Raw genomic sequence first — 72,089 nt, forward strand, 5'->3', positions numbered from 1 at the left:
TACGTTGCCGATTGCCAAATTGCATTATATCGTATAGTTTCCAAGATATGGACTATCGACATCTTACAATACTGGCTCTGCTTCTACTTGGGCCAAAATTGTAAAATGGTCTTATGAATTAGCGATTTCGTTCCAATTCACATTCCAAGTAATATTCGGCATGCTAATTACGTTGCAAATTGCCAAATTGCATTATATCTTATAGTTTCCGAGATATGGACTATCGGCATCTTACAATATTGGCTCTGCTTCAACTTGGGCCATAATTGTAAAATGGTCTTATGAATTAGCGATTTCGTTCCAATTCACATTCCAAGTAATATTCGGCATGGTAATTACGTTGCCGATTGCCAAATTGCATTATCTCTTATAGTTTCCGAGATATGGACTATCGGCATCTTACAATATTGGCTCTGCTTCTACTTGGGCCATAATTGTAAAATGGCCTTATGAATTAGCGATTTTGTTCCAATTCACATTCCAAGTAATATTCGGCATGCTAATTACGTTGCCGATTGCCAAATTGCATTATCTCTTATAGTTTCCGAGATATGGACTATCGACATCTTACAATATTTGCTATTCTTCTACTTGGGCCAAAATTGTAAAATGGTTTTATGAATTAGCAATTTCGTTCCAATTCACATTCCAAGTAATATTCGGCATGCTAATTACGTTGCCGATTACCAAATTGCATTATCTCTTATAGTTTCCGAGATATGGACTATCGACATCTTACAATATTGGCTCTGCTTCTACTTAGGCCAATATTGTAAAATGGTCTTATGAATTAGCGATTTCGTTCCAATTCACATTCCAAGTAATATTCGGCATGCTAATTACGTTGCCGATTGCCAAATTGCATTATCTCTTATAGTTTCCGAGATATGGACTATCGACATCTTACAATATTGGCTCTGCTTCTACTTGGGCCAAAATTGTAAAATGGTCTTATGAATTAGCGATTTCGTTCCAATTCACATTCCAAGTAATATTCGGCATGGTAATTACGTTGCCGATTGCCAAATTGCATTATCTCTTATAGTTTCCGAGATATGGACTATCGGCATCTTACAATATTGGCTCTGCTTCTACTTGGGCCATAATTGTAAAATGGTCTTATGAATTAGCGATTTCGTTCCAATTCACATTCCAAGTAATATTCGGCATGCTAATTACGTTGCCGATTGCCAAATTGCATTATATCGTATAGTTTCCAAGATATGGACTATCGACATCTTACAATACTGGCTCTGCTTCTACTTGGGCCAAAATTGTAAAATGGTCTTATGAATTAGCGATTTCGTTCCAATTCACATTCCAAGTAATATTCGGCATGCTAATTACGTTGCCAATTGCCAAATTGCATTATTTCTTATAGTTTCCGAGATATGGACTATCGACATCTTACAATATTGCCACTGCTTCTACTTGGGCCAAAATTGTAAAATGGTCTTATGAATTAGCGATTTCGTTCCAATTCACATTCCAAGTAATATTCGGCATGCTAATTACGTTGCCGATTGCCAAATTGCATTATCTCTTATAGTTTCCGAGATATGGACTATCGGCATCTTTCAATATTGGCTCTGCTTCTACTTGGGCCAAAATTGTAAAATGGTCTTATAAATTAGCGATTTCGTTCCAATTCACATTCCAAGTAATATTCGGCATGCTAATTACGTTGCAAATTGCCAAATTGCATTATCTCTTATAGTTTCCGAGATATGGACTATCGGCATCTTACAATATTGGCTCTGCTTCTACTTGGGCCAAAATTGTAAAATGGTCTTATGAATTAGCGATTTCGTTCCAATTCACATTCCAAGTAATATTCGGCATGCTAATTACGTTGCCGATTGCCAAATTGCATTATCTCTTATAGTTTCCGAGATATGGACTATCGACATCTTACAATATTGGCTCTGCTTCTACTTGGGCCAAAATTGTAAAATGGTCTTATGAATTAGCGATTTCGTTCCAATTCACATTCCAAGTAATATTCGGCATGCTAATTACGTTGCCGATTGCCAAATTGCATTATATCGTATAGTTTCCAAGATATGGACTATCGACATCTTACAATACTGGCTCTGCTTCTACTTGGGCCAAAATTGTAAAATGGTCTTATGAATTAGCGATTTCGTTCCAATTCACATTCCAAGTAATATTCGGCATGCTAATTACGTTGCCAATTGCCAAATTGCATTATTTCTTATAGTTTTCGAGATATGGACTATCGGCATCTTACAATATTGCCTCTGCTTCTACTTGGGAAAATTGTAAAATGGTCTTATGAATTAGCGATTTCGTCCCAATTCACATTCCAAGTAATATTCGGCATGCTAATTACGTTGCCGATTGCCAAATTGCATTATCTCTTATAGTTTCCGAGATATGGACTATCGGCATCTTACAATATTGGCTCTGCTTCTACTTGGGCCAAAATTGTAAAATGGTCTTATGAATTAGCGATTTCGTTCCAATTCACATTCCAAGTAATATTCGGCATGCTAATTACGTTGCAAATTGCCAAATTGCATTATCTCTTATAGTTTCCGAGATATGGACTATCGGCATCTTACAATATTGGCTCTGCTTCTACTTGGGCCAAAATTGTAAAATGGTCTTATGAATTAGCGATTTCGTTCCAATTCACATTCCAAGTAATATACGGCATGCTAATTACGTTGCCGATTGCCAAATTGCATTATATCGTATAGTTTCCAAGATATGGACTATCGACATCTTACAATACTGGCTCTGCTTCTACTTGGGCCAAAATTGTAAAATGGTCTTATGAATTAACGATTTCATTCCAATTCACATTCCAAATAATATTCGGCATGCTAATTACGTTGCCGATTGCCAAATTGCATTATCTCTTATAGTTTCCGAGATATGGACTATCGGCATCTTACAATATTGGCTCTGCTTCTACTTGGGCCAAAATTGTAAAATGGTCTTATGAATTAGCGATTTCGTTCCAATTCACATTCCAAGTAATATTCGGCATGCTAATTACGTTGCCGATTACCAAATTGCAATATCTCTTTTAGTTTCCGAGATATGAACTATCGGCATCTTACAATATTGGCTCTGCTTCGACTTGGGCCAAAATTGTAAAATGGTCTTATGAATTAGCTATTTCGTTCCAATTCACATTCCAAATAATATTCGGCATGCTAATTACGTTGTCGATTGCCAAATTGCATTATCTCTTATAGTTTCCGAGATATGGACTATCGACATCTTACAATATTGGCTCTGCTTCTACTTGGGCCAAAATTGTAAAATGGTCTTATGAATTAGCGATTTCGTTCCAATTCACATTCCAAGTAATATTCGGCATGCTAATTACGTTGCAAATTGCCAAATTGCATTATCTCTTATAGTTTCCGAGATATGGACTATCGGCATCTTACAATATTGGCTCTGCTTCTACTTGGGCCAAAATTGTAAAATGGTCTTATGAATTAGCGATTTCGTTCCAATTCACATTCCAAGTAATATACGGCATGCTAATTACGTTGCCGATTGCCAAATTGCATTATATCGTATAGTTTCCAAGATATGGACTATCGACATCTTACAATACTGGCTCTGCTTCTACTTGGGCCAAAATTGTAAAATGGTCTTATGAATTAACGATTTCATTCCAATTCACATTCCAAATAATATTCGGCATGCTAATTACGTTGCCGATTGCCAAATTGCATTATCTCTTATAGTTTCCGAGATATGGACTATCGGCATCTTACAATATTGGCTCTGCTTCTACTTGGGCCAAAATTGTAAAATGGTCTTATGAATTAGCGATTTCGTTCCAATTCACATTCCAAGTAATATTCGGCATGCTAATTACGTTGCCGATTACCAAATTGCAATATCTCTTTTAGTTTCCGAGATATGAACTATCGGCATCTTACAATATTGGCTCTGCTTCGACTTGGGCCAAAATTGTAAAATGGTCTTATGAATTAGCGATTTCGTTCCAATTCACATTCCAAATAATATTCGGCATGCTAATTACGTTGTCGATTGCCAAATTGCATTATCTCTTATAGTTTCCGAGATATGGACTATCGACATCTTACAATATTGGCTCTGCTTCGACTTGGGCCAAAATTGTAAAATGGTCTTATGAATTAGCGATTTCGTTCCAATTCACATTCCAAATAATATTCGGCATGCTAATTACGTTGTCGATTGCCAAATTGCATTATCTCTTATAGTTTCCGAGATATGGACTATCGACATCTTACAATATTGGCTCTGCTTCTACTTGGGCCAAAATTGTAAAATGGTCTTATGAATTAGCGATTTCGTTCCAATTCACATTCCAAGTAATATTCGGCATGCTAATTACGTTGCCGATTACCAAATTGCAATATCTCTTTTAGTTTCCGAGATATGAACTATCGACATTTTACAATATTGGCTCTGCTTCGACTTGGGCCAAAATTGTAAAATGGTCTTATGAATTAGCGATTTCGTTCCAATTCACATTCCAAGTAATATTCGGCATGCTAATTACGTTGCAAATTGCCAAATTGCATTATCTCTTATAGTTTCCGAGATATGGACTATCGGCATCTTACAATATTGGCTCTGCTTCTACTTGGGCCAAAATTGTAAAATGGTCTTATGAATTAGCGATTTCGTTCCAATTCACATTCCAAGTAATATTCGGCATGCTAATTACGTTGCCGATTACCAAATTGCAATATCTCTTTTAGTTTCCGAGATATGAACTATCGGCATCTTACAATATTGGCTCTGCTTCTACTTGGGCCAAAATTGTAAAATGGTCTTATGAATTAGCGATTTCGTTCCAATTCACATTCCAAGTAATATTCGGCATGCTAATTACGTTGCAAATTGCCAAATTGCATTATCTCTTAAAGTTTCCGAGATATGGACTATCGACATCTTACAATATTGGCTCTGCTTCTACTTGGGCCAAAATTGTAAAATGGTCTTATGAATTAGCGATTTCGTTCCAATTCACATTCCAAATAATATTCGGCATGCTAATTACGTTGTCGATTGCCAAATTGCATTATCTCTTATAGTTTCCGAGATATGGACTATCGACATCTTACAATATTGGCTCTGCTTCTACATGGGCCGAAATTGTAAAATGGTTTTATGAATTAGCGATTTCGTTCCAATTCACATTCCAAGTAATATTCGGCATGCTAATTACGTTGCCAATTGCCAAATTGCATTATCTCTTATAGTTTCCGAGATATGGACTATCGGCATCTTACAATATTGGCTCTTCTTCTACTTGGGCCAAAATTGTAAAATGGTCTTATGAATTAGCGATTTCGTTACAATTCACATTCCAAGTAATATTCGGCATGCTAATTACGTTGCCGATTGCCAAATTGCATTATCTCTTATAGTTTCCGAGATATGGACTATCGGCATCTTATAATATTTTCTCTGCTTCTAACTTGGGCCAAAATTGTAAAATGGACTTATGAATTAGCGATTTCGTTCCAATTCACATTCCAAGTAATATTCGGCATGCTAATTACGTTGCCGATTGCCAAATTGCATTATCTCTTATAGTTTCCGAGATATGGACTATCGACATCTTACAATAATGGCTCTTCTTCTACTTGGGCCAAAATTGTAAAATGGTCTTATGAATTAGCGATTTCGTTCCAATTCACATTCCAAGTAATATTCGGCATGCTAATTAGGTTGCCGATTGCCAAATTGCATTATCTCTTATAGTTTCCGAGATATGGACTATCGACATCTTACAATATTGGCTCTGCTTCTACTTGGGCCAAAATTGTAAAATGGTCTTATGAATTAGCGATTTCGTTCCAATTCACATTCCAAGTAATATTCGGCATGCTAATTACGTTGCCAATTGCCAAATTGCATTATCTCTTATAGTTTCCGAGATATGGACTATCGACATCTTACAATATTGGCTCTGCTTCTACTTGGGCCAAAATTGTAAAATATTCTTATGAATTAGCGATTTCGTTCCAATTCACATTTCAAGTAATATTCGGCATGCTAATTACGTTGTTGATTACCAAATTGCATTATCTCTTATGGTTTCCGAGATATGGACTATCGACATCTTACAATATTGGCTCTGCTTCTACTTGGGCCAAAATTGTAAAATGGTCTTATGAATTAGCGATTTCGTTCCAATTCACATTCCAAGTAATATTCGGCATGCTAATTACGTTGCAAATTGCCAAATTGCATTATCTCTTAAAGTTTCCGAGATATGGACTATCGACATCTTACAATATTGGCTCTGCTTCTACTTGGGCCAAAATTGTAAAATGGTCTTATGAATTAGCGATTTCGTTCCAATTCACATTCCAAATAATATTCGGCATGCTAATTACGTTGTCGATTGCCAAATTGCATTATCTCTTATAGTTTCCGAGATATGGACTATCGACATCTTACAATATTGGCTCTGCTTCTACATGGGCCGAAATTGTAAAATGGTTTTATGAATTAGCGATTTCGTTCCAATTCACATTCCAAGTAATATTCGGCATGCTAATTACGTTGCCAATTGCCAAATTGCATTATCTCTTATAGTTTCCGAGATATGGACTATCGGCATCTTACAATATTGGCTCTTCTTCTACTTGGGCCAAAATTGTAAAATGGTCTTATGAATTAGCGATTTCGTTACAATTCACATTCCAAGTAATATTCGGCATGCTAATTACGTTGCCGATTGCCAAATTGCATTATCTCTTATAGTTTCCGAGATATGGACTATCGGCATCTTATAATATTTTCTCTGCTTCTAACTTGGGCCAAAATTGTAAAATGGACTTATGAATTAGCGATTTCGTTCCAATTCACATTCCAAGTAATATTCGGCATGCTAATTACGTTGCCGATTGCCAAATTGCATTATCTCTTATAGTTTCCGAGATATGGACTATCGACATCTTACAATAATGGCTCTTCTTCTACTTGGGCCAAAATTGTAAAATGGTCTTATGAATTAGCGATTTCGTTCCAATTCACATTCCAAGTAATATTCGGCATGCTAATTAGGTTGCCGATTGCCAAATTGCATTATCTCTTATAGTTTCCGAGATATGGACTATCGACATCTTACAATATTGGCTCTGCTTCTACTTGGGCCAAAATTGTAAAATGGTCTTATGAATTAGCGATTTCGTTCCAATTCACATTCCAAGTAATATTCGGCATGCTAATTACGTTGCCAATTGCCAAATTGCATTATCTCTTATAGTTTCCGAGATATGGACTATCGACATCTTACAATATTGGCTCTGCTTCTACTTGGGCCAAAATTGTAAAATATTCTTATGAATTAGCGATTTCGTTCCAATTCACATTTCAAGTAATATTCGGCATGCTAATTACGTTGTTGATTACCAAATTGCATTATCTCTTATGGTTTCCGAGATATGGACTATCGGCATCTTACAATATTGGCTCTTCTTCTACTTGGGCCGAAATTGAAAAATGGTCTTATGAATTAGCGATTTCGTTCCAATTCACATTTCAAGTAATATTCGGCATGCTAATTACGTTGTTGATTACCAAATTGCATTATCTCTTATGGTTTCCGAGATATGGACTATCGGCATCTTACAATATTGGCTCTTCTTCTACTTGGGCCAAAATTGTAAAATGGTCTTATGAATTAGCGATTTCGTTCCAATTCACATTCCAAGTAATATTCGGCATGCTAATTACGTTGCCGATTGCCAAATTGCATTATCTCTTATAGTTTCCGAGATATGGACTATCGACATCTTACAATATTGGCTCTTCTTCTACTTGGGCCAAAATTGTAAAATGGTCTTATGAATTAGCGATTTCGTTCCAGTTCACATTCCAAGTAATATTCGGCATGCTAATTACGTTGCCTATTACCAAATTGCATTATCTCTTATAGTTTCCGAGATATGGACTATCGACATCTTACAATATTGGCTCTGCTTCTACTTAGGCCAAAATTGTAAAATGGTCTTATGAATTAGCGATTTCGTTCCAATTCACATTCCAAGTAATATTCGGCATGCTAATTACGTTGCCGATTGCCAAATTGCATTATCTCTTATAGTTTCCGAGATATGGACTATCGACATCTTACAATATTGGCTCTGCTTCTACTTGGGCCAAAATTGTAAAATGGTCTTATGAATTAGCGATTTCGTTCCAATTCACATTCCAAGTAATATTCGGCATGCTAATTACGTTGCCGATTGCCAAATTGCATTATCTCTTATAGTTTCCGAGATATGGACTATCGGCATCTTACAATATTGGCTCTGCTTCTACTTGGGCCAAAATTGTAAAATGGTCTTATGAATTAGCGATTTCGTTCCAATTCACATTCCAAGTAATATTCGGCATGCTAATTACGTTGCCGATTGCCAAATTGCATTATCTCTTATAGTTTCCGAGATATGGACTATCGGCATCTTACAATATTGGCTCTGCTTCTACTTGGGCCAAAATTGTAAAATGGTCTTATGAATTAGCGATTTCGTTCCAATTCACATTCCAAGTAATATTCGGCATGCTAATTACGTTGCCGATTGCCAAATTGCATTATCTCTTATAGTTTCCGAGATATGGACTATCGGCATCTTACAATATTGGCTCTGCTTCTACTTGGGCCAAAATTGTAAAATGGTCTTATGAATTAGCGATTTCGTTCCAATTCACATTCCAAGTAATATTCGGCATGCTAATTACGTTGCCGATTGCCAAATTGCATTATCTCTTATAGTTTCCGAGATATGGACTATCGGCATCTTACAATATTGGCTCTGCTTCTACTTGGGCCAAAATTGTAAAATGGTCTTATGAATTAGCGATTTCGTTCCAATTCACATTCCAAGTAATATTCGGCATGCTAATTACGTTGCCGATTGCCAAATTGCATTATATCGTATAGTTTCCAAGATATGGACTATCGACATCTTACAATATTGGCTCTGCTTCTACTTGGGCCAAAATTGTAAAATGGTCTTATGAATTAGCGATTTCGTTAAAGTTCACATTCCAAGTAATATCCGGCATGCTAATTACGTTGCCGATTGCCAAATTGCATTAGCTCTTATAGTTTCCGAGATATGGACTATCGACATCTTACAATATTGGCTCTGCTTCTACTTGGGCCAAAATTGTAAAATGGTCTTATGAATTAGCGATTTCGTTCCAACTCACATTCCAAGTATTATTCGGCATGCTAATTACGTTGCCGATTGCCAAATTGCATTATCTCTTATAGTTTCCGAGATATGGACTATCGGCATCTTACAATATTGGTTCTTCTTCTACTTGGGCCAAAATTGTAAAATGGTCTTATGAATTAGCGATTTCGTTCCAATTCACATTCCAAGTAATATTCGGCATGCTAATTACATTGTCGATTACCAAATTGCATTATCTCTTATGGTTTTCGAGATATGGACTATCGACATCTTACAATATTGACTCTGCTTCTACTTGGGCCTAAATTGTAAAATGGTCTTATGAATTAGCCATTTCGTCCCAATTCACATTCCAAGTAATATTCGGCATGCTAATTACGTTGCCGATTGCCAAATTGCATTATCTCTTTTAGTTTCCGAGATATGGACTATCGGCATCTTACAATATTTTCTCTGCTTCTAACTTGGGCCAAAATTGTAAAATGGACTTATGAATCAGCGATTTCGTTCCAATTCACATTCCAAGTAATAATCGGCACGCTAAATACGTTGCCGATTGCCAAATTGCATTATCTTTTATAGTTTCCGAGATATGGACTATCGACATCTTACAATATTGGCTCTTCTTCTACTTGGGCCAAAATTGTAAAATGGTCTTATGAATTAGCGATTTCGTTCCAATTCACATTCCAAGTAATATTCGGCATGCTAATTACGTTGCCGATTACCAAATTGCATTATCTCTTATAGTTTCCCAGATATGGACTATCGACATCTTACAATATTGGCTCTGCTTCTACTTAGGCCAAAATTGTAAAATGGTCTTATGAATTAGCGATTTCGTTCCAATTCACATTCCAAGTAATATTCGGCATGCTAATTACGTTGCCGATTGCCAAATTGCATTATCTCTTATAGTTTCCGAGATATGGACTATCGGCATCTTACAATATTGGCTCTGCTTCTACTTGGGCCAAAATTGTAAAATGGTCTTATGAATTAGCGATTTCGTTCCAATTCACATTCCAAGTAATATTCGGCATGCTAATTACGTTGCCGATTGCCAAATTGCATTATCTCTTATAGTTTCCGAGATATGGACTATCGGCATCTTACAATATTGGCTCTGCTTCTACTTGGGCCAAAATTGTAAAATGGTCTTATGAATTAGCGATTTCGTTCCAATTCACATTCCAAGTAATATTCGGCATGCTAATTACGTTGCCGATTACCAAATTGCAGTATCTCTTATAGTTTCCCAGATATGGACTATCGACATCTTACAATATTGGCTCTGCTTCTATTTAGGCCAAAATTGTAAAATGGTCTTATGAATTAGCGATTTCGTTCCAATTCACATTCCAAGTAATATTCGAAATGCTAATTACGTTGCCGATTGCCAAATTGCATTATCTCTTATAGTTTCCGAGATATGGACTATCGGCATCTTACAATATTGGCTCTGCTTCTACTTGGGCCAAAATTGTAAAATGGTTTTATGAATTAGCGATTTCGTTCCAATTCACATTCCAAGTAATATTCGGCATGCTAATTACGTTGCCGATTGCCAAATTGCATTATCTCTTATAGTTTCCGAGATATGGACTATCGACATCTTACAATATTGGCTCTGCTTCTACTTGGGCCAAAATTGTAAAATGGTCTCATGAATTAGCGATTTCGTCCCAATTCACATTCCAAGTAATATTCGGCACGCTAATTACGTTGCAAATTGCCAAATTGCATTATCTCTTATAGTTTCCGAGATATGGACTATCGGCATCTTACAATATTGGCTCTGCTTCTACTTGGGCCAAAATTGTAAAATGGTCTTATGAATTAGCGATTTCGTTCCAATTCACATTCCAAGTAATATACGGCATGCTAATTACGTTGCCGATTGCCAAATTGCATTATATCGTATAGTTTCCAAGATATGGACTATCGACATCTTACAATACTGGCTCTGCTTCTACTTGGGCCAAAATTGTAAAATGGTCTTATGAATTAACGATTTCATTCCAATTCACATTCCAAATAATATTCGGCATGCTAATTACGTTGCCGATTGCCAAATTGCATTATCTCTTATAGTTTCCGAGATATGGACTATCGGCATCTTACAATATTGGCTCTGCTTCTACTTGGGCCAAAATTGTAAAATGGTCTTATGAATTAGCGATTTCGTTCCAATTCACATTCCAAGTAATATTCGGCATGCTAATTACGTTGCCGATTACCAAATTGCAATATCTCTTTTAGTTTCCGAGATATGAACTATCGGCATCTTACAATATTGGCTCTGCTTCGACTTGGGCCAAAATTGTAAAATGGTCTTATGAATTAGCGATTTCGTTCCAATTCACATTCCAAATAATATTCGGCATGCTAATTACGTTGTCGATTGCCAAATTGCATTATCTCTTATAGTTTCCGAGATATGGACTATCGACATCTTACAATATTGGCTCTGCTTCTACTTGGGCCAAAATTGTAAAATGGTCTTATGAATTAGCGATTTCGTTCCAATTCACATTCCAAGTAATATTCGGCATGCTAATTACGTTGCAAATTGCCAAATTGCATTATCTCTTATAGTTTCCGAGATATGGACTATCGGCATCTTACAATATTGGCTCTGCTTCTACTTGGGCCAAAATTGTAAAATGGTCTTATGAATTAGCGATTTCGTTCCAATTCACATTCCAAGTAATATACGGCATGCTAATTACGTTGCCGATTGCCAAATTGCATTATATCGTATAGTTTCCAAGATATGGACTATCGACATCTTACAATACTGGCTCTGCTTCTACTTGGGCCAAAATTGTAAAATGGTCTTATGAATTAGCGATTTCATTCCAATTCACATTCCAAATAATATTCGGCATGCTAATTACGTTGCCGATTGCCAAATTGCATTATCTCTTATAGTTTCCGAGATATGGACTATCGGCATCTTACAATATTGGCTCTGCTTCTACTTGGGCCAAAATTGTAAAATGGTCTTATGAATTAGCGATTTCGTTCCAATTCACATTCCAAGTAATATTCGGCATGCTAATTACGTTGCCGATTACCAAATTGCAATATCTCTTTTAGTTTCCGAGATATGAACTATCGGCATCTTACAATATTGGCTCTGCTTCGACTTGGGCCAAAATTGTAAAATGGTCTTATGAATTAGCGATTTCGTTCCAATTCACATTCCAAATAATATTCGGCATGCTAATTACGTTGTCGATTGCCAAATTGCATTATCTCTTATAGTTTCCGAGATATGGACTATCGACATCTTACAATATTGGCTCTGCTTCGACTTGGGCCAAAATTGTAAAATGGTCTTATGAATTAGCGATTTCGTTCCAATTCACATTCCAAATAATATTCGGCATGCTAATTACGTTGTCGATTGCCAAATTGCATTATCTCTTATAGTTTCCGAGATATGGACTATCGACATCTTACAATATTGGCTCTGCTTCTACTTGGGCCAAAATTGTAAAATGGTCTTATGAATTAGCGATTTCGTTCCAATTCACATTCCAAGTAATATTCGGCATGCTAATTACGTTGCCGATTACCAAATTGCAATATCTCTTTTAGTTTCCGAGATATGAACTATCGACATTTTACAATATTGGCTCTGCTTCGACTTGGGCCAAAATTGTAAAATGGTCTTATGAATTAGCGATTTCGTTCCAATTCACATTCCAAGTAATATTCGGCATGCTAATTACGTTGCAAATTGCCAAATTGCATTATCTCTTATAGTTTCCGAGATATGGACTATCGGCATCTTACAATATTGGCTCTGCTTCTACTTGGGCCAAAATTGTAAAATGGTCTTATGAATTAGCAATTTCGTTCCAATTCACATTCCAAGTAATATTTGGCATGCTAATTACGTTGCCGATTACCAAATTGCAATATCTCTTTTAGTTTCCGAGATATGAACTATCGGCATCTTACAATATTGGCTCTGCTTCTACTTGGGCCAAAATTGTAAAATGGTCTTATGAATTAGCGATTTCGTTCCAATTCACATTCCAAGTAATATTCGGCATGCTAATTACGTTGCAAATTGCCAAATTGCATTATCTCTTAAAGTTTCCGAGATATGGACTATCGACATCTTACAATATTGGCTCTGCTTCTACTTGGGCCAAAATTGTAAAATGGTCTTATGAATTAGCGATTTCGTTCCAATTCACATTCCAAATAATATTCGGCATGCTAATTACGTTGTCGATTGCCAAATTGCATTATCTCTTATAGTTTCCGAGATATGGACTATCGACATCTTACAATATTGGCTCTGCTTCTACATGGGCCGAAATTGTAAAATGGTTTTATGAATTAGCGATTTCGTTCCAATTCACATTCCAAGTAATATTCGGCATGCTAATTACGTTGCCAATTGCCAAATTGCATTATCTCTTATAGTTTCCGAGATATGGACTATCGGCATCTTACAATATTGGCTCTTCTTCTACTTGGGCCAAAATTGTAAAATGGTCTTATGAATTAGCGATTTCGTTACAATTCACATTCCAAGTAATATTCGGCATGCTAATTACGTTGCCGATTGCCAAATTGCATTATCTCTTATAGTTTCCGAGATATGGACTATCGGCATCTTACAATATTTTCTCTGCTTCTAACTTGGGCCAAAATTGTAAAATGGACTTATGAATTAGCGATTTCGTTCCAATTCACATTCCAAGTAATATTCGGCATGCTAATTACGTTGCCGATTGCCAAATTGCATTATCTCTTATAGTTTCCGAGATATGGACTATCGACATCTTACAATAATGGCTCTTCTTCTACTTGGGCCAAAATTGTAAAATGGTCTTATGAATTAGCGATTTCGTTCCAATTCACATTCCAAGTAATATTCGGCATGCTAATTAGGTTGCCGATTGCCAAATTGCATTATCTCTTATAGTTTCCGAGATATGGACTATCGACATCTTACAATATTGGCTCTGCTTCTACTTGGGCCAAAATTGTAAAATGGTCTTATGAATTAGCGATTTCGTTCCAATTCACATTCCAAGTAATATTCGGCATGCTAATTACGTTGCCAATTGCCAAATTGCATTATCTCTTATAGTTTCCGAGATATGGACTATCGACATCTTACAATATTGGCTCTGCTTCTACTTGGGCCAAAATTGTAAAATATTCTTATGAATTAGCGATTTCGTTCCAATTCACATTTCAAGTAATATTCGGCATGCTAATTACGTTGTTGATTACCAAATTGCATTATCTCTTATGGTTTCCGAGATATGGACTATCGGCATCTTACAATATTGGCTCTTCTTCTACTTGGGCCAAAATTGAAAAATGGTCTTATGAATTAGCGATTTCGTTCCAATTCACATTTCAAGTAATATTCGGCATGCTAATTACGTTGTTGATTACCAAATTGCATTATCTCTTATGGTTTCCGAGATATGGACTATCGGCATCTTACAATATTGGCTCTTCTTCTACTTGGGCCAAAATTGTAAAATGGTCTTATGAATTAGCGATTTCGTTCCAATTCACATTCCAAGTAATATTCGGCATGCTAATTACGTTGCCGATTGCCAAATTGCATTATCTCTTATAGTTTCCGAGATATGGACTATCGACATCTTACAATATTGGCTCTTCTTCTACTTGGGCCAAAATTGTAAAATGGTCTTATGAATTAGCGATTTCGTTCCAGTTCACATTCCAAGTAATATTCGGCATGCTAATTACGTTGCCGATTACCAAATTGCATTATCTCTTATAGTTTCCGAGATATGGACTATCGACATCTTACAATATTGGCTCTGCTTCTACTTAGGCCAAAATTGTAAAATGGTCTTATGAATTAGCGATTTCGTTCCAATTCACATTCCAAGTAATATTCGGCATGCTAATTACGTTGCCGATTGCCAAATTGCATTATCTCTTATAGTTTCCGAGATATGGACTATCGACATCTTACAATATTTGCTCTGCTTCTACTTGGGCCAAAATTGTAAAATGGTCTTATGAATTAGCGATTTCGTTCCAATTCACATTCCAAGTAATATTCGGCATGCTAATTACGTTGCCGATTGCCAAATTGCATTATCTCTTATAGTTTCCGAGATATGGACTATCGGCATCTTACAATATTGGCTCTGCTTCTACTTGGGCCAAAATTGTAAAATGGTCTTATGAATTAGCGATTTCGTTCCAATTCACATTCCAAGTAATATTCGGCATGCTAATTACGTTGCCGATTGCCAAATTGCATTATCTCTTATAGTTTCCGAGATATGGACTATCGGCATCTTACAATATTGGCTCTGCTTCTACTTGGGCCAAAATTGTAAAATGGTCTTATGAATTAGCGATTTCGTTCCAATTCACATTCCAAGTAATATTCGGCATGCTAATTACGTTGCCGATTGCCAAATTGCATTATCTCTTATAGTTTCCGAGATATGGACTATCGGCATCTTACAATATTGGCTCTGCTTCTACTTGGGCCAAAATTGTAAAATGGTCTTATGAATTAGCGATTTCGTTCCAATTCACATTCCAAGTAATATTCGGCATGCTAATTACGTTGCCGATTGCCAAATTGCATTATCTCTTATAGTTTCCGAGATATGGACTATCGGCATCTTACAATATTGGCTCTGCTTCTACTTGGGCCAAAATTGTAAAATGGTCTTATGAATTAGCGATTTCGTTCCAATTCACATTCCAAGTAATATTCGGCATGCTAATTACGTTGCCGATTGCCAAATTGCATTATATCGTATAGTTTCCAAGATATGGACTATCGACATCTTACAATATTGGCTCTGCTTCTACTTGGGCCAAAATTGTAAAATGGTCTTATGAATTAGCGATTTCGTTAAAGTTCACATTCCAAGTAATATCCGGCATGCTAATTACGTTGCCGATTGCCAAATTGCATTAGCTCTTATAGTTTCCGAGATATGGACTATCGACATCTTACAATATTGGCTCTGCTTCTACTTGGGCCAAAATTGTAAAATGGTCTTATGAATTAGCGATTTCGTTCCAACTCACATTCCAAGTATTATTCGGCATGCTAATTACGTTGCCGATTGCCAAATTGCATTATCTCTTATAGTTTCCGAGATATGGACTATCGGCATCTTACAATATTGGTTCTTCTTCTACTTGGGCCAAAATTGTAAAATGGTCTTATGAATTAGCGATTTCGTTCCAATTCACATTCCAAGTAATATTCGGCATGCTAATTACATTGTCGATTACCAAATTGCATTATCTCTTATGGTTTTCGAGATATGGACTATCGACATCTTACAATATTGACTCTGCTTCTACTTGGGCCTAAATTGTAAAATGGTCTTATGAATTAGCCATTTCGTCCCAATTCACATTCCAAGTAATATTCGGCATGCTAATTACGTTGCCGATTGCCAAATTGCATTATCTCTTTTAGTTTCCGAGATATGGACTATCGGCATCTTACAATATTTTCTCTGCTTCTAACTTGGGCCAAAATTGTAAAATGGACTTATGAATCAGCGATTTCGTTCCAATTCACATTCCAAGTAATAATCGGCACGCTAAATACGTTGCCGATTGCCAAATTGCATTATCTTTTATAGTTTCCGAGATATGGACTATCGACATCTTACAATATTGGCTCTTCTTCTACTTGGGCCAAAATTGTAAAATGGTCTTATGAATTAGCGATTTTGTTCCAATTCACATTCCAAGTAATATTCGGCATGCTAATTACGTTGCCGATTACCAAATTGCATTATCTCTTATAGTTTCCCAGATATGGACTATCGACATCTTACAATATTGGCTCTGCTTCTACTTGGGCCAAAATTGTAAAATGGTCTTATGAATTAGCGATTTCGTTCCAATTCACATTCCAAGTAATATTCGGCATGCTAATTACGTTGCCGATTGCCAAATTGCATTATCTCTTATAGTTTCCGAGATATGGACTATCGACATCTTACAATATTGGCTCTGCTTCTACTTGGGCCTAAATTGTAAAATGGTCTTATGAATTAGCCATTTCGTCCCAATTCACATTCCAAGTAATATTCGGCATGCTAATTACGTTGCCGATTGCCAAATTGCATTATCTCTTTTAGTTTCCGAGATATGGACTATCGGCATCTTACAATATTTTCTCTGCTTCTAACTTGGGCCAAAATTGTAAAATGGACTTATGAATCAGCGATTTCGTTCCAATTCACATTCCAAGTAATATTCGGCATGCTAATTACGTTGCCGATTGCCAAATTGCATTATCTCTTATAGTTTCCGAGATATGGACTATCGACATCTTACAATATTGGCTCTTCTTCTACTTGGGCCAAAATTGTAAAATGGTCTTATGAATTAGCGATTTCGTTCCAATTCACATTCCAAGTAATATTCGGCATGCTAATTACGTTGCCGATTACCAAATTGCATTATCTCTTATAGTTTCCCAGATATGGACTATCGACATCTTACAATATTGGCTCTGCTTCTACTTAGGCCAAAATTGTAAAATGGTCTTATGAATTAGCGATTTCGTTCCAATTCACATTCCAAGTAATATTCGGCATGCTAATTACGTTGCCGATTGCCAAATTGCATTATCTCTTATAGTTTCCGAGATATGGACTATCGACATCTTACAATATTGGCTCTGCTTCTACTTGGGCCAAAATTGTAAAATGGTCTTATGAATTAGCGATTTCGTTCCAATTCACATTCCAAGTAATATTCGGCATGCTAATTACGTTGTCGATTGCCAAATTGCATTATCTCTTATAGTTTCCGAGATATGGACTATCGGCATCTTACAATATTGGCTCTGTTTCTACTTGGGCCAAAATTGTAAAATGGTCTTATGAATTAGCGATTTCGTTCCAATTCACATTCCAAGTAATATTCGGCATGCTAATTACGTTGCCGATTACCAAATTGCATTATCTCTTATAGTTTCCCAGATATGGACTATCGACATCTTACAATATTGGCTCTGCTTCTACTTAGGCCAAAATTGTAAAATGGTCTTATGAATTAGCGATTTCGTTCCAATTCACATTCCAAGTAATATTCGGCATGCTAATTACGTTGCCGATTGCCAAATTGCATTATATCGTATAGTTTCCAAGATATGGGCTATCGACATCTTACAATACTGGCTCTGCTTCTACTTGGGCCAAAATTGTAAAATGGTCTTATGAATTAGCGATTTCGTTCCAATTCACATTCCAAGTAATATTCGGCATGCTAATTACGTTGCCAATTGCCAAATTGCATTATTTCTTATAGTTTCCGAGATATGGACTATCGACATCTTACAATATTGCCTCTGCTTCTACTTGGGCCAAAATTGTAAAATGGTCTTATGAATTAGCGATTTCGTTCCAATTCACATTCCAAGTAATATTCGGCATGCTAATTACGTTGCCGATTGCCAAATTGCATTATCTCTTATAGTTTCCGAGATATGGACTATCGGCATCTTACAATATTGGCTCTGCTTCTACTTGGGCCAAAATTGTAAAATGGTCTTATGAATTAGCGATTTCGTTCCAATTCACATTCCAAGTAATATTCGGCATGCTAATTACGTTGCAAATTGCCAAATTGCATTATCTCTTATAGTTTCCGAGATATGGACTATCGGCATCTTACAATATTGGCTCTGCTTCTACTTGTCCCAAAATTGTAAAATGGTCTTATGAATTAGCGATTTCGTTCCAATTCACATTCCAAGTAATATACGGCATGCTAATTACATTGCCGATTGCCAAATTGCATTATATCGTATAGTTTCCAAGATATGGACTATCGACATCTTACAATACTGGCTCTGCTTCTACTTGGGCCAAAATTGTTAAATGGTCTTATGAATTAGCGATTTCGTTCCAATTCACATTCCAAATAATATTCGGCATGCTAATTACGTTGCCGATTGCCAAATTGCATTATATCGTATAGTTTCCAAGATATGGACTATCGACATCTTACAATACTGGCTCTGCTTCTACTTGGGCCAAAATTGTAAAATGGTCTTATGAATTAGCGATTTCGTTCCAATTCACATTCCAAATAATATTCGGCATGCTAATTACGTTGTCGATTACCAAATTGCATTATCTCTTATGGTTTCCGAGATATGGACTATCGAAATTTTACAATTTCTCACTGTTTCTAACTTGGGCCTAAATTGTAAAATGGTCTTATGAATTAGCCATTTCGTCCCAATTCACATTCCAAGTAATATTCGGCATGCTAATTACGTTGCCGATTGCCAAATTGCATTATCTCTTTTAGTTTCCGAGATATGGACTATCGGCATCTTACAATATTTTCTCTGCTTCTAACTTGGGCCAAAATTGTAAAATGGACTTATGAATCAGCGATTTCGTTCCAATTCACATTCCAAGTAATATTCGGCATGCTAATTACGTTGCCGATTGCCAAATTGCATTATCTCTTATAGTTTCCGAGATATGGACTATCGACATCTTACAATATTGGCTCTACTTCTACTTGGGCCAAAATTGTAAAATGGTCTTATGAATTAGCGATTTCGTTCCAATTCACATTCCAAGTAATATTCGGCATGCTAATTACGTTGCCGATTACCAAATTGCATTATCTCTTATAGTTTCCCAGATATGGACTATCGACATCTTACAATATTGGCTCTGCTTCTACTTAGGCCAAAATTGTAAAATGGTCTTATGAATTAGCGATTTCGTTCCAATTCACATTCCAAGTAATATTCGGCATGCTAATTACGTTGCCGATTGCCAAATTGCATTATCTCTTATAGTTTCCGAGATATGGACTATCGACATCTTACAATATTGGCTCTGCTTCTACTTGGGCCAAAATTGTAAAATGGTCTTATGAATTAGCGATTTCGTTCCAATTCACATTCCAAGTAATATTCGGCATGCTAATTACGTTGCCGATTGCCAAATTGCATTATCTCTTATAGTTTCCGAGATATGGACTATCGACATCTTACAATATTGGCTCTCCTTCTACTTGGGCCAAAATTGTAAAATGGTCTTATGAATTAGCGATTTCGTTCCAATTCACATTCCAAGTAATATTCGGCATGCTAATTACGTTGCCGATTACCAAATTGCATTATCTCTTATAGTTTCCCAGATATGGACTATCGACATCTTACAATATTGGCTCTGCTTCTACTTAGGCCAAAATTGTAAAATGGTCTTATGAATTAGCGATTTCGTTCCAATTCACATTCCAAGTAATATTCGGCATGCTAATTACGTTGCCGATTGCCAAATTGCATTATCTCTTATAGTTTCCGAGATATGGACTATCGACATCTTACAATATTGGCTCTGCTTCTACTTGGGCCAAAATTGTAAAATGGTCTTATGAATTAGCGATTTCGTTCCAATTCACATTCCAAGTAATATTCGGCATGCTAATTACGTTGCCGATTACCAAATTGCATTATCTCTTATAGTTTCCCAGATATGGACTATCGACATCTTACAATATTGGCTCTGCTTCTACTTAGGCCAAAATTGTAAAATGGTCTTATGAATTAGCGATTTCGTTCCAATTCACATTCCAAGTAATATTCGGCATGCTAATTACGTTGCCGATTGCCAAATTGCATTATATCGTATAGTTTCCAAGATATGGGCTATCGACATCTTACAATACTGGCTCTGCTTCTACTTGGGCCAAAATTGTAAAATGGTCTTATGAATTAGCGATTTCGTTCCAATTCACATTCCAAGTAATATTCGGCATGCTAATTACGTTGCCAATTGCCAAATTGCATTATTTCTTATAGTTTCCGAGATATGGACTATCGACATCTTACAATATTGCCTCTGCTTCTACTTGGGCCAAAATTGTAAAATGGTCTTATGAATTAGCGATTTCGTTCCAATTCACATTCCAAGTAATATTCGGCATGCTAATTACGTTGCCGATTGCCAAATTGCATTATATCGTATAGTTTCCAAGATATGGGCTATCGACATCTTACAATACTGGCTCTGCTTCTACTTGGGCCAAAATTGTAAAATGGTCTTATGAATTAGCGATTTCGTTCCAATTCACATTCCAAGTAATATTCGGCATGCTAATTACGTTGCCAATTGCCAAATTGCATTATTTCTTATAGTTTCCGAGATATGGACTATCGACATCTTACAATATTGCCTCTGCTTCTACTTGGGCCAAAATTGTAAAATGGTCTTATGAATTAGCGATTTCGTTCCAATTCACATTCCAAGTAATATTCGGCATGCTAATTACGTTGCCGATTGCCAAATTGCATTATCTCTTATAGTTTCCGAGATATGGACTATCGGCATCTTACAATATTGGCTCTCCTTCTACTTGGGCCAAAATTGTAAAATGGTCTTATGAATTAGCGATTTCGTTCCAATTCACATTCCAAGTAATATTCGGCATGCTAATTACGTTGCAAATTGCCAAATTGCATTATCTCTTATAGTTTCCGAGATATGGACTATCGGCATCTTACAATATTGGCTCTGCTTCTACTTGTCCCAAAATTGTAAAATGGTCTTATGAATTAGCGATTTCGTTCCAATTCACATTCCAAGTAATATACGGCATGCTAATTACATTGCCGATTGCCAAATTGCATTATATCGTATAATTTCCAAGATATGGACTATCGACATCTTACAATACTGGCTCTGCTTCTACTTGGGCCAAAATTGTAAAATGGTCTTATGAATTAGCGATTTCGTTCCAATTCACATTCCAAATAATATTCGGCATGCTAATTACGTTGCCGATTGCCAAATTGCATTATCTCTTATAGTTTCCGAGATTTGGACTATCGGCATCTTACAATATTGGCTCTGCTTCTACTTGGGCCAAAATTGTAAAATGGCCTTATGAATTAGCGATTTCGTTCCAATTCACATTCCAAGTAATATTCGGCATGCTAATTACGTTGCCGATTGCCAAATTGCATTATATCGTATAGTTTCCAAGATATGGACTATCGACATCTTACAATACTGGCTCTGCTTCTACTTGGGCCAAAATTGTAAAATGGTCTTATGAATTAGCGATTTCGTTCCAATTCACATTCCAAATAATATTCGGCATGCTAATTACGTTGTCGATTGCCAAATTGCATTATCTCTTATAGTTTCCGAGATATGGACTATCGACATCTTACAATATTGGCTCTGCTTCTACTTGGGCCAAAATTGTAAAATGGTCTTATGAATTAGCGATTTCGTTCCAATTCACATTCCAAGTAATATTCGGCATGCTAATTACGTTGCCGATTACCAAACTGCAATATCTCTTTTAGTTTCCGAGATATGGACTATCGACATCTTACAATATTGGCTCTGCTTCTACTTGGGCCAAAATTGTAAAATGGTCTTATGAATTAGCGATTTCGTTCCAATTCACATTCCAAGTAATATTCGGCATGCTAATTACGTTGTCGATTGCCAAATTGCATTATCTCTTATAGTTTCCGAGATATGGACTATCGACATCTTACAATATTGGCTCTGCTTCTACTTGTTCCAAAATTGTAAAATGGTCTTATGAATTAGCGATTTCGTTCCAATTCACATTCCAAATAATATTCGGCATGCTAATTACGTTGTCGATTGCCAAATTGCATTATCTCTTATAGTTTCCGAGATATGGACTATCGACATCTTACAATATTGGTTCTGCTTCTACTTGGGCCAAAATTGTAAAATGGTCTTATGAATTAGCGATTTCGTTCCAATTCACATTCCAAATAATATTCGGCATGCTAATTACGTTGTCGATTGCCAAATTGCATTATCTCTTATAGTTTCCGAGATATGGACTATCGACATCTTACAATATTGGCTCTGCTTCTACTTGGGCCAAAATTGTAAAATGGTCTTATGAATTAGCGATTTCGTTCCAATTCACATTCCAAGTAATATTCGGCATGCTAATTACGTTGCCGATTGCCAAATTGCATTATCTCTTATAGTTTCCGAGATATGGACTATCGACATCTGACAATATTGGCTCTGCTTCTACTTGGGCCAAAATTGTAAAATGGTCTTATGAATTAGCGATTTCGTTCCAATTCACATTCCAAGTAATATTCGGCATGCTAAATACGTTGCAAATTGCCAAATTGCATTATCTCTTATAGTTTCCGGGATATGGACTATTGGCATCTTACAATATTGGCTCTGCTTCTACTTGGGCCAAAATTGTAAAATGGTCTTATGAATTAGCGATTTCGTTCCAATTCACATTCCAAGTAATATTCGGCATGCTAATTACGTTGCCGATTGCCAAATTGCATTATCTCTTATAGTTTCCGAGATATGGACTATCGACATCTTACAATATTGGCTCTGCTTCTACTTGAGCCAAAATTGTAAAATGGTCTTATGAATTAGCGATTTCGTTCCAATTCACATTCCAAGTAATATTCGGCATGCTAATTAGGTTGCCGATTGCCAAATTGCATTATCTCTTATAGTTTCCGAGATATGGACTATCGACATCTTACAATATTGGCTCTGCTTCTACTTGGGCCAAAATTGTAAAATGGTCTTATGAATTAGCGATTTCGTTCCAATTCACATTCCAAATAATATTCGGCATGCTAATTACGTTGTCGATTGCCAAATTGCATTATCTCTTATAGTTTCCGAGATATGGACTATCGACATCTTACAATATTGGCTCTGCTTCTACTTGGGCCGAAATTGTAAAATGGTCTTATGAATTAGCGATTTCGTTCCAATTCACATTCCAAGTAATATTCGGCATGCTAATTACGTTGCCAATTGCCAAATTGCATTATCTCTTATAGTTTCCGAGATATGGACTATCGGCATCTTACAATATTGGCTCTTCTTCTACTTGGGCCAAAATTGTAAAATGGTCTTATGAATTAGCGATTTCGTTCCAATTCACATTCCAAGTAATATTCGGCATGCTAATTACGTTGCCGATTGCCAAATTGCATTATCTCTTATAGTTTCCGAGATATGGACTATCGGCATCTTACAATATTTTCTCTGCTTCTAACTTGGGCCAAAATTGTAAAATGGACTTATGAATTAGCGATTTCGTTCCAATTCACATTCCAAGTAATATTCGGCATGCTAATTACGTTGCCGATTGCCAAATTGCATTATCTCTTATAGTTTCCGAGATATGGACTATCGACATCTTTCAATATTGGCTCTGCTTCTACTTGGGCCAAAATTGTAAAATGGTCTTATGAATTAGCGATTTCGTTCCAATTCACATTCCAAGTAATATTCGGCATGCTAATTACGTTGCCAATTGCCAAATTGCATTATCTCTTATAGTTTCCGAGATATGGACTATCGACATCTTACAATATTGACTCTGCTTCTACTTGGGCCAAAATTGTAAAATATTCTTATGAATTAGCGATTTCGTTAAAATTCACATTCCAAGTAATATTCGGCATGCTAATTACGTCGCCGATAGCCAAATTGCATTATCCCTTATAGTTTCCGAGATATGGACTATCGACATCTTACAATATTGGCTCTGCTTCTACTTAGGCCAAAATTGTAAAATGGTCTTATGAATTAGCGATTTCGTTCCAATTCACATTCCAAGTAATATTCGGCATGCTAATTACGTTGCCGATTGCCAAATTGCATTATCTCTTATAGTTTCCGAGATATGGACTATCGACATCTTACAATATTGGCTCTGCTTCTACTTGGGCCAAAATTGTAAAATGGTCTTATGAATTAGCGATTTCGTTCCAATTTACATTCCAAGTGATATTCGGCATGCTAATTGCGTCGCCGATTGCCAAATTGCATTATCTCTTATTTTCCGAGATATGGACTATCGAAATTTGACAATTTGGCTCTGCTTCTAACTTGAGCCAAAATTGTAAAATGGTCTTATGAATTAGCGATTTTCTTCCAATTCACATTCCAAGTAATATTCGGCATGCTAATTACGTTGCCGATTGCCAAATTGCATTATCCCTTATAGTTTCCGAGATATGGACTATCGGCATTTTATAATATTGGCTCTGCTTCTACTTGGGCCAAATATGTAAAATGGTCTTATGAATTAGCGATTTCGTTCCAATTCACATTCCAAGTAATATTCGGCATGCTAATTACGTTGCCGATTGCCAAATTGCATTATCTCTTATAGTTTCCGAGATATGGACTATCGCCATCTTACAATATTGGCTCTGTTTCTAATTTTTGCCAAAATTGTAAAATGGTCTTATGAATTAGCGATTTCGTTCCAATTCACATTCCAAGTAATATTCGGCATGCTAATTACGTCGCCGATAGCCAAATTGCATTATCCCTTATAGTTTCCGAGATATGGACTATCGACATCTTACAATATTGGCTCTGCTTCTACTTGGGCCAAAATTGTAAAATGGTCTTATGAATTAGCGATTTCGTTCCAATTCACATTCCAAGTAATATTCGGCATGCTAATTACGTTGCCGATTGCCAAATTGCATTATCTCTTATAGTTTCCGAGATATGGACTATCGACATCTTACAATATTGGCTCTGCTTCTACTTGGGCCAAAATTGTAAAATGGTCTTATGAATTAGCGATTTCGTTCCAATTTACATTCCAAGTGATATTCGGCATGCTAATTGCGTCGCCGATTGCCAAATTGCATTATCTCTTATTTTCCGAGATATGGACTATCGAAATTTGACAATTTGGCTCTGCTTCTAACTTGAGCCAAAATTGTAAAATGGTCTTATGAATTAGCGATTTTCTTCCAATTCACATTCCAAGTAATATTCGGCATGCTAATTACGTTGCCGATTGCCAAATTGCATTATCCCTTATAGTTTCCGAGATATGGACTATCGGCATTTTATAATATTGGCTCTGCTTCTACTTGGGCCAAATATGTAAAATGGTCTTATGAATTAGCGATTTCGTTCCAATTCACATTCCAAGTAATATTCAGCATGCTAATTACGTTGCCGATTGCCAAATTGCATTATCTCTTATAGTTTCCGAGATATGGACTATCGCCATCTTACAATATTGGCTCTGTTTCTAATTTGGGCCAAAATTGTAAAATGGTCTTATGAATTAGCGATTCCGTTCCAATTCACATTCCAAGTAATATTCGGCATGCTAATTACGTTGCCGATTGCCAAATTGCATTATCTCTTATAGTTTCCGAGATATGGACTATCGCCATTTTACAATATTGGCTCTGCTTCTAACTTGGGCCAAAATTGTAAAATGGTCTTATGAATTAGCGATTTCGTTCCAATTCACATTCCAAGTAATATTCGGCATGGTAATTACGTTGCCGATTGCCAAATTGCATTATCTCTTATAGTTTCCGAGATATGGACTATCGGCATCTTACAATATTGGCTCTGCTTCTACTTGGGCCAAAATTGTAAAATGGTCTTATGAATTAGCGATTTCGTTCCAATTCACATTCCAAGTAATATTCGGCATGCTAATTACGTTGCCGATTGCCAAATTGCATTATATCGTATAGTTTCCAAGATATGGACTATCGACATCTTACAATACTGGCTCTGCTTCTACTTGGGCCAAAATTGTAAAATGGTCTTATGAATTAGCGATTTCGTTCCAATTCACATTCCAAGTAATATTCGGCATGCTAATTACGTTGCCAATTGCCAAATTGCATTATTTCTTATAGTTTCCGAGATATGGACTATCGACATCTTACAATATTGCCACTGCTTCTACTTGGGCCAAAATTGTAAAATGGTCTTATGAATTAGCGATTTCGTTCCAATTCACATTCCAAGTAATATTCGGCATGCTAATTACGTTGCCGATTGCCAAATTGCATTATCTCTTATAGTTTCCGAGATATGGACTATCGGCATCTTTCAATATTGGCTCTGCTTCTACTTGGGCCAAAATTGTAAAATGGTCTTATAAATTAGCGATTTCGTTCCAATTCACATTCCAAGTAATATTCGGCATGCTAATTACGTTGCAAATTGCCAAATTGCATTATCTCTTATAGTTTCCGAGATATGGACTATCGGCATCTTACAATATTGGCTCTGCTTCTACTTGGGCCAAAATTGTAAAATGGTCTTATGAATTAGCGATTTCGTTCCAATTCACATTCCAAGTAATATTCGGCATGCTAATTACGTTGCCGATTGCCAAATTGCATTATCTCTTATAGTTTCCGAGATATGGACTATCGACATCTTACAATATTGGCTCTGCTTCTACTTGGGCCAAAATTGTAAAATGGTCTTATGAATTAGCGATTTCGTTCCAATTCACATTCCAAGTAATATTCGGCATGCTAATTACGTTGCCGATTGCCAAATTGCATTATATCGTATAGTTTCCAAGATATGGACTATCGACATCTTACAATACTGGCTCTGCTTCTACTTGGGCCAAAATTGTAAAATGGTCTTATGAATTAGCGATTTCGTTCCAATTCACATTCCAAGTAATATTCGGCATGCTAATTACGTTGCCAATTGCCAAATTGCATTATTTCTTATAGTTTCCGAGATATGGACTATCGACATCTTACAATATTGCCTCTGCTTCTACTTGGGCCAAAATTGTAAAATGGTCTTATGAATTAGCGATTTCGTTCCAATTCACATTCCAAGTAATATTCGGCATGCTAATTACGTTGCCGATTGCCAAATTGCATTATCTCTTATAGTTTCCGAGATATGGACTATCGGCATCTTACAATATTGGCTCTGCTTCTACTTGGGCCAAAATTGTAAAATGGTCTTATGAATTAGCGATTTCGTTCCAATTCACATTCCAAGTAATATTCGGCATGCTAATTACGTTGCAAATTGCCAAATTGCATTATCTCTTATAGTTTCCGAGATATGGACTATCGGCATCTTACAATATTGGCTCTGCTTCTACTTGGGCCAAAATTGTAAAATGGTCTTATGAATTAGCGATTTCGTTCCAATTCACATTCCAAGTAATATACGGCATGCTAATTACGTTGCCGATTGCCAAATTGCATTATATCGTATAGTTTCCAAGATATGGACTATCGACATCTTACAATACTGGCTCTGCTTCTACTTGGGCCAAAATTGTAAAATGGTCTTATGAATTAACGATTTCATTCCAATTCACATTCCAAATAATATTCGGCATGCTAATTACGTTGCCGATTGCCAAATTGCATTATCTCTTATAGTTTCCGAGATATGGACTATCGGCATCTTACAATATTGGCTCTGCTTCTACTTGGGCCAAAATTGTAAAATGGTCTTATGAATTAGCGATTTCGTTCCAATTCACATTCCAAGTAATATTCGGCATGCTAATTACGTTGCCGATTACCAAATTGCAATATCTCTTTTAGTTTCCGAGATATGAACTATCGGCATCTTACAATATTGGCTCTGCTTCGACTTGGGCCAAAATTGTAAAATGGTCTTATGAATTAGCGATTTCGTTCCAATTCACATTCCAAATAATATTCGGCATGCTAATTACGTTGTCGATTGCCAAATTGCATTATCTCTTATAGTTTCCGAGATATGGACTATCGACATCTTACAATATTGGCTCTGCTTCTACTTGGGCCAAAATTGTAAAATGGTCTTATGAATTAGCGATTTCGTTCCAATTCACATTCCAAGTAATATTCGGCATGCTAATTACGTTGCAAATTGCCAAATTGCATTATCTCTTATAGTTTCCGAGATATGGACTATCGGCATCTTACAATATTGGCTCTGCTTCTACTTGGGCCAAAATTGTAAAATGGTCTTATGAATTAGCGATTTCGTTCCAATTCACATTCCAAGTAATATACGGCATGCTAATTACGTTGCCGATTGCCAAATTGCATTATATCGTATAGTTTCCAAGATATGGACTATCGACATCTTACAATACTGGCTCTGCTTCTACTTGGGCCAAAATTGTAAAATGGTCTTATGAATTAACGATTTCATTCCAATTCACATTCCAAATAATATTCGGCATGCTAATTACGTTGCCGATTGCCAAATTGCATTATCTCTTATAGTTTCCGAGATATGGACTATCGGCATCTTACAATATTGGCTCTGCTTCTACTTGGGCCAAAATTGTAAAATGGTCTTATGAATTAGCGATTTCGTTCCAATTCACATTCCAAGTAATATTCGGCATGCTAATTACGTTGCCGATTACCAAATTGCAATATCTCTTTTAGTTTCCGAGATATGAACTATCGGCATCTTACAATATTGGCTCTGCTTCGACTTGGGCCAAAATTGTAAAATGGTCTTATGAATTAGCGATTTCGTTCCAATTCACATTCCAAATAATATTCGGCATGCTAATTACGTTGTCGATTGCCAAATTGCATTATCTCTTATAGTTTCCGAGATATGGACTATCGACATCTTACAATATTGGCTCTGCTTCGACTTGGGCCAAAATTGTAAAATGGTCTTATGAATTAGCGATTTCGTTCCAATTCACATTCCAAATAATATTCGGCATGCTAATTACGTTGTCGATTGCCAAATTGCATTATCTCTTATAGTTTCCGAGATATGGACTATCGACATCTTACAATATTGGCTCTGCTTCTACTTGGGCCAAAATTGTAAAATGGTCTTATGAATTAGCGATTTCGTTCCAATTCACATTCCAAGTAATATTCGGCATGCTAATTACGTTGCCGATTACCAAATTGCAATATCTCTTTTAGTTTCCGAGATATGAACTATCGGCATCTTACAATATTGGCTCTGCTTCGACTTGGGCCAAAATTGTAAAATGGTCTTATGAATTAGCGATTTCGTTCCAATTCACATTCCAAGTAATATTCGGCATGCTAATTACGTTGCAAATTGCCAAATTGCATTATCTCTTATAGTTTCCGAGATATGGACTATCGGCATCTTACAATATTGGCTCTGCTTCTACTTGGGCCAAAATTGTAAAATGGTCTTATGAATTAGCAATTTCGTTCCAATTCACATTCCAAGTAATATTCGGCATGCTAATTACGTTGCCGATTACCAAATTGCAATATCTCTTTTAGTTTCCGAGATATGAACTATCGGCATCTTACAATATTGGCTCTGCTTCTACTTGGGCCAAAATTGTAAAATGGTCTTATGAATTAGCGATTTCGTTCCAATTCACATTCCAAGTAATATTCGGCATGCTAATTACGTTGCAAATTGCCAAATTGCATTATCTCTTAAAGTTTCCGAGATATGGACTATCGACATCTTACAATATTGGCTCTGCTTCTACTTGGGCCAAAATTGTAAAATGGTCTTATGAATTAGCGATTTCGTTCCAATTCACATTCCAAATAATATTCGGCATGCTAATTACGTTGTCGATTGCCAAATTGCATTATCTCTTATAGTTTCCGAGATATGGACTATCGACATCTTACAATATTGGCTCTGCTTCTACATGGGCCGAAATTGTAAAATGGTTTTATGAATTAGCGATTTCGTTCCAATTCACATTCCAAGTAATATTCGGCATGCTAATTACGTTGCCAATTGCCAAATTGCATTATCTCTTATAGTTTCCGAGATATGGACTATCGGCATCTTACAATATTGGCTCTTCTTCTACTTGGGCCAAAATTGTAAAATGGTCTTATGAATTAGCGATTTCGTTACAATTCACATTCCAAGTAATATTCGGCATGCTAATTACGTTGCCGATTGCCAAATTGCATTATCTCTTATAGTTTCCGAGATATGGACTATCGGCATCTTATAATATTTTCTCTGCTTCTAACTTGGGCCAAAATTGTAAAATGGACTTATGAATTAGCGATTTCGTTCCAATTCACATTCCAAGTAATATTCGGCATGCTAATTACGTTGCCGATTGCCAAATTGCATTATCTCTTATAGTTTCCGAGATATGGACTATCGACATCTTACAATAATGGCTCTTCTTCTACTTGGGCCAAAATTGTAAAATGGTCTTATGAATTAGCGATTTCGTTCCAATTCACATTCCAAGTAATATTCGGCATGCTAATTAGGTTGCCGATTGCCAAATTGCATTATCTCTTATAGTTTCCGAGATATGGACTATCGACATCTTACAATATTGGCTCTGCTTCTACTTGGGCCAAAATTGTAAAATGGTCTTATGAATTAGCGATTTCGTTCCAATTCACATTCCAAGTAATATTCGGCATGCTAATTACGTTGCCAATTGCCAAATTGCATTATCTCTTATAGTTTCCGAGATATGGACTATCGACATCTTACAATATTGGCTCTGCTTCTACTTGGGCCAAAATTGTAAAATATTCTTATGAATTAGCGATTTCGTTCCAATTCACATTTCAAGTAATATTCGGCATGCTAATTACGTTGTTGATTACCAAATTGCATTATCTCTTATGGTTTCCGAGATATGGACTATCGGCATCTTACAATATTGGCTCTTCTTCTACTTGGGCCAAAATTGAAAAATGGTCTTATGAATTAGCGATTTCGTTCCAATTCACATTTCAAGTAATATTCGGCATGCTAATTACGTTGTTGATTACCAAATTGCATTATCTCTTATGGTTTCCGAGATATGGACTATCGGCATCTTACAATATTGGCTCTTCTTCTACTTGGGCCAAAATTGTAAAATGGTCTTATGAATTAGCGATTTCGTTCCAATTCACATTCCAAGTAATATTCGGCATGCTAATTACGTTGCCGATTGCCAAATTGCATTATCTCTTATAGTTTCCGAGATATGGACTATCGACATCTTACAATATTGGCTCTTCTTCTACTTGGGCCAAAATTGTAAAATGGTCTTATGAATTAGCGATTTCGTTCCAGTTCACATTCCAAGTAATATTCGGCATGCTAATTACGTTGCCTATTACCAAATTGCATTATCTCTTATAGTTTCCGAGATATGGACTATCGACATCTTACAATATTGGCTCTGCTTCTACTTAGGCCAAAATTGTAAAATGGTCTTATGAATTAGCGATTTCGTTCCAATTCACATTCCAAGTAATATTCGGCATGCTAATTACGTTGCCGATTGCCAAATTGCATTATCTCTTATAGTTTCCGAGATATGGACTATCGACATCTTACAATATTGGCTCTGCTTCTACTTGGGCCAAAATTGTAAAATGGTCTTATGAATTAGCGATTTCGTTCCAATTCACATTCCAAGTAATATTCGGCATGCTAATTACGTTGCCGATTGCCAAATTGCATTATCTCTTATAGTTTCCGAGATATGGACTATCGGCATCTTACAATATTGGCTCTGCTTCTACTTGGGCCAAAATTGTAAAATGGTCTTATGAATTAGCGATTTCGTTCCAATTCACATTCCAAGTAATATTCGGCATGCTAATTACGTTGCCGATTGCCAAATTGCATTATCTCTTATAGTTTCCGAGATATGGACTATCGGCATCTTACAATATTGGCTCTGCTTCTACTTGGGCCAAAATTGTAAAATGGTCTTATGAATTAGCGATTTCGTTCCAATTCACATTCCAAGTAATATTCGGCATGCTAATTACGTTGCCGATTGCCAAATTGCATTATCTCTTATAGTTTCCGAGATATGGACTATCGGCATCTTACAATATTGGCTCTGCTTCTACTTGGGCCAAAATTGTAAAATGGTCTTATGAATTAGCGATTTCGTTCCAATTCACATTCCAAGTAATATTCGGCATGCTAATTACGTTGCCGATTGCCAAATTGCATTATCTCTTATAGTTTCCGAGATATGGACTATCGGCATCTTACAATATTGGCTCTGCTTCTACTTGGGCCAAAATTGTAAAATGGTCTTATGAATTAGCGATTTCGTTCCAATTCACATTCCAAGTAATATTCGGCATGCTAATTACGTTGCCGATTGCCAAATTGCATTATATCGTATAGTTTCCAAGATATGGACTATCGACATCTTACAATATTGGCTCTGCTTCTACTTGGGCCAAAATTGTAAAATGGTCTTATGAATTAGCGATTTCGTTAAAGTTCACATTCCAAGTAATATCCGGCATGCTAATTACGTTGCCGATTGCCAAATTGCATTAGCTCTTATAGTTTCCGAGATATGGACTATCGACATCTTACAATATTGGCTCTGCTTCTACTTGGGCCAAAATTGTAAAATGGTCTTATGAATTAGCGATTTCGTTCCAACTCACATTCCAAGTATTATTCGGCATGCTAATTACGTTGCCGATTGCCAAATTGCATTATCTCTTATAGTTTCCGAGATATGGACTATCGGCATCTTACAATATTGGTTCTTCTTCTACTTGGGCCAAAATTGTAAAATGGTCTTATGAATTAGCGATTTCGTTCCAATTCACATTCCAAGTAATATTCGGCATGCTAATTACATTGTCGATTACCAAATTGCATTATCTCTTATGGTTTTCGAGATATGGACTATCGACATCTTACAATATTGACTCTGCTTCTACTTGGGCCTAAATTGTAAAATGGTCTTATGAATTAGCCATTTCGTCCCAATTCACATTCCAAGTAATATTCGGCATGCTAATTACGTTGCCGATTGCCAAATTGCATTATCTCTTTTAGTTTCCGAGATATGGACTATCGGCATCTTACAATATTTTCTCTGCTTCTAACTTGGGCCAAAATTGTAAAATGGACTTATGAATCAGCGATTTCGTTCCAATTCACATTCCAAGTAATAATCGGCACGCTAAATACGTTGCCGATTGCCAAATTGCATTATCTTTTATAGTTTCCGAGATATGGACTATCGACATCTTACAATATTGGCTCTTCTTCTACTTGGGCCAAAATTGTAAAATGGTCTTATGAATTAGCGATTTCGTTCCAATTCACATTCCAAGTAATATTCGGCATGCTAATTACGTTGCCGATTACCAAATTGCATTATCTCTTATAGTTTCCCAGATATGGACTATCGACATCTTACAATATTGGCTCTGCTTCTACTTAGGCCAAAATTGTAAAATGGTCTTATGAATTAGCGATTTCGTTCCAATTCACATTCCAAGTAATATTCGGCATGCTAATTACGTTGCCGATTGCCAAATTGCATTATCTCTTATAGTTTCCGAGATATGGACTATCGGCATCTTACAATATTGGCTCTGCTTCTACTTGGGCCAAAATTGTAAAATGGTCTTATGAATTAGCGATTTCGTTCCAATTCACATTCCAAGTAATATTCGGCATGCTAATTACGTTGCCGATTGCCAAATTGCATTATCTCTTATAGTTTCCGAGATATGGACTATCGGCATCTTACAATATTGGCTCTGCTTCTACTTGGGCCAAAATTATAAAATGGTCTTATGAATTAGCGATTTCGTTCCAATTCACATTCCAAGTAATATTCGGCATGCTAATTACGTTGCCGATTACCAAATTGCAGTATCTCTTATAGTTTCCCAGATATGGACTATCGACATCTTACAATATTGGCTCTGCTTCTATTTAGGCCAAAATTGTAAAATGGTCTTATGAATTAGCGATTTCGTTCCAATTCACATTCCAAGTAATATTCGAAATGCTAATTACGTTGCCGATTGCCAAATTGCATTATCTCTTATAGTTTCCGAGATATGGACTATCGGCATCTTACAATATTGGCTCTGCTTCTACTTGGGCCAAAATTGTAAAATGGTTTTATGAATTAGCGATTTCGTTCCAATTCACATTCCAAGTAATATTCGGCATGCTAATTACGTTGCCGATTGCCAAATTGCATTATCTCTTATAGTTTCCGAGATATGGACTATCGACATCTTACAATATTGGCTCTGCTTCTACTTGGGCCAAAATTGTAAAATGGTCTCATGAATTAGCGATTTCGTCCCAATTCACATTCCAAGTAATATTCGGCACGCTAATTACGTTGCAAATTGCCAAATTGCATTATCTCTTATAGTTTCCGAGATATGGACTATCGGCATCTTACAATATTGGCTCTGCTTCTACTTGGGCCAAAATTGTAAAATGGTCTTATGAATTAGCGATTTCGTTCCAATTCACATTCCAAGTAATATACGGCATGCTAATTACGTTGCCGATTGCCAAATTGCATTATATCGTATAGTTTCCAAGATATGGACTATCGACATCTTACAATACTGGCTCTGCTTCTACTTGGGCCAAAATTGTAAAATGGTCTTATGAATTAACGATTTCATTCCAATTCACATTCCAAATAATATTCGGCATGCTAATTACGTTGCCGATTGCCAAATTGCATTATCTCTTATAGTTTCCGAGATATGGACTATCGGCATCTTACAATATTGGCTCTGCTTCTACTTGGGCCAAAATTGTAAAATGGTCTTATGAATTAGCGATTTCGTTCCAATTCACATTCCAAGTAATATTCGGCATGCTAATTACGTTGCCGATTACCAAATTGCAATATCTCTTTTAGTTTCCGAGATATGAACTATCGGCATCTTACAATATTGGCTCTGCTTCGACTTGGGCCAAAATTGTAAAATGGTCTTATGAATTAGCGATTTCGTTCCAATTCACATTCCAAATAATATTCGGCATGCTAATTACGTTGTCGATTGCCAAATTGCATTATCTCTTATAGTTTCCGAGATATGGACTATCGACATCTTACAATATTGGCTCTGCTTCTACTTGGGCCAAAATTGTAAAATGGTCTTATGAATTAGCGATTTCGTTCCAATTCACATTCCAAGTAATATTCGGCATGCTAATTACGTTGCAAATTGCCAAATTGCATTATCTCTTATAGTTTCCGAGATATGGACTATCGGCATCTTACAATATTGGCTCTGCTTCTACTTGGGCCAAAATTGTAAAATGGTCTTATGAATTAGCGATTTCGTTCCAATTCACATTCCAAGTAATATACGGCATGCTAATTACGTTGCCGATTGCCAAATTGCATTATATCGTATAGTTTCCAAGATATGGACTATCGACATCTTACAATACTGGCTCTGCTTCTACTTGGGCCAAAATTGTAAAATGGTCTTATGAATTAACGATTTCATTCCAATTCACATTCCAAATAATATTCGGCATGCTAATTACGTTGCCGATTGCCAAATTGCATTATCTCTTATAGTTTCCGAGATATGGACTATCGGCATCTTACAATATTGGCTCTGCTTCTACTTGGGCCAAAATTGTAAAATGGTCTTATGAATTAGCGATTTCGTTCCAATTCACATTCCAAGTAATATTCGGCATGCTAATTACGTTGCCGATTACCAAATTGCAATATCTCTTTTAGTTTCCGAGATATGAACTATCGGCATCTTACAATATTGGCTCTGCTTCGACTTGGGCCAAAATTGTAAAATGGTCTTATGAATTAGCTATTTCGTTCCAATTCACATTCCAAATAATATTCGGCATGCTAATTACGTTGTCGATTGCCAAATTGCATTATCTCTTATAGTTTCCGAGATATGGACTATCGACATCTTACAATATTGGCTCTGCTTCGACTTGGGCCAAAATTGTAAAATGGTCTTATGAATTAGCGATTTCGTTCCAATTCACATTCCAAATAATATTCGGCATGCTAATTACGTTGTCGATTGCCAAATTGCATTATCTCTTATAGTTTCCGAGATATGGACTATCGACATCTTACAATATTGGCTCTGCTTCTACTTGGGCCAAAATTGTAAAATGGTCTTATGAATTAGCGATTTCGTTCCAATTCACATTCCAAGTAATATTCGGCATGCTAATTACGTTGCCGATTACCAAATTGCAATATCTCTTTTAGTTTCCGAGATATGAACTATCGGCATCTTACAATATTGGCTCTGCTTCGACTTGGGCCAAAATTGTAAAATGGTCTTATGAATTAGCGATTTCGTTCCAATTCACATTCCAAGTAATATTCGGCATGCTAATTACGTTGCAAATTGCCAAATTGCATTATCTCTTATAGTTTCCGAGATATGGACTATCGGCATCTTACAATATTGGCTCTGCTTCTACTTGGGCCAAAATTGTAAAATGGTCTTATGAATTAGCAATTTCGTTCCAATTCACATTCCAAGTAATATTCGGCATGCTAATTACGTTGCCGATTACCAAATTGCAATATCTCTTTTAGTTTCCGAGATATGAACTATCGGCATCTTACAATATTGGCTCTGCTTCTACTTGGGCCAAAATTGTAAAATGGTCTTATGAATTAGCGATTTCGTTCCAATTCACATTCCAAGTAATATTCGGCATGCTAATTACGTTGCAAATTGCCAAATTGCATTATCTCTTAAAGTTTCCGAGATATGGACTATCGACATCTTACAATATTGGCTCTGCTTCTACTTGGGCCAAAATTGTAAAATGGTCTTATGAATTAGCGATTTCGTTCCAATTCACATTCCAAATAATATTCGGCATGCTAATTACGTTGTCGATTGCCAAATTGCATTATCTCTTATAGTTTCCGAGATATGGACTATCGACATCTTACAATATTGGCTCTGCTTCTACATGGGCCGAAATTGTAAAATGGTTTTATGAATTAGCGATTTCGTTCCAATTCACATTCCAAGTAATATTCGGCATGCTAATTACGTTGCCAATTGCCAAATTGCATTATCTCTTATAGTTTCCGAGATATGGACTATCGGCATCTTACAATATTGGCTCTTCTTCTACTTGGGCCAAAATTGTAAAATGGTCTTATGAATTAGCGATTTCGTTACAATTCACATTCCAAGTAATATTCGGCATGCTAATTACGTTGCCGATTGCCAAATTGCATTATCTCTTATAGTTTCCGAGATATGGACTATCGGCATCTTACAATATTTTCTCTGCTTCTAACTTGGGCCAAAATTGTAAAATGGACTTATGAATTAGCGATTTCGTTCCAATTCACATTCCAAGTAATATTCGGCATGCTAATTACGTTGCCGATTGCCAAATTGCATTATCTCTTATAGTTTCCGAGATATGGACTATCGACATCTTACAATAATGGCTCTTCTTCTACTTGGGCCAAAATTGTAAAATGGTCTTATGAATTAGCGATTTCGTTCCAATTCACATTCCAAGTAATATTCGGCATGCTAATTAGGTTGCCGATTGCCAAATTGCATTATCTCTTATAGTTTCCGAGATATGGACTATCGACATCTTACAATATTGGCTCTGCTTCTACTTGGGCCAAAATTGTAAAATGGTCTTATGAATTAGCGATTTCGTTCCAATTCACATTCCAAGTAATATTCGGCATGCTAATTACGTTGCCAATTGCCAAATTGCATTATCTCTTATAGTTTCCGAGATATGGACTATCGACATCTTACAATATTGGCTCTGCTTCTACTTGGGCCAAAATTGTAAAATATTCTTATGAATTAGCGATTTCGTTCCAATTCACATTTCAAGTAATATTCGGCATGCTAATTACGTTGTTGATTACCAAATTGCATTATCTCTTATGGTTTCCGAGATATGGACTATCGGCATCTTACAATATTGGCTCTTCTTCTACTTGGGCCAAAATTGAAAAATGGTCTTATGAATTAGCGATTTCGTTCCAATTCACATTTCAAGTAATATTCGGCATGCTAATTACGTTGTTGATTACCAAATTGCATTATCTCTTATGGTTTCCGAGATATGGACTATCGGCATCTTACAATATTGGCTCTTCTTCTACTTGGGCCAAAATTGTAAAATGGTCTTATGAATTAGCGATTTCGTTCCAATTCACATTCCAAGTAATATTCGGCATGCTAATTACGTTGCCGATTGCCAAATTGCATTATCTCTTATAGTTTCCGAGATATGGACTATCGACATCTTACAATATTGGCTCTTCTTCTACTTGGGCCAAAATTGTAAAATGGTCTTATGAATTAGCGATTTCGTTCCAGTTCACATTCCAAGTAATATTCGGCATGCTAATTACGTTGCCGATTACCAAATTGCATTATCTCTTATAGTTTCCGAGATATGGACTATCGACATCTTACAATATTGGCTCTGCTTCTACTTAGGCCAAAATTGTAAAATGGTCTTATAAATTAGCGATTTCGTTCCAATTCACATTCCAAGTAATATTCGGCATGTTAATTACGTTGCCGATTGCCAAATTGCATTATCTCTTATAGTTTCCGAGATATGGACTATCGACATCTTACAATATTGGCTCTGCTTCTACTTGGGCCAAAATTGTAAAATGGTCTTATGAATTAGCGATTTCGTTCCAATTCACATTCCAAGTAATATTCGGCATGCTAATTACGTTGCCGATTGCCAAATTGCATTATCTCTTATAGTTTCCGAGATATGGACTATCGGCATCTTACAATATTGGCTCTGCTTCTACTTGGGCCAAAATTGTAAAATGGTCTTATGAATTAGCGATTTCGTTCCAATTCACATTCCAAGTAATATTCGGCATGCTAATTACGTTGCCGATTGCCAAATTGCATTATCTCTTATAGTTTCCGAGATATGGACTATCGGCATCTTACAATATTGGCTCTGCTTCTACTTGGGCCAAAATTGTAAAATGGTCTTATGAATTAGCGATTTCGTTCCAATTCACATTCCAAGTAATATTCGGCATGCTAATTACGTTGCCGATTGCCAAATTGCATTATCTCTTATAGTTTCCGAGATATGGACTATCGGCATCTTACAATATTGGCTCTGCTTCTACTTGGGCCAAAATTGTAAAATGGTCTTATGAATTAGCGATTTCGTTCCAATTCACATTCCAAGTAATATTCGGCATGCTAATTACGTTGCCGATTGCCAAATTGCATTATCTCTTATAGTTTCCGAGATATGGACTATCGGCATCTTACAATATTGGCTCTGCTTCTACTTGGGCCAAAATTGTAAAATGGTCTTATGAATTAGCGATTTCGTTCCAATTCACATTCCAAGTAATATTCGGCATGCTAATTACGTTGCCGATTGCCAAATTGCATTATATCGTATAGTTTCCAAGATATGGACTATCGACATCTTACAATATTGGCTCTGCTTCTACTTGGGCCAAAATTGTAAAATGGTCTTATGAATTAGCGATTTCGTTAAAGTTCACATTCCAAGTAATATCCGGCATGCTAATTACGTTGCCGATTGCCAAATTGCATTAGCTCTTATAGTTTCCGAGATATGGACTATCGACATCTTACAATATTGGCTCTGCTTCTACTTGGGCCAAAATTGTAAAATGGTCTTATGAATTAGCGATTTCGTTCCAACTCACATTCCAAGTATTATTCGGCATGCTAATTACGTTGCCGATTGCCAAATTGCATTATCTCTTATAGTTTCCGAGATATGGACTATCGGCATCTTACAATATTGGTTCTTCTTCTACTTGGGCCAAAATTGTAAAATGGTCTTATGAATTAGCGATTTCGTTCCAACTCACATTCCAAGTAATATTCGGCATGCTAATTACATTGTCGATTACCAAATTGCATTATCTCTTATGGTTTTCGAGATATGGACTATCGACATCTTACAATATTGACTCTGCTTCTACTTGGGCCTAAATTGTAAAATGGTCTTATGAATTAGCCATTTCGTCCCAATTCACATTCCAAGTAATATTCGGCATGCTAATTACGTTGCCGATTGCCAAATTGCATTATCTCTTTTAGTTTCCGAGATATGGACTATCGGCATCTTACAATATTTTCTCTGCTTCTAACTTGGGCCAAAATTGTAAAATGGACTTATGAATCAGCGATTTCGTTCCAATTCACATTCCAAGTAATAATCGGCACGCTAAATACGTTGCCGATTGCCAAATTGCATTATCTTTTATAGTTTCCGAGATATGGACTATCGACATCTTACAATATTGGCTCTTCTTCTACTTGGGCCAAAATTGTAAAATGGTCTTATGAATTAGCGATTTTGTTCCAATTCACATTCCAAGTAATATTCGGCATGCTAATTACGTTGCCGATTACCAAATTGCATTATCTCTTATAGTTTCCCAGATATGGACTATCGACATCTTACAATATTGGCTCTGCTTCTACTTAGGCCAAAATTGTAAAATGGTCTTATGAATTAGCGATTTCGTTCCAATTCACATTCCAAGTAATATTCGGCATGCTAATTACGTTGCCGATTGCCAAATTGCATTATCTCTTATAGTTTCCGAGATATGGACTATCGACATCTTACAATATTGGCTCTGCTTCTACTTGGGCCTAAATTGTAAAATGGTCTTATGAATTAGCCATTTCGTCCCAATTCACATTCCAAGTAATATTCGGCATGCTAATTACGTTGCCGATTGCCAAATTGCATTATCTCTTTTAGTTTCCGAGATATGGACTATCGGCATCTTACAATATTTTCTCTGCTTCTAACTTGGGCCAAAATTGTAAAATGGACTTATGAATCAGCGATTTCGTTCCAATTCACATTCCAAGTTATATTCGGCATGCTAATTACGTTGCCGATTGCCAAATTGCATTATCTCTTATAGTTTCCGAGATATGGACTATCGACATCTTACAATATTGGCTCTTCTACTTGGGCCAAAATTGTAAAATGGTCTTATGAATTAGCGATTTCGTTCCAATTCACATTCCAAGTAATATTCGGCATGCTAATTACGTTGCCGATTGCCAAATTGCATTATCTCTTATAGTTTCCCAGATATGGACTATCGACATCTTACAATATTGGCTCTGCTTCTACTTAGGCCAAAATTGTAAAATGGTCTTATGAATTAGCGATTTCGTTCCAATTCACATTCCAAGTAATATTCGGCATGCTAATTACGTTGCCGATTGCCAAATTGCATTATCTCTTATAGTTTCCGAGATATGGACTATCGACATCTTACAATATTGGCTCTGCTTCTACTTGGGCCAAAATTGTAAAATGGTCTTATGAATTAGCGATTTCGTTCCAATTCACATTCCAAGTAATATTCGGCATGCTAATTACGTTGCCGATTGCCAAATTGCATTATCTCTTATAGTTTCCGAGATATGGACTATCGGCATCTTACAATATTGGCTCTGCTTCTACTTGGGCCAAAATTGTAAAATGGTCTTATGAATTAGCGATTTCGTTCCAATTCACATTCCAAGTAATATTCGGCATGCTAATTACGTTGCCGATTACCAAATTGCATTATCTCTTATAGTTTCCCAGATATGGACTATCGACATCTTACAATATTGGCTCTGCTTCTACTTAGGCCAAAATTGTAAAATGGTCTTATGAATTAGCGATTTCGTTCCAATTCACATTCCAAGTAATATTCGGCATGCTAATTACGTTGCCGATTGCCAAATTGCATTATATCGTATAGTTTCCAAGATATGGGCTATCGACATCTTACAATACTGGCTCTGCTTCTACTTGGGCCAAAATTGTAAAATGGTCTTATGAATTAGCGATTTCGTTCCAATTCACATTCCAAGTAATATTCGGCATGCTAATTACGTTGCCAATTGCCAAATTGCATTATTTCTTATAGTTTCCGAGATATGGACTATCGACATCTTACAATATTGCCTCTGCTTCTACTTGGGCCAAAATTGTAAAATGGTCTTATGAATTAGCGATTTCGTTCCAATTCACATTCCAAGTAATATTCGGCATGCTAATTACGTTGCCGATTGCCAAATTGCATTATCTCTTATAGTTTCCGAGATATGGACTATCGGCATCTTACAATATTGGCTCTGCTTCTACTTGGGCCAAAATTGTAAAATGGTCTTATGAATTAGCGATTTCGTTCCAATTCACATTCCAAGTAATATTCGGCATGCTAATTACGTTGCAAATTGCCAAATTGCATTATCTCTTATAGTTTCCGAGATATGGACTATCGGCATCTTACAATATTGGCTCTGCTTCTACTTGTCCCAAAATTGTAAAATGGTCTTATGAATTAGCGATTTCGTTCCAATTCACATTCCAAGTAATATACGGCATGCTAATTACATTGCCGATTGCCAAATTGCATTATATCGTATAGTTTCCAAGATATGGACTATCGACATCTTACAATACTGGCTCTGCTTCTACTTGGGCCAAAATTGTTAAATGGTCTTATGAATTAGCGATTTCGTTCCAATTCACATTCCAAATAATATTCGGCATGCTAATTACGTTGCCGATTGCCAAATTGCATTATATCGTATAGTTTCCAAGATATGGACTATCGACATCTTACAATACTGGCTCTGCTTCTACTTGGGCCAAAATTGTAAAATGGTCTTATGAATTAGCGATTTCGTTCCAATTCACATTCCAAGTAATATTCGGCATGCTAATTACGTTGCCGATTGCCAAATTGCATTATCTCTTATGGTTTCCGAGATATGGACTATCGAAATTTTACAATTTCTCACTGCTTCTAACTTGGGCCTAAATTGTAAAATGGTCTTATGAATTAGCCATTTCGTCCCAATTCACATTCCAAGTAATATTCGGCATGCTAATTACGTTGCCGATTGCCAAATTGCATTATCTCTTTTAGTTTCCGAGATATGGACTATCGGCATCTTACAATATTTTCTCTGCTTCTAACTTGGGCCAAAATTGTAAAATGGACTTATGAATCAGCGATTTCGTTCCAATTCACATTCCAAGTAATATTCGGCATGCTAATTACGTTGCCGATTGCCAAATTGCATTATCTCTTATAGTTTCCGAGATATGGACTATCGACATCTTACAATATTGGCTCTCCTTCTACTTGGGCCAAAATTGTAAAATGGTCTTATGAATTAGCGATTTCGTTCCAATTCACATTCCAAGTAATATTCGGCATGCTAATTACGTTGCCGATTACCAAATTGCATTATCTCTTATAGTTTCCCAGATATGGACTATCGACATCTTACAATATTGGCTCTGCTTCTACTTAGGCCAAAATTGTAAAATGGTCTTATGAATTAGCGATTTCGTTCCAATTCACATTCCAAGTAATATTCGGCATGCTAATTACGTTGCCGATTGCCAAATTGCATTATCTCTTATAGTTTCCGAGATATGGACTATCGACATCTTACAATATTGGCTCTGCTTCTACTTGGGCCAAAATTGTAAAATGGTCTTATGAATTAGCGATTTCGTTCCAATTCACATTCCAAGTAATATTCGGCATGCTAATTACGTTGCCGATTGCCAAATTGCATTATCTCTTATAGTTTCCGAGATATGGACTATCGACATCTTACAATATTGGCTCTCCTTCTACTTGGGCCAAAATTGTAAAATGGTCTTATGAATTAGCGATTTCGTTCCAATTCACATTCCAAGTAATATTCGGCATGCTAATTACGTTGCCGATTACCAAATTGCATTATCTCTTATAGTTTCCCAGATATGGACTATCGACATCTTACAATATTGGCTCTGCTTCTACTTAGGCCAAAATTGTAAAATGGTCTTATGAATTAGCGATTTCGTTCCAATTCACATTCCAAGTAATATTCGGCATGCTAATTACGTTGCCGATTGCCAAATTGCATTATCTCTTATAGTTTCCGAGATATGGACTATCGACATCTTACAATATTGGCTCTGCTTCTACTTGGGCCAAAATTGTAAAATGGTCTTATGAATTAGCGATTTCGTTCCAATTCACATTCCAAGTAATATTCGGCATGCTAATTACGTTGCCGATTACCAAATTGCATTATCTCTTATAGTTTCCCAGATATGGACTATCGACATCTTACAATATTGGCTCTGCTTCTACTTAGGCCAAAATTGTAAAATGGTCTTATGAATTAGCGATTTCGTTCCAATTCACATTCCAAGTAATATTCGGCATGCTAATTACGTTGCCGATTGCCAAATTGCATTATATCGTATAGTTTCCAAGATATGGGCTATCGACATCTTACAATACTGGCTCTGCTTCTACTTGGGCCAAAATTGTAAAATGGTCTTATGAATTAGCGATTTCGTTCCAATTCACATTCCAAGTAATATTCGGCATGCTAATTACGTTGCCAATTGCCAAATTGCATTATTTCTTATAGTTTCCGAGATATGGACTATCGACATCTTACAATATTGCCTCTGCTTCTACTTGGGCCAAAATTGTAAAATGGTCTTATGAATTAGCGATTTCGTTCCAATTCACATTCCAAGTAATATTCGGCATGCTAATTACGTTGCCGATTGCCAAATTGCATTATATCGTATAGTTTCCAAGATATGGGCTATCGACATCTTACAATACTGGCTCTGCTTCTACTTGGGCCAAAATTGTAAAATGGTCTTATGAATTAGCGATTTCGTTCCAATTCACATTCCAAGTAATATTCGGCATGCTAATTACGTTGCCAATTGCCAAATTGCATTATTTCTTATAGTTTCCGAGATATGGACTATCGACATCTTACAATATTGCCTCTGCTTCTACTTGGGCCAAAATTGTAAAATGGTCTTATGAATTAGCGATTTCGTTCCAATTCACATTCCAAGTAATATTCGGCATGCTAATTACGTTGCCGATTGCCAAATTGCATTATCTCTTATAGTTTCCGAGATATGGACTATCGGCATCTTACAATATTGGCTCTCCTTCTACTTGGGCCAAAATTGTAAAATGGTCTTATGAATTAGCGATTTCGTTCCAATTCACATTCCAAGTAATATTCGGCATGCTAATTACGTTGCAAATTGCCAAATTGCATTATCTCTTATAGTTTCCGAGATATGGACTATCGGCATCTTACAATATTGGCTCTGCTTCTACTTGTCCCAAAATTGTAAAATGGTCTTATGAATTAGCGATTTCGTTCCAATTCACATTCCAAGTAATATACGGCATGCTAATTACATTGCCGATTGCCAAATTGCATTATATCGTATAATTTCCAAGATATGGACTATCGACATCTTACAATACTGGCTCTGCTTCTACTTGGGCCAAAATTGTAAAATGGTCTTATGAATTAGCGATTTCGTTCCAATTCACATTCCAAATAATATTCGGCATGCTAATTACGTTGCCGATTGCCAAATTGCATTATCTCTTATAGTTTCCGAGATTTGGACTATCGGCATCTTACAATATTGGCTCTGCTTCTACTTGGGCCAAAATTGTAAAATGGTCTTATGAATTAGCGATTTCGTTCCAATTCACATTCCAAGTAATATTCGGCATGCTAATTACGTTGCCGATTGCCAAATTGCATTATATCGTATAGTTTCCAAGATATGGACTATCGACATCTTACAATACTGGCTCTGCTTCTACTTGGGCCAAAATTGTAAAATGGTCTTATGAATTAGCGATTTCGTTCCAATTCACATTCCAAATAATATTCGGCATGCTAATTACGTTGTCGATTGCCAAATTGCATTATCTCTTATAGTTTCCGAGATATGGACTATCGACATCTTACAATATTGGCTCTGCTTCTACTTGGGCCAAAATTGTAAAATGGTCTTATGAATTAGCGATTTCGTTCCAATTCACATTCCAAGTAATATTCGGCATGCTAATTACGTTGCCGATTACCAAACTGCAATATCTCTTTTAGTTTCCGAGATATGGACTATCGACATCTTACAATATTGGCTCTGCTTCTACTTGGGCCAAAATTGTAAAATGGTCTTATGAATTAGCGATTTCGTTCCAATTCACATTCCAAGTAATATTCGTCATGCTAATTACATTGCCGATTACCAAATTGCATTATCTCTTATAGTTTCCGATATATGGACTATCGGCATCTTATAATATTGGCTCTGCTTCTACTTGTTCCAAAATTGTAAAATGGTCTTATGAATTAGCGATTTCGTTCCAATTCACATTCCAAGTAATATTCGGCATGCTAATTACGTTGCCGATTGCCAAATTGCATTATCTCTTATAGTTTCCGAGATATGGACTATCGACATCTTACAATATTGGTTCTGCTTCTACTTGGGCCAAAATTGTAAAATGGTCTTATGAATTAGCGATTTCGTTCCAATTCACATTCCAAATAATATTCGGCATGCTAATTACGTTGTCGATTGCCAAATTGCATTATCTCTTATAGTTTCCGAGATATGGACTATCGACATCTTACAATATTGGCTCTGCTTCTACTTGGGCCAAAATTGTAAAATGGTCTTATGAATTAGCGATTTCGTTCCAATTCACATTCCAAGTAATATTCGGCATGCTAATTACGTTGCCGATTGCCAAATTGCATTATCTCTTATAGTTTCCGAGATATGGACTATCGACATCTGACAATATTGGCTCTGCTTCTACTTGGGCCAAAATTGTAAAATGGTCTTATGAATTAGCGATTTCGTTCCAATTCACATTCCAAGTAATATTCGGCATGCTAAATACGTTGCAAATTGCCAAATTGCATTATCTCTTATAGTTTCCGGGATATGGACTATTGGCATCTTACAATATTGGCTCTGCTTCTACTTGGGCCAAAATTGTAAAATGGTCTTATGAATTAGCGATTTCGTTCCAATTCACATTCCAAGTAATATTCGGCATGCTAATTACGTTGCCGATTGCCAAATTGCATTATCTCTTATAGTTTCCGAGATATGGACTATCGACATCTTACAATATTGGCTCTGCTTCTACTTGAGCCAAAATTGTAAAATGGTCTTATGAATTAGCGATTTCGTTCCAATTCACATTCCAAGTAATATTCGGCATGCTAATTAGGTTGCCGATTGCCAAATTGCATTATCTCTTATAGTTTCCGAGATATGGACTATCGACATCTTACAATATTGGCTCTGCTTCTACTTGGGCCAAAATTGTAAAATGGTCTTATGAATTAGCGATTTCGTTCCAATTCACATTCCAAATAATAATCGGCATGCTAATTACGTTGTCGATTGCCAAATTGCATTATCTCTTATAGTTTCCGAGATATGGACTATCGACATCTTACAATATTGGCTCTGCTTCTACTTGGGCCGAAATTGTAAAATGGTCTTATGAATTAGCGATTTCGTTCCAATTCACATTCCAAGTAATATTCGGCATGCTAATTACGTTGCCAATTGCCAAATTGCATTATCTCTTATAGTTTCCGAGATATGGACTATCGGCATCTTACAATATTGGCTCTTCTTCTACTTGGGCCAAAATTGTAAAATGGTCTTATGAATTAGCGATTTCGTTCCAATTCACATTCCAAGTAATATTCGGCATGCTAATTACGTTGCCGATTGCCAAATTGCATTATCTCTTATAGTTTCCGAGATATGGACTATCGGCATCTTACAATATTTTCTCTGCTTCTAACTTGGGCCAAAATTGTAAAATGGACTTATGAATTAGCGATTTCGTTCCAATTCACATTCCAAGTAATATTCGGCATGCTAATTACGTTGCCGATTGCCAAATTGCATTATCTCTTATAGTTTCCGAGATATGGACTATCGACATCTTTCAATATTGGCTCTGCTTCTACTTGGGCCAAAATTGTAAAATGGTCTTATGAATTAGCGATTTCGTTCCAATTCACATTCCAAGTAATATTCGGCATGCTAATTACGTTGCCAATTGCCAAATTGCATTATCTCTTATAGTTTCCGAGATATGGACTATCGACATCTTACAATATTGACTCTGCTTCTACTTGGGCCAAAATTGTAAAATATTCTTATGAATTAGCGATTTCGTTAAAATTCACATTCCAAGTAATATTCGGCATGCTAATTACGTCGCCGATAGCCAAATTGCATTATCCCTTATAGTTTCCGAGATATGGACTATCGACATCTTACAATATTGGCTCTGCTTCTACTTAGGCCAAAATTGTAAAATGGTCTTATGAATTAGCGATTTCGTTCCAATTCACATTCCAAGTAATATTCGGCATGCTAATTACGTTGCCGATTGCCAAATTGCATTATCTCTTATAGTTTCCGAGATATGGACTATCGACATCTTACAATATTGGCTCTGCTTCTACTTGGGCCAAAATTGTAAAATGGTCTTATGAATTAGCGATTTCGTTCCAATTTACATTCCAAGTGATATTCGGCATGCTAATTGCGTCGCCGATTGCCAAATTGCATTATCTCTTATTTTCCGAGATATGGACTATCGAAATTTGACAATTTGGCTCTGCTTCTAACTTGAGCCAAAATTGTAAAATGGTCTTATGAATTAGCGATTTTCTTCCAATTCACATTCCAAGTAATATTCGGCATGCTAATTACGTTGCCGATTGCCAAATTGCATTATCCCTTATAGTTTCCGAGATATGGACTATCGGCATTTTATAATATTGGCTCTGCTTCTACTTGGGCCAAATATGTAAAATGGTCTTATGAATTAGCGATTTCGTTCCAATTCACATTCCAAGTAATATTCGGCATGCTAATTACGTTGCCGATTGCCAAATTGCATTATCTCTTATAGTTTCCGAGATATGGACTATCGCCATCTTACAATATTGGCTCTGTTTCTAATTTTGGCCAAAATTGTAAAATGGTCTTATGAATTAGCGATTTCGTTCCAATTCACATTCCAAGTAATATTCGGCATGCTAATTACGTCGCCGATAGCCAAATTGCATTATCCCTTATAGTTTCCGAGATATGGACTATCGACATCTTACAATATTGGCTCTGCTTCTACTTAGGCCAAAATTGTAAAATGGTCTTATGAATTAGCGATTTCGTTCCAATTCACATTCCAAGTAATATTCGGCATGCTAATTACGTTGCCGATTGCCAAATTGCATTATCTCTTATAGTTTCCGAGATATGGACTATCGACATCTTACAATATTGGCTCTGCTTCTACTTGGGCCAAAATTGTAAAATGGTCTTATGAATTAGCGATTTCGTTCCAATTTACATTCCAAGTGATATTCGGCATGCTAATTGCGTCGCCGATTGCCAAATTGCATTATCTCTTATTTTCCGAGATATGGACTATCGAAATTTGACAATTTGGCTCTGCTTCTAACTTGAGCCAAAATTGTAAAATGGTCTTATGAATTAGCGATTTTCTTCCAATTCACATTCCAAGTAATATTCGGCATGCTAATTACGTTGCCGATTGCCAAATTGCATTATCCCTTATAGTTTCCGAGATATGGACTATCGGCATTTTATAATATTGGCTCTGCTTCTACTTGGGCCAAATATGTAAAATGGTCTTATGAATTAGCGATTTCGTTCCAATTCACATTCCAAGTAATATTCGGCATGCTAATTACGTTGCCGATTGGCAAATTGCATTATCTCTTATAGTTTCCGAGATATGGACTATCGCCATCTTACAATATTGGCTCTGTTTCTAATTTTTGCCAAAATTGTAAAATGGTCTTATGAATTAGCGATTTCGTTCCAATTCACATTCCAAGTAATATTCGGCATGCTAATTACGTTGCCGATTGCCAAATTGCATTATCTCTTATAGTTTCCGAGATATGGACTATCGCCATTTTACAATATTGGCTCTGCTTCTAACTTGGGCCAAAATTGTAAAATGGTCTTATGAATTAGCGATTTCGTTCCAATTCACATTCCAAGTAATATTCGGCATGCTAATTACGTTGCCGATTGCCAAATTGCATTATCTCTTATAGTTTCCGAGATATGGACTATCGATATCTTACAATATTGGCTCTGCTTCTACTTGGGCCAAAATTGTAAAATGGTCTTATGAATTAGCGATTTCGTTCCAATTCACATTCCAAGTAATATTCCGCATGCTAATTACGTTGCCGATTGCCAAATTGTATTAGCTCTTATAGTTTCCGAGATATGGACTATCGACACCTTTCAATATTGGCTCTGCTTCTACTTGGGCCAAAATTGTAAAATGGTCTTATGAATTAGCGATTTCGTTTCAATTCACATTCCAAGTAATATTCCGCATGCTAATTACGTTGCCGATTGCCAAATTGCATTAACTCTTATAGTTTCCGAGATATGGACTATCGACATCTTTCAATATTGGCTCTGCTTCTACTTGGGCCAAAATTGTAAAATGGTCTTATGAATTAGCGATTTCGTTCCAACTCACATTCCAAGTATTATTCGGCATGCTAATTACGTTGCCGATTGCCAAATTGCATTATCTCTTATAGTTTCCGAGATATGGACTATCGGCATCTTACAATATTGGTTCTTCTTCTACTTGGGTCAAAATTGTAAAATGGTCTTATGAATTAGCGATTTCGTTCCAACTCACATTCCAACTGAAATTCGGCATGCTAATTACATTGTTGATTGCCAAATTACAACATCTCTTATAGTTTCGGAGATATGGCCAATCGAAATTTTACAATTTGGCTCTTCTTCTAATTTGGACCAAAATTGTAAAATGGTCTCATGAATTAGCGATTTCGTCCCAATTCACATTCCAAGTAATATTCGGCATGCTAATGACATTGTCGATTACCAAATTGCATTATCTCTTATGGTTTCCGAGATATGGACTATCGAAATTTTACAATTTCTCACTGCTTCTAACTTGGGCCTAAATTGTAAAATGGTCTTATGAATTAGCCATTTCGTCCCAATTCACATTCCAAGTAATATTCGGCATGCTAATTACGTTGCCGATTGCCAAATTGCATTATCTCTTTTAGTTTCCGAGATATGGACTATCGGCATCTTACAATATTTTCTCTGCTTCTAACTTGGGTCAAAATTGTAAAATGGACTTATGAATCAGCGATTTCGTTCCAATTCACATTTCAAGTAATATTCGGCATGCTAATTACGTTGCAGATTGCCAAATTGCATTATCTCTTATAGTTTCCGAGATATGGACTATCGACATCTTACAATATTGGCTCTTCTTCTACTTGGGCCAAAATTGTAAAATGGTTTTATGAATTAGCAATTTCGTTCCAATTCACATTCCAAGTAATATTCGGCATGCTAATTACGTTGCCGATTACCAAATTGCATTATCTCTTATAGTTTCCGAGATATGGACTATCGACATCTTACAATATTGGCTCTGCTTCTACTTAGGCCAAAATTGTAAAATGGTCTTATGAATTAGCGATTTCGTTCCAATTCACATTCCAAGTAATATTCGGCATGCTAATTACGTTGCCGATTGCCAAATTGCATTATCTCTTATAGTTTCCGAGATATGGACTATCGACATCTTACAATATTGGCTCTGCTTCTACTTGGGCCAAAATTGTATAATGGTCTTATGAATTAGCGATTTCGTTCCAATTCACACTCCAAGTAATATTCGGCATGGTAATTACTTTGCCGATTGCCAAATTGCATTATCTCTTATAGTTTCCGAGATATGGACTATCGGCATCTTACAATATTGGCTCTGCTTCTACTTGGGCCATAATTGTAAAATGGTCTTATGAATTAGCGATTTCGTTCCAATTCACATTCCAAGTAATATTCGGAATGCTAATTACGTTGCCGATTGCCAAATTGCATTATATCGTATAGTTTCCAAGATATGGACTATCGACATCTTACAATATTGGCTCTGCTTCTACTTGGGCCAAAATTGTAAAATGGTCTTATGTATTAGCGATTTCGTTCCAATTCACATTCCAAGTAATATTCGGCATGCTAATTACGTTGCCGATTGCCAAATTGCATTATCTCTTATAGTTTCCGAGATATGGACTATCGACATCTTACAATATTGGCTCTGCTCCTATTTGGGTCAAAATTGTAAAATGGTCTTATGAATTAGCGATCTCGTTCCAATTCACATTCCAAGTAATATTCCGCATGCTAATTACGTTGCCGATTGCCAAATTGCATTAGCTCTTATAGTTTCCGAGATATGGACAATCGGCATCTTACAATATTGGTTCTTCTTCTACTTGGGCCAAAATTGTAAAATGGTCTTATGAATTAGCGATTTCGTTCCAACTCACATTCCAACTGAAATTCGGCATGCTAATTACATTGTTAATTGCCAAATTACAACATCTCTTATAGTTTCGGAGATATAGCCAATCGAAATTTTACAATTTGGCTCTTCTTCTAACTTGGACCAAAATTGTAAAATGGTCTCATGAATTAGCGATTTCGTCCCAATTCACATTCCAAGTAATATTCGGCATGCCAATTACATTGTCGATTACCAAATTGCATTATCTCTTATGGTTTCCGAGATATGGACTATCGACATCTTACAATATTGGCTCTGCTTCTACTTGGGCCAAAATTGTAAAATGGTCTTATGTATTAGCGATTTCGTTCCAATTCACATTCCAAGTAATATTCGGCATGCTAATTACGTTGCCGATTGCCAAATTGCATTATCTCTTATAGTTTCCGAGATATGGACTATCGATATCTTTCAATATTGGCTTTGCTTCTACTTGGGCCAAAATTGTAAAATGGTCTTATGAATTAGCGATTTCGTTCCAACTCACATTCCAAGTATTATTCGGCATGCTAATTACGTTGCCGATTGCCAAATTGCATTATCTCTTATAGTTTCCGAGATATGGACAATCGGCATCTTACAATATTGGTTCTTCTTCTACTTGGGCCAAAATTGTAAAATGGTCTTATGAATTAGCGATTTCGTTCCAACTCACATTCCAACTGAAATTCGGCATGCTAATTACATTGTTAATTGCCAAATTACAACATCTCTTATAGTTTCGGAGATATAGCCAATCGAAATTTTACAATTTGGCTCTTCTTCTAACTTGGACCAAAATTGTAAAATGGTCTCATGAATTAGCGATTTCGTCCCAATTCACATTCCAGGTAATATTCGGCATGCCAATTACATTGTCGATTACCAAATTGCATTATCTCATATGGTTTCCGAGATATGGACTATCGAAATTTTACATTTTCTCACTGCTTCTAACTTGGGCCTAAATTGTAAAATGGTCTTATGAATTAGCCATTTCGTCCCAATTCACATTCCAAGTAATATTCGGCATGCTAATTACGTTGCCGATTGCCAAATTGCATTATCTCTTTTAGTTTCCGAGATATGGACTATCGGCATCTTACAATATTGGTTCTTCTTCTACTTGGGCCAAAATTGTAAAATGGTCTTATGAATTAGCGATTTCGTTCCAATTCACATTCCAAGTAATATTCGGCATGCTAATTACGTTGCCGATTACCAAATTGCATTATCTCTTATAGTTTCCGAGATATGGACTATCGACATCTTACAATATTGGCTCTGCTTCTACTTAGGCCAAAATTGTAAAATGGTCTTATGAATTAGCGATTTCGTTCCAATTCACATTCCAAGTAATATTCGGCATGCTAATTACGTTGCCGATTGCCAAATTGCATTATCTCTTATAGTTTCCGAGATATGGACTATCGACATCTTACAATATTGGCTCTGCTTCTACTTGGGCCAAAATTGTAAAATGGTCTTATGAATTAGCGATTTCGTTCCAATTCACATTCCAAGTAATATTCGGCATGCTAATTACGTTGCCGATTGCCAAATTGCATTATCTCTTATAGTTTCCGAGATATGGACTATCGGCATCTTACAATATTGGCTCTGCTTCTACTTGGGCCAAAATTGTAAAATGGTTTTATGAATTAGCGATTTCGTTCCAATTCACATTCCAAGTAATATTCGGCATGCTAATTACGTTGCCGATTGCCAAATTGCATTATATCGTATAGTTTCCAAGATATGGACTATCGACATCTTACAATACTGGCTCTGCTTCTACTTGGGCCAAAATTGTAAAATGGTCTTATGAATTAGCGATTTCGTTCCAATTCACATTCCAAATAATATTCGGCATGCTAATTACGTTGTCGATTGTCAAATTGCATTATCTCTTATAGTTTCCGAGATATGAACTATCGGCATCTTACAATATTGGCTCTGCTTCTACTTGGGCCAAAATTGTAAAATGGTCTTATGAATTAGCGATTTCGTTCCAATTCACATTCCAAGTAATATTCGGCATGCTAATTACGTTGCAAATTGCCAAATTGCATTATCTCTTATAGTTTCCGAGATATGAACTATCGGCATCTTACAATATTGGCTCTGCTTCTACTTGGGCCAAAATTGTAAAATGGTCTTATGAATTAGCGATTTCGTTCCAATTCACATTCCAAGTAATATTCGGCATGCTAATTACGTTGCAAATTGCCAAATTGCATTATCTCTTATAGTTTCCGAGATATGGACTATCGGCATCTTACAATATTGGCTCTGCTTCTATTTGGGCCAAAATTGTAAAATGGTCTTATGAATTAGCGATTTCGTTCCAATTCACATTCCAAGTAATATTCGGCATGCTAATTACGTTGTTGATTACCAAATTGCATTATCTCTTATGGTTTCCGAGATATGGACTATCGAAATTTTACAATTTGACTCTGCTTCTAACTTGGGCCAAAATTGTAAAATGGTTTTATGAATTAGCGATTTCGTTCCAACTCACATTCCAACTAAAATTCGGCATTCTAATTGCATTGTTGATTGCCAAATTACAACATCTCTTATAGTTTCGGAGATATGGCCAATCGAAATTTTACAATTTGGCTCTTCTTCTAACTTGGACCAAAATTGTAAAATGGTCTTATGAATTAGCTTAGCGATTTCGTTCTAAATCACATTCCAAGTAATATTCGGCATGCTAATTACGTTGCCGATTGGCAAATTGCATTATCTCTTATAGTTTCCGAGATATGGACTATCGACATCTTACAATATTGGCTCTGCTTCTACTTGGGCCAAAATTGTAAAATGGTCTTATGAATTAGCGATTTCGTTCCAATTCACATTCCAAGTAATATTCCGCATGCTAATTACGTTGCCGATTGCCAAATTGCATTAGCTCTTATAGTTTCCGAGATATGGACTATCGACATCTTTCAATATTGGCTCTGCTTCTACTTGGGCCAAAATTGTAAAATGGTCTTATGAATTAGCGATTTCGTTCCAACTCACATTCCAAGTATTATTCGGCATGCTAATTACGTTGCCGATTGCCAAATTGCATTATATCGTATAGTTTCCAAGATATGGACTATCGACATCTTACAATATTGGCTCTGCTTCTACTTGGGCCAAAATTGTAAAATGGTCTTATGTATTAGCGATTTCGTTCCAACTCACATTCCAAGTAATATTCGGCATGCTAATTACGTTGCCGATTACCAAATTGCATTATCTCTTATAGTTTCCGAGATATGGACTATCGACATCTTACAATATTGGCTCTGCTTCTACTTGGGCCAAAATTGTAAAATGGTCTTATGAATTAGCGATTTCGTTCCAATTCACATTCCAAGTAATATTAGGCATGCTAATTACGTTGCAAATTGCCAAATTGCATTATCTCTTATAGTTTCCGAGATATGGACTATCGGCATCTTACAATATTGGCTCTGCTTCTACTTGGGCCAAAATTGTAAAATGGTCTTATGAATTAGCGATTTCGTTCCAATTCACATTCCAAGTAATATTCGGCATGCTAATTACGTTGCCGATTGCCAAATTGCATTATATCGTATAGTTTCCAAGATATGCACTATCGACATCTTACAATATTGGTTCTTCTTCTACTTGGGTCAAAATTGTAAAATGGTCTTATGAATTAGCGATTTCATTCCAACTCACATTCCAACTGAAATTCGGCATGCTAATTACATTGTTGATTGCCAAATTACAACATCTCTTATAGTTTCGGAGATATGGCCAATCGAAATTTTACAATTTGGCTCTTCTTCTAATTTGGACCAAAATTGTAAAATGGTCTTATGAATTAGCGATTTTCTTCCAATTCACATTCCAAGTAATATTCGGCATGCTAATTACGTTGCCGATTGCCAAATTGCATTATCCCTTATAGTTTCCGAGATATGGACTATCGGCATTTTATAATATTGGCTCTGCTTCTACTTGGGCCAAAAATGTAAAATGGTCTTATGAATTAGCGATTTCGTTCCAATTCACATTCCAAGTAATATTCGGCATGCTAATTACGTTGCCGATTGCCAAATTGCATTATCTCTTATTTTCCGAGATATGGACTATCGAAATTTGACAATTTGGCTCTGCTTCTAACTTGAGCCAAAATTGTAAAATGGTCTTATGAATTAGCGATTTTCTTCCAATTCACATTCCAAGTAATATTCGGCATGCTAATTACGTTGCCGATTGCCAAATTGCATTATCCCTTATAGTTTCCGAGATATGGACTATCGGCATTTTATAATATTGGCTCTGCTTCTACTTGGGCCAAATATGTAAAATGGTCTTATGAATTAGCGATTTCGTTCCAATTCACATTCCAAGTAATATTCGGCATGCTAATTACGTTGCCGATTGCCAAATTGCATTATCTCTTATAGTTTCCGAGATATGGACTATCGCCATCTTACAATATTGGCTCTGTTTCTAATTTTTGCCAAAATTGTAAAATGGTCTTATGAATTAGCGATTTCGTTCCAATTCACATTCCAAGTAATATTCGGCATGCTAATTACGTCGCCGATAGCCAAATTGCATTATCCCTTATAGTTTCCGAGATATGGACTATCGACATCTTACAATATTGGCTCTGCTTCTACTTAGGCCAAAATTGTAAAATGGTCTTATGAATTAGCGATTTCGTTCCAATTCACATTCCAAGTAATATTCGGCATGCTAATTACGTTGCCGATTGCCAAATTGCATTATCTCTTATAGTTTCCGAGATATGGACTATCGACATCTTACAATATTGGCTCTGCTTCTACTTGGGCCAAAATTGTAAAATGGTCTTATGAATTAGCGATTTCGTTCCAATTTACATTCCAAGTGATATTCGGCATGCTAATTGCGTCGCCGATTGCCAAATTGCATTATCTCTTATTTTCCGAGATATGGACTATCGAAATTTGACAATTTGGCTCTGCTTCTAACTTGAGCCAAAATTGTAAAATGGTCTTATGAATTAGCGATTTTCTTCCAATTCACATTCCAAGTAATATTCGGCATGCTAATTACGTTGCCGATTGCCAAATTGCATTATCCCTTATAGTTTCCGAGATATGGACTATCGGCATTTTATAATATTGGCTCTGCTTCTACTTGGGCCAAATATGTAAAATGGTCTTATGAATTAGCGATTTCGTTCCAATTCACATTCCAAGTAATATTCGGCATGCTAATTACGTTGCCGATTGCCAAATTGCATTATCTCTTATAGTTTCCGAGATATGGACTATCGCCATCTTACAATATTGGCTCTGTTTCTAATTTTTGCCAAAATTGTAAAATGGTCTTATGAATTAGCGATTTCGTTCCAATTCACATTCCAAGTAATATTCGGCATGCTAATTACGTTGCCGATTGCCAAATTGCATTATCTCTTATAGTTTCCGAGATATGGACTATCGCCATCTTACAATATTGGCTCTGCTTCTAACTTGGGCCAAAATTGTAAAATGGTCTTATGAATTAGCGATTTCGTTCCAATTCACATTCCAAGTAATATTCGGCATGCTAATTACGTTGCCGATTGCCAAATTGCATTATCTCTTATAGTTTCCGAGATATGGACTATCGATATCTTACAATATTGGCTCTGCTTCTACTTGGGCCAAAATTGTAAAATGGTCTTATGAATTAGCGATTTCGTTCCAATTCACATTCCAAGTAATATTCCGCATGCTAATTACGTTGCCGATTGCCAAATTGTATTAGCTCTTATAGTTTCCGAGATATGGACTATCGACACCTTTCAATATTGGCTCTGCTTCTACTTGGGCCAAAATTGTAAAATGGTCTTATGAATTAGCGATTTCGTTTCAATTCACATTCCAAGTAATATTCCGCATGCTAATTACGTTGCCGATTGCCAAATTGCATTAGCTCTTATAGTTTCCGAGATATGGACTATCGACATCTTTCAATATTGGCTCTGCTTCTACTTGGGCCAAAATTGTAAAATGGTCTTATGAATTAGCGATTTCGTTCCAACTCACATTCCAAGTATTATTCGGCATGCTAATTACGTTGCCGATTGCCAAATTGCATTATCTCTTATAGTTTCCGAGATATGGACTATCGGCATCTTACAATATTGGTTCTTCTTCTACTTGGGTCAAAATTGTAAAATGGTCTTATGAATTAGCGATTTCGTTCCAACTCACATTCCAACTGAAATTCGGCATGCTAATTACATTGTTGATTGCCAAATTACAACATCTCTTATAGTTTCGGAGATATGGCCAATCGAAATTTTACAATTTGGCTCTTCTTCTAATTTGGACCAAAATTGTAAAATGGTCTCATGAATTAGCGATTTCGTCCCAATTCACATTCCAAGTAATATTCGGCATGCTAATGACATTGTCGATTACCAAATTGCATTATCTCTTATGGTTTCCGAGATATGGACTATCGAAATTTTACAATTTCTCACTGCTTCTAACCTGGGCCTAAATTGTAAAATGGTCTTATGAATTAGCCATTTCGTCCCAATTCACATTCCAAGTAATATTCGGCATGCTAATTACGTTGCCGATTGCCAAATTGCATTATCTCTTTTAGTTTCCGAGATATGGACTATCGGCATCTTACAATATTTTCTCTGCTTCTAACTTGGGTCAAAATTGTAAAATGGACTTATGAATCAGCGATTTCGTTCCAATTCACATTCCAAGTAATATTCGGCATGCTAATTACGTTGCTGATTGCCAAATTGCATTATCTCTTATAGTTTCCGAGATATGGACTATCGACATCTTACAATATTGGCTCTTCTTCTACTTGGGCCAAAATTGTAAAATGGTTTTATGAATTAGCAATTTCGTTCCAATTCACATTCCAAGTAATATTCGGCATGCTAATTACGTTGCCGATTACCAAATTGCATTATCTCTTATAGTTTCCGAGATATGGACTATCGACATCTTACAATATTGGCTCTGCTTCTACTTAGGCCAAAATTGTAAAATGGTCTTATGAATTAGCGATTTCGTTCCAATTCACATTCCAAGTAATATTCGGCATGCTAATTACGTTGCCGATTGCCAAATTGCATTATCTCTTATAGTTTCCGAGATATGGACTATCGACATCTTACAATATTGGCTCTGCTTCTACTTGGGCCAAAATTGTATAATGGTCTTATGAATTAGCGATTTCGTTCCAATTCACACTCCAAGTAATATTCGGCATGGTAATTACGTTGCCGATTGCCAAATTGCATTATCTCTTATAGTTTCCGAGATATGGACTATCGGCATCTTACAATATTGGCTCTGCTTCTACTTGGGCCATAATTGTAAAATGGTCTTATGAATTAGCGATTTCGTTCCAATTCACATTCCAAGTAATATTCGGCATGCTAATTACGTTGCCGATTGCCAAATTGCATTATATCGTATAGTTTCCAAGATATGGACTATCGACATCTTACAATATTGGCTCTGCTTCTACTTGGGCCAAAATTGTAAAATGGTCTTATGTATTAGCGATTTCGTTCCAATTCACATTCCAAGTAATATTCGGCATGCTAATTACGTTGCCGATTGCCAAATTGCATTATCTCTTATAGTTTCCGAGATATGGACTATCGACATCTTACAATATTGGCTCTGCTTCTACTTGGGTCAAAATTGTAAAATGGTCTTATGAATTAGCGATCTCGTTCCAATTCACATTCCAAGTAATATTCCGCATGCTAATTACGTTGCCGATTGCCAAATTGCATTAGCTCTTATAGTTTCCGAGATATGGACAATCGGCATCTTACAATATTGGTTCTTCTTCTACTTGGGCCAAAATTGTAAAATGGTCTTATGAATTAGCGATTTCGTTCCAACTCACATTCCAACTGAAATTCGGCATGCTAATTACATTGTTAATTGCCAAATTACAACATCTCTTATAGTTTCGGAGATATAGCCAATCGAAATTTTACAATTTGGCTCTTCTTCTAACTTGGACCAAAATTGTAAAATGGTCTCATGAATTAGCGATTTCGTCCCAATTCACATTCCAAGTAATATTCGGCATGCCAATTACATTGTCGATTACCAAATTGCATTATCTCTTATGGTTTCCGAGATATGGACTATCGACATCTTACAATATTGGCTCTGCTTCTACTTGGGCCAAAATTGTAAAATGGTCTTATGTATTAGCGATTTCGTTCCAATTCACATTCCAAGTAATATTCGGCATGCTAATTACGTTGCCGATTGCCAAATTGCATTATCTCTTATAGTTTCCGAGATATGGACTATCGATATCTTTCAATATTGGCTTTGCTTCTACTTGGGCCAAAATTGTAAAATGGTCTTATGAATTAGCGATTTCGTTCCAACTCACATTCCAAGTATTATTCGGCATGCTAATTACGTTGCCGATTGCCAAATTGCATTATCTCTTATAGTTTCCGAGATATGGACAATCGGCATCTTACAATATTGGTTCTTCTTCTACTTGGGCCAAAATTGTAAAATGGTCTTATGAATTAGCGATTTCGTTCCAACTCACATTCCAACTGAAATTCGGCATGCTAATTACATTGTTAATTGCCAAATTACAACATCTCTTATAGTTTCGGAGATATGGCCAATCGAAATTTTACAATTTGGCTCTTCTTCTAACTTGGACCAAAATTGTAAAATGGTCTTATGAATTAGCGATTTCGTCCCAACTCACATTCCAAGTAATATTCGGCATGCCAATTACATTGTCGATTACCAAATTGCATTATCTCTTATGGTTTCCGAGATATGGACTATCGAAATTTTACAATTTCTCACTGCTTCTAACTTGGGCCTAAATTGTAAAATGGTCTTATGAATTAGCCATTTCGTCCCAATTCACATTCCAAGTAATATTCAGCATGCTAATTACGTTGCCGATTGCCAAATTGCATTATCTCTTTTAGTTTCCGAGATATGGACTATCGGCATCTTACAATATTGGCTCTTCTTCTACTTGGGCCAAAATTGTAAAATGGTCTTAAGAATTAGCGATTTCGTTCCAATTCACATTCCAAGTAATATTCGGCATGCTAATTACGTTGCCGATTACCAAATTGCATTATCTCTTATAGTTTCCGAGATATGGACTATCGACATCTTACAATATTGGCTCTGCTTCTACTTAGGCCAAAATTGTAAAATGGTCTTATGAATTAGCGATTTCGTTCCAATTCACATTCCAAGTAATATTCGGCATGCTAATTACGTTGCCGATTGCCAAATTGCATTATCTCTTATAGTTTCCGAGATATGGACTATCGACATCTTACAATATTGGCTCTGCTTCTACTTGGGCCAAAATTGTAAAATGGTCTTATGAATTAGCGATTTCGTTCCAATTCACATTCCAAGTAATATTCGGCATGCTAATTACGTTGCCGATTGCCAAATTGCATTATCTCTTATAGTTTCCGAGATATGGACTATCGACATCTTACAATATTGGCTCTGCTTCTACTTGGGCCAAAATTGTAAAATGGTCTTATGAATTAGCGATTTCGTTCCAATTCACATTCCAAGTAATATTCGGCATGCTAATTACGTTGCCGATTGCCAAATTGCATTATCTCTTATAGTTTCCGAGATATGGACAATCGGCATCTTACAATATTGGTTCTTCTTCTACTTGGGCCAAAATTGTAAAATGGTCTTATGAATTAGCGATTTCGTTCCAACTCACATTCCAACTGAAATTCGGCATGCTAATTACATTGTTGATTGCCAAATTACAACATCTCTTATAGTTTCGGAGATATGGCCAATCGAAATTTTACAATTTGGCCCTTCTTCTAACTTGGACCAAAATTGTAAAATGGTCTTATGAATTAGCTTAGCGATTTCGTTCTAAATCACATTCCAAGTAATATTCGGCATGCTAATTACGTTGCCGATTGCCAAATTGCATTATCTCTTATAGTTTCCGAGATATGGACTATCGACATCTTACAATATTGGCTCTGCTTCTACTTGGGCCAAAATTGTAAAATGGTCTTATGAATTAGCGATTTCGTTCCAATTCACATTCCAAGTAATATTCCGCATGCTAATTACGTTGCCGATTGCCAAATTGCATTAGCTCTTATAGTTTCCGAGATATGGACTATCGACATCTTTCAATATTGGCTCTGCTTCTACTTGGGCCAAAATTGTAAAATGGTCTTATGAATTAGCGATTTCGTTCCAACTCACATTCCAAGTATTATTCGGCATGCTAATTACGTTGCCGATTGCCAAATTGCATTATATCGTATAGTTTCCAAGATATGGACTATCGACATCTTACAATATTGGCTCTGCTTCTACTTGGGCCAAAATTGTAAAATGGTCTTATGTATTAGCGATTTCGTTCCAACTCACATTCCAAGTAATATTCGGCATGCTAATTACGTTGCCGATTACCAAATTGCATTATCTCTTATAGTTTCCGAGATATGGACTATCGACATCTTACAATATTGGCTCTGCTTCTACTTGGGCCAAAATTGTAAAATGGTCTTATGAATTAGCGATTTCGTTCCAATTCACATTCCAAGTAATATTAGGCATGCTAATTACGTTGCAAATTGCCAAATTGCATTATCTCTTATAGTTTCCGAGATATGGACTATCGGCATCTTACAATATTGGCTCTGCTTCTACTTGGGCCAAAATTGTAAAATGGTCTTATGAATTAGCGATTTCGTTCCAATTCACATTCCAAGTAATATTCGGCATGCTAATTACGTTGCCGATTGCCAAATTGCATTATATCGTATAGTTTCCAAGATATGCACTATCGACATCTTATAATATTGGCTCTGCTTCTACTTGGGCCAAAATTGTAAAATGGTCTTATGTATTAGCGATTTCGTTCCAATTCACATTCCAAGTAATATTCGGCATGCTAATTACGTTGCCGATTACCAAATTGCATTATCTCTTATAGTTTCCGAGATATGGACTATCGACATCTTACAATATTGGCTCTGCTTCTACTTGGGCCAAAATTGTAAAATGGTCTTATGAATTAGCGATTTCGTTCCAATTCACATTCCAAGTAATATTAGGCATGCTAATTACGTTGCAAATTGCCAAATTGCATTATCTCTTATAGTTTCCGAGATATGGACTATCGGCATCTTACAATATTGGCTCTGCTTCTACTTGGGCCAAAATTGTAAAATGGTCTTATGAATTAGCGATTTCGTTCCAATTCACATTCCAAGTAATATTCGGCATGCTAATTACGTTGCCGATTGCCAAATTGCATTATATCGTATAGTTTCCAAGATATGGACTATCGACATCTTACAATATTGGCTCGGCTTCTACTTGGGCCAAAATTGTAAAATGGTCTTATGTATTAGCGATTTCGTTCCAATTCACATTCCAAGTAATATTCGGCATGCTAATTACGTTGCCGATTGCCAAATTGCATTAGCTCTTATAGTTTCCGAGATATGGACTATCGACATCTTTCAATATTGGCTCTGCTTCTACTTGGGCCAAAATTGTAAAATGGTCTTATGAATTAGCGATTTCGTTCCAACTCACATTCCAAGTATTATTCGGCATGCTAATTACGTTGCCGATTGCCAAATTGCATTATATCGTATAGTTTCCAAGATATGGACTATCGACATCTTACAATATTGGCTCTGCTTCTACTTGGGCCAAAATTGTAAAATGGTCTCATGAATTAGCGATTTCGTCCCAATTCACATTCCAAGTATTATTCGGCACGCTAATTACATTGTCGATTATCAAATTGCATTATCTCTTATGGTTTCCGAGATATGGACTATCGAAATTTTACAATTTCTCACTGCTTCTAACTTGGGCCTAAATTGTAAAATGGTCTTATGAATTAGCCATTTCGTCCCAATTCACATTCCAAGTAATATTCGGCATGCTAATTACGTTGCCGATTGCCAAATTGCATTATCTCTTTTAGTTTCCGAGATATGGACTATCGGCATCTTACAATATTTTCTCTGCTTCTAACTTGGGCCAAAATTGTAAAATGGACTTATGAATCAGCGATTTCGTTCCAATTCACATTCCAAGTAATATTCGGCATGCTAATTACGTTGCCGATTGCCAAATTGCATTATCTCTTATAGTTTCCGAGATATGGACTATCGACATCTTACAATATTGGCTCTTCTTCTACTTGGGCCAAAATTGTAAAATGGTCTTATGAATTAGCGATTTCGTTCCAATTCACATTCCAAGTAATATTCGGCATGCTAATTACGTTGCCGATTGCCAAATTGCATTATCTCTTATAGTTTCCGAGATATGGACTATCGACATCTTACAATATTGGCTCTGCTTCTACTTGGGCCAAAATTGTAAAATGGTCTTATAAATTAGCGATTTCGTTCCAATTCACATTCCAAGTAATATTCGGCATGCTAATTACGTTGCCGATTGCCAAATTGCATTATCTCTTATAGTTTCCGAGATATGGACTATCGGCATCTTACAATATTGGCTCTGCTTCTACTTGGGCCAAAATTGTAAAATGGTCTTATGTATTAGCGATTTCGTTCCAACTCACATTCCAAGTAATATTCGGCATGCTAATTACGTTGCCGATTACCAAATTGCATTATCTCTTATAGTTTCCGAGATATGGACTATCGACATCTTACAATATTGGCTCTGCTTCTACTTGGGCCAAAATTGTAAAATGGTCTTATGAATTAGCGATTTCGTTCCAATTCACATTCCAAGTAATATTAGGCATGCTAATTACGTTGCAAATTGCCAAATTGCATTATCTCTTATAGTTTCCGAGATATGGACTATCGGCATCTTACAATATTGGCTCTGCTTCTACTTGGGCCAAAATTGTAAAATGGTCTTATGAATTAGCGATTTCGTTCCAATTCACATTCCAAGTAATATTCGGCATGCTAATTACGTTGCCGATTGCCAAATTGCATTATATCGTATAGTTTCCAAGATATGCACTATCGACATCTTACAATATTGGCTCTGCTTCTACTTGGGCCAAAATTGTAAAATGGTCTTATGTATTAGCGATTTCGTTCCAATTCACATTCCAAGTAATATTCGGCATGCTAATTACGTTGCCGATTACCAAATTGCATTATCTCTTATAGTTTCCGAGATATGGACTATCGACATCTTACAATATTGGCTCTGCTTCTACTTGGGCCAAAATTGTAAAATGGTCTTATGAATTAGCGATTTCGTTCCAATTCACATTCCAAGTAATATTAGGCATGCTAATTACGTTGCAAATTGCCAAATTGCATTATCTCTTATAGTTTCCGAGATATGGACTATCGGCATCTTACAATATTGGCTCTGCTTCTACTTGGGCCAAAATTGTAAAATGGTCTTATGAATTAGCGATTTCGTTCCAATTCACATTCCAAGTAATATTCGGCATGCTAATTACGTTGCCGATTGCCAAATTGCATTATATCGTATAGTTTCCAAGATATGGACTATCGACATCTTACAATATTGGCTCGGCTTCTACTTGGGCCAAAATTGTAAAATGGTCTTATCTATTAGCGATTTCGTTCCAATTCACATTCCAAGTAATATTCGGCATGCTAATTACGTTGCCGATTGCCAAATTGCATTAGCTCTTATAGTTTCCGAGATATGGACTATCGACATCTTTCAATATTGGCTCTGCTTCTACTTGGGCCAAAATTGTAAAATGGTCTTATGAATTAGCGATTTCGTTCCAACTCACATTCCAAGTATTATTCGGCATGCTAATTACGTTGCCGATTGCCAAATTGCATTATATCGTATAGTTTCCAAGATATGGACTATCGACATCTTACAATATTGGCTCTGCTTCTACTTGGGCCAAAATTGTAAAATGGTCTCATGAATTAGCGATTTCGTCCCAATTCACATTCCAAGTAATATTCGGCACGCTAATTACATTGTCGATTACCAAATTGCATTATCTCTTATGGTTTCCGAGATATGGACTATCGAAATTTTACAATTTCTCACTGCTTCTAACTTGGGCCTAAATTGTAAAATGGTCTTATGAATTAGCCATTTCGTCCCAATTCACATTCCAAGTAATATTCGGCATGCTAATTACGTTGCCGATTGCCAAATTGCATTATCTCTTTTAGTTTCCGAGATATGGACTATCGGCATCTTACAATATTTTCTCTGCTTCTAACTTGGGCCAAAATTGTAAAATGGACTTATGAATCAGCGATTTCGTTCCAATTCACATTCCAAGTAATATTCGGCATGCTAATTACGTTGCCGATTGCCAAATTGCATTATCTCTTATAGTTTCCGAGATATGGACTATCGACATCTTACAATATTGGCTCTCCTTCTACTTGGGCCAAAATTGTAAAATGGTCTTATGAATTAGCGATTTCGTTCCAATTCACATTCCAAGTAATATTCGGCATGCTAATTACGTTGCCGATTACCAAATTGCATTATCTCTTATAGTTTCCCAGATATGGACTATCGACATCTTACAATATTGGCTCTGCTTCTACTTAGGCCAAAATTGTAAAATGGTCTTATGAATTAGCGATTTCGTTCCAATTCACATTCCAAGTAATATTCGGCATGCTAATTACGTTGCCGATTGCCAAATTGCATTATCTCTTATAGTTTCCGAGATATGGACTATCGACATCTTACAATATTGGCTCTGCTTCTACTTGGGCCAAAATTGTAAAATGGTCTTATAAATTAGCGATTTCGTTCCAATTCACATTCCAAGTAATATTCGGCATGCTAATTACGTTGCCGATTGCCAAATTGCATTATCTCTTATAGTTTCCGAGATATGGACTATCGGCATCTTACAATATTGGCTCTGCTTCTACTTGGGCCAAAATTGTAAAATGGTCTTATGAATTAGCGATTTCGTTCCAATTCACATTCCAAGTAATATTCGGCATGCTAATTACGTTGCCGATTACCAAATTGCATTATCTCTTATAGTTTCCCAGATATGGACTATCGACATCTTACAATATTGGCTCTGCTTCTACTTAGGCCAAAATTGTAAAATGGTCTTATGAATTAGCGATTTCGTTCCAATTCACATTCCAAGTAATATTCGGCATGCTAATTACGTTGCCGATTGCCAAATTGCATTATATCGTATAGTTTCCAAGATATGGGCTATCGACATCTTACAATACTGGCTCTGCTTCTACTTGGGCCAAAATTGTAAAATGGTCTTATGAATTAGCGATTTCGTTCCAATTCACATTCCAAGTAATATTCGGCATGCTAATTACGTTGCCAATTGCCAAATTGCATTATTTCTTATAGTTTCCGAGATATGGACTATCGACATCTTACAATATTGCCTCTGCTTCTACTTGGGCCAAAATTGTAAAATGGTCTTATGAATTAGCGATTTCGTTCCAATTCACATTCCAAGTAATATTCGGCATGCTAATTACGTTGCCGATTGCCAAATTGCATTATCTCTTATAGTTTCCGAGATATGGACTATCGGCATCTTACAATATTGGCTCTGCTTCTACTTGGGCCAAAATTGTAAAATGGTCTTATGAATTAGCGATTTCGTTCCAATTCACATTCCAAGTAATATTCGGCATGCTAATTACGTTGCAAATTGCCAAATTGCATTATCTCTTATAGTTTCCGAGATATGGACTATCGGCATCTTACAATATTGGCTCTGCTTCTACTTGTCCCAAAATTGTAAAATGGTCTTATGAATTAGCGATTTCGTTCCAATTCACATTCCAAGTAATATACGGCATGCTAATTACATTGCCGATTGCCAAATTGCATTATATCGTATAGTTTCCAAGATATGGACTATCGACATCTTACAATACTGGCTCTGCTTCTACTTGGGCCAAAATTGTAAAATGGTCTTATGAATTAGCGATTTCGTTCCAATTCACAATCCAAATAATATTCGGCATGCTAATTACGTTGCCGATTGCCAAATTGCATTATATCGTATAGTTTCCAAGATATGGACTATCGACAGCTTACAATACTGGCTCTGCTTCTACTTGGGCCAAAATTGTAAAATGGTCTTATGAATTAGCGATTTCGTTCCAAATAATATTCGGCATGCTAATTACGTTGTCGATTACCAAATTGCATTATCTCTTATGGTTTCCGAGATATGGACTATCGAAATTTTACAATTTCTCACTGCTTCTAACTTGGGCCTAAATTGTAAAATGGTCTTATGAATTAGCCATTTCGTCCCAATTCACATTCCAAGTAATATTCGGCATGCTAATTACGTTGCCGATTGCCAAATTGCATTATCTCTTTTAGTTTCCGAGATATGGACTATCGGCATCTTACAATATTTTCTCTGCTTCTAACTTGGGCCAAAATTGTAAAATGGACTTATGAATCAGCGATTTCGTTCCAATTCACATTCCAAGTAATATTCGGCATGCTAATTACGTTGCTGATTGCCAAATTGCATTATCTCTTATAGTTTCCGAGATATGGACTATCGACATCTTACAATATTGGCTCTCCTTCTACTTGGGCCAAAATTGTAAAATGGTCTTATGAATTAGCGATTTCGTTCCAATTCACATTCCAAGTAATATTCGGCATGCTAATTACGTTGCCGATTACCAAATTGCATTATCTCTTATAGTTTCCCAGATATGGACTATCGACATCTTACAATATTGGCTCTGCTTCTACTTAGGCCAAAATTGTAAAATGGTCTTATGAATTAGCGATTTCGTTCCAATTCACATTCCAAGTAATATTCGGCATGCTAATTACGTTGCCGATTGCCAAATTGCATTATCTCTTATAGTTTCCGAGATATGGACTATCGACATCTTACAATATTGGCTCTGCTTCTACTTATGCCAAAATTGTAAAATGGTCTTATGAATTAGCGATTTCGTTCCAATTCACATTCCAAGTAATATTCGGCATGCTAATTACGTTGCCGATTACCAAATTGCATTATCTCTTATAGTTTCCCAGATATGGACTATCGACATCTTACAATATTGGCTCTGCTTCTACTTAGGCCAAAATTGTAAAATGGTCTTATGAATTAGCGATTTCGTTCCAATTCACATTCCAAGTAATATTCGGCATGCTAATTACGTTGCCGATTGCCAAATTGCATTATATCGTATAGTTTCCAAGATATGGGCTATCGACATCTTACAATACTGGCTCTGCTTCTACTTGGGCCAAAATTGTAAAATGGTCTTATGAATTAGCGATTTCGTTCCAATTCACATTCCAAGTAATATTCGGCATGCTAATTACGTTGCCAATTGCCAAATTGCATTATTTCTTATAGTTTCCGAGATATGGACTATCGACATCTTACAATATTGCCTCTGCTTCTACTTGGGCCAAAATTGTAAAATGGTCTTATGAATTAGCGATTTCGTTCCAATTCACATTCCAAGTAATATTCGGCATGCTAATTACGTTGCCGATTGCCAAATTGCATTATATCGTATAGTTTCCAAGATATGGGCTATCGACATCTTACAATACTGGCTCTGCTTCTACTTGGGCCAAAATTGTAAAATGGTCTTATGAATTAGCGATTTCGTTCCAATTCACATTCCAAGTAATATTCGGTATGCTAATTACGTTGCCAATTGCCAAATTGCATTATTTCTTATAGTTTCCGAGATATGGACTATCGACATCTTGCAATATTGCCTCTGCTTCTACTTGGGCCAAAATTGTAAAATGGTCTTATGAATTAGCGATTTCGTTCCAATTCACATTCCAAGTAATATTCGGCATGCTAATTACGTTGCCGATTGCCAAATTGCATTATCTCTTATAGTTTCCGAGATATGGACTATCGGCATCTTACAATATTGGCTCTCCTTCTACTTGGGCCAAAATTGTAAAATGGTCTTATGAATTAGCGATTTCGTTCCAATTCACATTCCAAGTAATATTCGGCATGCTAATTACGTTGCAAATTGCCAAATTGCATTATCTCTTATAGTTTCCGAGATATGGACTATCGGCATCTTACAATATTGGCTCTGCTTCTACTTGTCCCAAAATTGTAAAATGGTCTTATGAATTAGCGATTTCGTTCCAATTCACATTCCAAGTAATATACGGCATGCTAATTACATTGCCGATTGCCAAATTGCATTATATCGTATAGTTTCCAAGATATGGACTATCGACATCTTACAATACTGGCTCTGCTTCTACTTGGGCCAAAATTGTAAAATGGTCTTATGAATTAGCGATTTCGTTCCAATTCACATTCCAAATAATATTCGGCATGCTAATTACGTTGCCGATTGCCAAATTGCATTATCTCTTATAGTTTCCGAGATTTGGACTATCGGCATCTTACAATATTGGCTCTGCTTCTACTTGGGCCAAAATTGTAAAATGGTCTTATGAATTAGCGATTTCGTTCCAATTCACATTCCAAGTAATATTCGGCATGCTAATTACGTTGCCGATTGCCAAATTGCATTATATCGTATAGTTTCCAAGATATGGACTATCGACATCTTACAATACTGGCTCTGCTTCTACTTGGGCCAAAATTGTAAAATGGTCTTATGAATTAGCGATTTCGTTCCAATTCACATTCCAAATAATATTCGGCATGCTAATTACGTTGTCGATTGCCAAATTGCATTATCTCTTATAGTTTCCGAGATATGGACTATCGACATCTTACAATATTGGCTCTGCTTCTACTTGGGCCAAAATTGTAAAATGGTCTTATGAATTAGCGATTTCGTTCCAATTCACATTCCAAGTAATATTCGGCATGCTAATTACGTTGCCGATTACCAAACTGCAATATCTCTTTTAGTTTCCGAGATATGGACTATCGACATCTTACAATATTGGCTCTGCTTCTACTTGGGCCAATATTGTAAAATGGTCTTATGAATTAGCGATTTCGTTCCAATTCACATTCCAAGTAATATTCGGCATGCTAATTACGTTG

This window comes from Rhynchophorus ferrugineus, unplaced genomic scaffold (assembly GCF_030347505.1).
Source record: "Rhynchophorus ferrugineus isolate W39M unplaced genomic scaffold, kcgeb_rfMv2 rfM9, whole genome shotgun sequence".
Classification (NCBI taxonomy): Eukaryota; Metazoa; Arthropoda; class Insecta; order Coleoptera; family Curculionidae; genus Rhynchophorus; species Rhynchophorus ferrugineus.